General features: G+C 42.4%; 1 protein-coding gene across 3 annotated transcripts; it reads right to left on the reverse strand.

Moving 5' to 3' along the window:
* Positions 663-60,413, reverse strand: TTC8 (tetratricopeptide repeat domain 8). 3 transcript variants are annotated; one of them, XM_013967380.2, is made up of 14 exons: positions 60,272-60,413; positions 39,743-39,863; positions 38,373-38,436; positions 38,087-38,246; positions 37,779-37,868; positions 35,236-35,280; positions 29,348-29,433; positions 18,409-18,496; positions 15,509-15,619; positions 8,256-8,395; positions 6,791-6,965; positions 6,354-6,476; positions 3,499-3,582; positions 663-1,299 (listed from the first exon to the last, which is right to left on the reverse strand). In XM_013967380.2, the coding sequence occupies exons 1-14, from the start codon at positions 60,371-60,373 to the stop codon at positions 1,183-1,185; spliced, it is 1,506 nt and encodes a 501-aa protein (XP_013822834.2). In that variant the 5' UTR covers positions 60,374-60,413; the 3' UTR covers positions 663-1,182. The 3 variants fall into 3 exon arrangements, with proteins under 3 accessions (XP_013822834.2, XP_017909347.1, XP_013822836.2); XM_018053858.1 differs by lacking the exon at positions 60,272-60,413 and adding an exon at positions 49,670-49,696; XM_013967382.2 differs by lacking the exon at positions 3,499-3,582.

Consider the following 60,948-nt stretch of genomic DNA (forward strand, 5'->3'; position numbering starts at 1 on the left):
CTGGATCCAACCGGGGCTGGACCCCGGCAGGTGGCCTCTCATGGAGAACCAGGGGAGGTTCCAGCCTGAAGAGCAGGGTCAGGTGTGACGCGGGGCCTGGCCTCCTCCCCGCAGCGAGATTTATCGACACATTCTCTGAAGTTACTTCCAGCCTCTAACAATCTTATTCTCTGCATTCACACCTTTTGTGTTCCATCAGCTAAGCAGTACAATTTATATCAACGGAACAGAAACAAATACCCGTGAAACGGTTTTCACAAAGTTAAAACAATGGGAAGTACCATGGACAGATCCCAAAGCCCAAAGCAGGACCATAAGTGGCCCCGCCCCTTGAACGCACTTCCTTGTGAGAAGCCATCAATGAGCGGTTCAGGAAACACTGGAGAGCGAGACTTCCACTCACGGTACTGGATCCCCCCTAACCTTCTTGGGGCTGACCATGCGGGACTTGTGGCTTATGACTCCGCTCCTAATCCTGATATTCTTAGACGGACAACATGATATCCATAAATAGCTTCTTAGGAAAAAGCAAAATTGACAGTACATCATTTAAAATAAAATTAGGGTAATTACTTCATTTCTAAGACTTCATTTCTGGGCTTCTGGAAAACTTGTTTCATCTGAGATGACTGAAACAAAAACTCATGAAAAGCAACAGAGGATGGTGTTTTATACACATTTATTTAAAGCATAATATATAAGAAAATGTAGAATGTCTCACAAAGCATTTCATAAAAAACTGTTTGAAATACAACCTTTAATTTCTAAAGTCTGTACCAAGGGTAAGTATATAAGTTTTAGCCATAAAAGTGCAACTTTAAAGGCAGATTTCACACCTCTTAAACTACATGCTAGCTAACGGCCAACTAAAGGACATTAACAATGTGTATTTTTAAGAATTTGAAGAAATTCATGAAAATGTTTTGTAAACATTGTAAACAAATATCTATCATATACTGTGGGAGAGTTCATGATCTGCTTACAAGTGATTAAACCTTATCTTTTATGATATAATCTTATAAAGTTATTATTATACAGTTTTAAACATTCTGGTTTAAAATCCTGCTACACGTCACCTTCACTAATATCAAGCACAGCTTTGTATTACAAATATATATACAATACTAATTTTTCCCTAAATACATATATATATATATATGAATATATTTAACTGAGGAAAAATCAGAGCATAGCAAATTGCTGCTTTAACTGCTTAATTAAGTGTTGAGTGTCCACATGTTCTGGAAATGCTGCTTCAGACTTCTTAGCAGCAGCATAACTCCTCTGTAGATCTCCAATCTGTAAGGAACAGCAGACCAGAATAAGACCACAGAATGAGAACCAGAAAAAATAAGAAATGAATTTTTTAAAAAAACACATAGTATCTGCAAAACGTAAAAACCCAAGGCAAACTTCTTGACTATGTTACTTCAATATAAAAATTTTTTCACCTAGATTACAATTCAGTCTTGAAAAAGTATGAGCAAAATAACCATGTAAATAATTCCTGCTCCATTACAGTTGTCTAGCTATGAACTCATAAACCTGTTTTCTTTTCCTGTCACTGATAGTCTCATAAAAATAAATTGACGTCTGCATGCTAAAACAGCCAACTCAGTTCAGTCTGTAATTTACCACAGACAATGATACGTTTTGGTTAGGGTAATATCTCTTAAGACAGGAAACTTGAGTAAAAACTATTGTATTTAAGATATAACATGCTCTGGGAGCTTTTAAAAGGTTGCTAACAGTGATGTTGGGAAGCTATCCAGTTTTTAAAATTCATTAAGGGTATCTTTGATTTTCAATAAACTTTTTGTTACAATCCAGTCCCAAAGGAAAACACATACAGTATCTGAATCCATCTGAATGTACCCTGATTCATGTATACACTTCCAACAGGAGAGAGCTTTGCAGTGTGTGCACACACACACACAAATACAGACCATTCACTTCTGGTAGTTTTTCTGTAACACACATATGAACTGAAAACTTTTCTTTTTTAAATCATAGCATTTCTTTTTAACATAGTATTTTCTCTTATGGAAGTGTAGACTCTTGCTAACAGAAATATTCCATTTGCATTAAATATCATTAAAATTTAATAACACTCCTGAAAGAAAGTAATCAAGGCTTCTTTGTGGTTTAACTAACTGGCAGCAAGTGCATGCGTGCTTAGTTGCTCAGTTGTGTCTGAGTCTTTGCGACCCCATGGACTGTAACCCGCCAGGCTCCTCTGTCCATGGAATTTTCCAGGCAAGAATACTGGAGTGGGTAGCCACTCCCCCCTCCAGGGGATCTTCCTGACCCCAGGATCGAACCAGGGTCTCCTGCGCCACAGGCAGATTCTTTCCCGTCTGAGCCATCAGGGACGCCCAGTGGCAGCACAGCGCACTGGGAAATACGTGGGCGCTGGGTATGAATTCTGAATCTGCCACTGCCGTGGCGCTCCAGAGAAGTCTTCTAAGTTCCAAAGCCTTGGCTGCTGTTAGAATGCAAGCTGCACGAGGCAGAAGTTTCTGCCTGATTTATTCACTACTAACATCTTCTGTGCCTACAGCAGCGCTTGGTATGTAGCAGCTGTTCAAACAAGTTCAACAAGTGGAACATCAGTTGTATGAAAAAATGCACAGGGAAGGTAAGGGTTACCTACATTGCAGGGTTGTTGAGAGAATTAGAGGTGTGGAGAGTACCCAGAGCAGTGACTAGCACTTAACAAGTGCTCAAAAATGACAATTTATTAAAAAAGGCGTATTTTATTTTCAAAACACAAGAGAATGAATGAGCTCACATTCATGTTATGAAAAATGATTTTTATAACTTTCTGGGTCTATAAAGAAATAGTCTTTACATCAGCAAACATTTTTAGCCATTTCCTTATCCTCAAAACTCATCTTCCATGTTAAAGGAAGTCTTGCAAGTAAAAGTTATTAGATGACTTTTCTTTCTTCCTTCTTATTGTAAAAGGACACACAATTTCTTTTAGCTCTTAGATGTTAATTGACTCATAACACAGTATCAACAGTTGGTTCTTTCCTATATTGTTCATTGCTGAAACAGCTTTCACTAACATCCCTAATTTTATAGCATCATGCTAGACTTGGTGACTATATGATCTATAAATGATATACAGGATTTCCCTATTAAAAAAACACTAATTACTAAATCCTCCCCAAACCAGAAGTTAATGAGCAGTTTTTCAATGATTAAATGTCATCTTTTAAAACATAAAATAATTCTTCTGCAATCCATAATGGTATTAAGCTTAGCTAATATTCAGTGATAAATATACTTAAAGTGTATTAAACATTCCCTTAAAATGAAGACATATGTGTAAATAATCAAGTGTTTAAAAAACCATTTCTCTCATGAAGTTATGGTTAGAATGTCCTCATTTATCTGTACAATTTTTAAAACCAAGGAAGAAAACACACACACACACACACACACGAAGAAAACAAATAGGTCAGATGATAAATTGATAAAGAAAGAGAATACCTTATCAGAAATTGTTGCAAAATTAAAATGTGGCTCGTACATATGGGGTGCTAAAGATGATGCAGTTTGTAACAGTGCTTTTGCCTGTTTAGAAAAGGAAAAAAGAAGAGGCCAAAGGCATGTGAGCATATATTAGCACTATACTGGTGATACTTTTTTTTGGTAGAAGAATACTTTACCCAGGAAAGGACTTTAAAAAACATGATTCTGTAATAAACACGGATGAATTTCTATGAAATACAATTTACAGATATACAATTAACTACTTATATCTTGTCAAAATTATATTTAAAATAAAATGCTTCAAAATATGGAGAAAAGAACAGAATTGAAAAGTTATGTGAGAACCACTGTTCTTATAGTTTATATTTCAATATGATGCACAACTCAAACTATAGTCCTCTCAATGCTAAAAAAAACAAGTCTTATCAATCTAGTTTTTGTCGCTGTTGATTGATTTAGTGGGCTTCCAACTACCTTCTCTAAGGCAACAACCAAAGCCATCAAAAACCACTGCAAATTCAGATCACCACGTTCTGTGCTGGACAACAACAAGCAAGCACTTATTATACTGCTGACCTGAAAATGACAACTGAAGGCAACCGAAAATGACAAGCTTTCCGCTCGCTAAAGCACTCGAAAGACAAAACTCACATCATGTTTTGTCGCCTGCAGGCTCAAAGGATCACTCGCTGCAGAGGCCACGGAGTGACATGAGTAGCCTGTACACTCACTGTTAAGACCACAAACTCAGCACTCCTAAGCGGCTGAAACAGCCTTTCAACATGGAGCTCAGCTTCACCGTATGAACCCGAGGACAAATTCTTAAACCTTTTTTTTTAAAGGAAAATAACAGCTTATATGAGACGGTAGGTATTAATTTTGTGATTTGCTAGTTTTTCAATTGAAGCATGTGTGTGTTTGCTCAGTCGTGTCCGACTCTTCGCGACCCCACAGACCACAGCCTGCCAGGCTCCTCTGTCCATGGGATTTTCCAGGCAAGAATACTGGAGTGGGTTGCCATGTCCTTCTCCAGGGGAACTGAAGTATAATTTTTAATAATAGTGAGACCTTTCACCGAAACATTTCAAATCAACTGCATACTACAGAAACAACAATAAGTAGGAGGGAAAGAAAATCACCAACATGGAAACAGAGAAAATCATAAAAAGCGCCTGCTTCAAATGGATACAAAGTTCCACGACGGAACAAGTTCCCACTTCAGAGCAGTTAGCTTTTGTTTACAAAATACACAGCCACTTTACTCGCTTTGGGAAAATGTTGTGAGGCAAAGGCAGCATCCACTGAGGTCTCTTTGCTTATTTTCTCAGGTTTAGCAACACGCTTCGGAGGCCAGGCTGGAGGTTACCGTCCTGGCATGCTGCGCACAGGGTCTGTGACCTTGGTTAGTTACTTACCCTCCTCCTCTATTTCATCATCTCTAATACAGGGAATGGAACAGCTATTTATCTTGATTGTCATTAATATGGTATGAGTGTATTTAGCTTTTAAACTTCCCATTAGGTAAATGATAACAACAAATAGAATGTATTAAGCATCTATCATGTGACTTTACTATTCCAAGCAGTTTACGTGCACAAGCGGCTCACCTTCACAAAAACCCCTCCAGGTCAGCTGCTGTGATGACGATTTTATCATCCGCCCATTCTACCCACACTAAGCACCTCCCCAGTGTGGGGCAATGGTTCTGATGTTGAAAATGCAGCAGTTAGAAGACAGAGAAGGATGGTTCTGATGTTGAAAATGCAGCAGTTAGAAGACAGAGAAGGATGGTTCTGATGTTGAAAATGCAGCAGTTAGAAGACAGAGAAGGTCCCCGCTTTCATACAGCTAGCGTTCTGCATTCCACACACACAGACTGCAAAGGTCTGATAAAACACCAAGGACTGGGAAGGAGAAAACACCAGGAGACGATAGTGAGGGCTCCTTTAGACTGACGGTCAAGTGGGTCTTTCTGAAGAGGCGGTAATTAAGCAAAGACCCGAACGATAAAAAGAAAAGGGTCCCTGTCGGATCTGAAAGAAGTCTAGTCCGAAGGCCCCTCAGTAGGAACGGGCCCGCCCAGCAGCCAGCAGCTCACGCGTCTGACAACTGGGGAGAAGGACTGGTGGCAAAGCGTGGTCTGAGGGGGGCCCTGGAGGCCAGACAATGTGGGGCCCTGAAGGCTGAGGTTTGAAGTTCAAGCTGTTCACATATTCCGAGCTGCAGGGGGGAGCCTTTGGAGGATGCTAAGCAAAACAGTGATGAATAATCTTGTTTTAAAAACATACCCTAAGGCTGTCCTGAGGAAAATACATTACAGGGTGCACTTCCTTGCTGACGGAGTGGAAACAAAGACCACACCTGGGAGACTCTCGTGCTCATCCAGGCGGGAGACGACAGCGGCCTGGAGGAGGGGGCAGGGGGCCGAGAGTGGAGGATGTGTGCGTGGCATGGATGGGGTTCACTGGAGGCAGGGGGTGGCGGGGAAGGGGCAGCTGGAAAAGAGAAGTTTCTGGGGGGGTGGGAGTGGGTCCTAGGATGTGTAGGGGGTGGTCCTAGGATGCGGGCCTGAGCAGCAGGGTGGCGGCTGGCGGGCTGTGAACGGTGGAACGGTTCACGACCACAGGACAGACTGGGGAGGTGCAGTTTTGCCCTAATAAACTCGAGTGTTCTATTTTGGACATTGAAAGGTTAAGTGACTTGTCCAAGGTCACACTGCCAATACTGGGACTCAAACCCCGGGCAGTCAGACCCCAGAGCTCATTTTGAAACTGTCATGTGTGAAAACGGCTGCACGTGACCGCTGCTCTGGGAAGCAAGCAGGCTGTCCGCGGCCCGTGGGGCTGGCTGACCTGCTCCACGTGGCCCCTCCGCATCTCTAGCACGGCCAGGTTGTTGTAGGCCTCTGCGTGGTGGTTGTTGCTCACCAGAGCCAGCCGGAAGCACTGGTGGGCCAGGTTCGTGTCCCCTATTCCCTGTAAGAGAAGAGCACAAACTTGCACACACAAATCCGGCCACTTCCTCCCGCCCCTCTGACCTCCTCACCCCATACACATCTCTCCTGCCACCGCAGAGGAAACAACACATCCCGACACAGGAGTCGGCTGTGACTTGTACGTAAGGGGATTAACCTGGGGATGTAAAACGAGTTTGGATGACTCCCAGCAATCTCTATAAATTGGTACAAGGACTGTAACCAAACCTGGATTTCCAGTACGTGAAAATTTCTTCAAGACTAACATGTGCCTACCTTTTCTAGAACAGAAACTCTACCAGGGAAACAACGTACCACAGCGACGTGTCCCAAGTTGTACCAGACGTCAGCTACCTCTTCTTCATTTTCAGCCAGAGAAAGGGCACGTTCAAATGAGGTCAGAGTCATGTCGTACTGCTGGGCGAAGAAGCAACATAGCCCCAGGTTGTTGAAAAGCTGGCAGTTGTAAACACCCATCTGGAGGAGTCGCCTTTTTGAAAAGAACACACACACTCTGGTGTCAGATCAACTTTACAGATATTGACATATTTTTTACAAAGTTAGAAGTGAATTAATTTTATATGTTTTTAATACCCTCCAAAGAACAGAAAGTATTATAGTAAATGAAAAAGAGTTTAAAGCGAATTCAAAAGCATGCCTTTTGTAATGGTTCCAGTCATGAGAAATGTATCCAGAGGCAAAGTCAGAAATAACTTATCTAACTTTTTTTCCCCCCAAAAGCTTTGCTAGAGTATCAAAATAATAAATAAATAGTCACATAAAGTAAAACCCTTACACACTTTGGCCTCATGCAACTTTGGGGCTCGGAAGGGAAACTTCTGAGTCCTTCTAACCGAGTTTTGTTTAGCCTCCCGAGGTTTCAGCTAAGTTGGATTCTGGTTGTGCTGTGTGGTTCAGCTACATCCAGTGACCACCAGTGAGCTTCTACTCAGGGAGACAAGACTGTCGGGGGATCCCGATGTTCCCCATTTAGCTTTCACGCTGCAGCTCAACAACCCTATTTTGCCTCTATTCATCACTAATCCCGAAGGATGAGAGTTCAGACAAGCATATGAAAATCACCCCAGCTGCCCTGAGGACTTGCTCCAGGGGTAGGGGAGTAGAGACAGCTGTGTGAGCGCAGGCTGGCACTCACATTATTGCCTTTTGTGCTCCAACATGTACTTAGAATGAACTCTTATCAGCTGCCAGTTATCTCCCTGTTTATTACCCAAGGGCTAAAGAGGAAATCATAATTTAAAAATTAATCTCAGGAACCATCTATAGGATAAAATAAGTATGTGCTCAAAGAACCAGTGAAAATAACTTATTTAGATTTTGCAAACATATTTGTGGGATTCTGTTTTAAGGTCCTCCTCACAACTTTAGAGCCTGGGGTCCACTGCTCTTTACAAATGACATTCTCATTTTACCTTTAAGGTTTTGACACTATGTACAGTGGTATTAATGGAGGCCATGACGTGGAAGCTTCTAGTAACTGCTGTTATTGGTTGATGACAAAATGGCCGATTCACATACACCGACATGGCGTTAAAAGTAGGCATTTATCCAGGTGTGTTTCGGCAAGATGCTAACTACTTCTGCATTTCCAAATTATTTAGAAATAGCTTCAATAGTCATAAAACATCCGGGTGCTTGAAGTTTTGGTCTCATATAGACATGGCCCACACATTGTTTCCCTGCATCTTCGTTCCGTCCTTATCACTTTTTGCATCACTCTTTCACAGGAAAGCAGTTTTACAAATTGAACGTAGTGTACCTGTAGAACCGGAGAGCCACTTCCGGCTGATCAGAGTAGAAGTGATTGCTTCCGATGCACGCAATGGCTTCCACGTGAGTATTATCTTGTTTCAAGACCTCTTTGTAGTATTCAGTGGCTGATGAAATATTGTTCATCTCCTAGTCTCCATCAAGAGGGAAGAGCAATACTGTATTAATACTCAACAATAAATTGTTACGATGATGACTGGTTTACATTATTTTATTCAGTTCCGTATTTTTTTCCAATTCAGTATTTATTAACAGCCTACCACAGCCAGACTCTGTTCTAGGCCCTGGGGACACAATGTGAACAAAAAGATAAAATTACAGTCACCACCCCACCCTACCCCCCGATCTGTAGTTTCGCATTCATGAGTTCGGTGAGCCACAGATCAAAACTATTTAGAAAAAAAATTCCAGAAAGTTCCAAAAAGCAAAACTTGAATTTGATGCACTGGAAATTCTTTATATACCATTTACTGTGCATCTCCAGCTATTTACACAGCACTCGTATTGCATTCGGCACCACGCGCTGTCTAGAGGTGATCTAAAGCATACGCATGGGGACTTCCCGGGGGTCCAAGGGCTACGGGTCCTCCTTGCAATGCAGGGAGTGCAGGTTCAGTTCCCGGTTGGGGAACTAAGACCCCACAGCTGCGGAGCAACAATGCACACGTGCTGCAACGAGAGAGCCCACGCACCACAATGAAAGGTCCCACGTGAAGAAACTAACCCAACACAGACAGATAAAAATGTTTAAATAAGTGAAGTATACAGGTAGATGTGGGCAGGTTGTATGCAAATACTCTGCCGCCTTATATAAGGGACTAGAGCGCCACGGGATCACCAGGGAAGTCCCAGCAATGTGTTCTTTCAGTCTAAGAAATCATTACTCATCCAGCTCTATTTTGAAGTTATTAAACAATCCAATAATACAGTTGGTTTAATAGACAGTCTTTATCACATAAATTTTCATATATATGAATACACACAGATTCTATTTCTGTGCTTTCTTTAATCTATTCCAGCATTAGAACTATTTATAGTAGCTCAAGAATAAATTTTATGAATGTAGATTTAAAATAGTATATTCAAACATACAAATATCACTTCAACTATCATTTAAGTGATTATTACAGTAGTTATTAGTGGTTATTTTTTGAACTAATCCATTGAATATCTTCTGAGTTAAAGAACTGACTCATTTGAAAAGACCCTGATGCTGGGAAAGATTGAAGGTGGGAGGAGAAGGGGACAACAGAGGATGAGATGGTTGGATGGCATCACCGACTCGATGGACATGAGTTTGAGTAAACTCTGGGAGTTGGTGATGGACAGGGAGGCCTGGCATGCTGCAGTCCATGGGGTCGCAAAGAGTCAGACATGACTGAGCAACTGAACTGAACAGAATATCAACACTGAGTTTTATTTAAAACAAAACTGTAAATAACTTAGGGAAGTGAATTTTACTATGATTCTCAAATTCTGTTATATATCAGAATCACCTTGTGAGCTTGCTCAGCAGACAAAAGCCTGTATCCCACTTTCCAGGACATGTGAGTCAGGAGGAGGAAGATGGACCTCACTCTCAAACACTCCCAAAGTCATTTCTACACAAAGTAAAGTTCAAGGACCATGAGAACAACATTTCCTAGGGTAATTATTCAGTTTCAAATACCTTTTAACATTTGCAGCGTGCTGTGCTTAGCCACTCAGTTGTGTCCAACTCTTTGCAACTCCTTGTACTGTAACCCGCCAGGCTCCGCTGTCCATTGAATTCTCCAGGCAATAATACTGGAGTGGGTTGCCATGCCCTCCTCCAGGGGATCTTCCCAACCCAGGGATCAAACCCAGGTCTCCCGCAATGCAGGCGGATTCTTTACCATCTGAGCCACCAGGGAAGCAATACAGGCCTTTATTTGAACCTTTTACCGCAGAATAGTTCAAATAAAAGCCTGCCTTTCAAATGAATAAACAAAAGGCCCCAAGAAAAAGTAAAACCACAACCAAATAAATTTAGCAAGGATAACATTATTTAAAACAAGATTCTGTACAGAACAAGCAATAAATAACAGGCAGCAAAACATGTTCATTTAAAAGAAACAAGATCAAAATGAAAGTGATTTAAAAAAAAGAACATAAAGGAAAAGAATCCCTCCAGAGAAAAGTATGATATTCATACGAAAATCCCTAAAGGCAGATGCTGTGTAAGCTCCAAGGCTGAGAACCAAACTTTACTAATTAACCCTCAATCCACTGTCACATAAAGAGAAAAGGAACACAGTGGAAATCTTCATAAGGCAAACTTTGCCGTAAGTGAAATTAACCATGTAAATTCAAGGGGAACTGTTGCATCCGGCTGTTCCAAGTCTGTGCTCAGCCCTCGGACACCCGATTTGTACACGACGTTGTCCTCAAAACTAGGATGCTCTCTTTTCACTTCTTTCTTCGAGTAAAAATTCAGATTCTACTTTTTCTCACAAAGCCTTCCCCTGTCACCCTTACAAAAGAATGTGCTCCTCCAAGTCCTGGCCAGACCCAGAGCAGGGGAAGGAAGAAGGTAGCTGATTAAAGAATCTACTCCAGACCCGCTCCCTGTCCCAGCCATAGCAACAATCACTGTAATGGGAGCGTGGAAGGAATCCTTCCCACCAGTTCCTCATAACAGTAGCTCCCACCTGAGAAGGGCAAAAGGAAAAAAAGGCACAAACAATTCCAACCACATCAAGACAGTCACCACTATGAATTTCACAGCTTTCAAAATGGATTCTATTTTATTTCCTTCCTAAGCTTCTTGGTCAAAATTTTGTTCATGTTCAATTTAAGGTCATACAACTAAAGACAGAGAGATACTGATACCGCTTTTTTCAGTTCAGTTCAGTTCAGTCGCTCAGTCGTGTCCGACTCTGCGACCCCATGAATTGCAGCACGCCAGGCCTCCCTGTCCATCACCAACTCCCGGAGTTCATTCAAACTCACGTCCATCGAGTCAGTGATGCCATCCAGCCATCTCATCCTCGGTCGTCCCCTTCTCCTCCTGTCCCCAATCCCTCCCAGCATCAGTCTTTTCCAGTGAGTCAACTCTTCGCATGAGGTGGCCAGTGTACTGGAGTTTCAGCTTTAGCATCATTCCTTCCAAACAACACCCAGGACTGATCTCCTTCAGAATGGACTGGTTGGATCTCCTTGCAGTCCAAGGGACTCTCAAGAGTTTTCTCCAACACCACAGTTCAAAAGCATCAATTCTTCGGTGCTCAGCTTTCTTCACAGTCCAACTCTCACATCCATACATGACCACTGGAAAAACCAAAGCCTTGACTAGATGGACCTTTGTTGGCAAAGTAATGTCTCTGCTTTTGAGTATACTATCTAGGTTGGTCATAACTTTTCTTCCAAGGAGTAAGCGTCTTTTAATTTCATGGCTGCAGTCACCATCTGCAGTCATTTTGGAGCCAAAAAAATAAAGTCTGACACTGTTTCCATTGTTTCCCCATCTATTTCCCATGAAGTGATGGGACCGGATGCCATGATCTTCGTTTTCTGAATGTTGAACTTTAGGCCAACTGTTTCACTCTCCTCTTTCACTTTCATCAAGAGGCTTTTTAGTTCCTCTTCACTTTCTGCCCTAAGGGTGGTGTCATCTGCATATCTGAGGTGATTGATATTTCTCCCGGCAATCTTGATTCCAGCTTGTACTTCACCCAGCCCAGCGTTTCTCATGATGTACTCTCCACAGAAGTTAAATAAGCAGGGTGACAATATACAGCCTTGATGTACTCCTTGTCCTATTTGGAACCAGTCTGTTGTTCCATGTCCACTTCTAACTGTTGCTTCCTGACCTGCATACAGGTTTCTCAAGAGGCAGGTCAGGTGGTCTGGTATTCCCATCTCTCAGAATTTTCCACAGTTTCTTGTGATCCACACAGTCAAAGGCTCTGATAGTCAATAAAGCAGAAATAGATGTTTTTCTGGAACTCTCTTGCTTTTTCCATGATCCAGTGGATGTTGGCAATTTGATCTCTGGTTCCTCTGCCTTTTCTAAAACCAGCTTGAACATCTGGAAGTTCACGGTTCATGTGTTGCTGAAGCCTGGCCTGGAGAATTTTGAGTATTACTTTACTAGCATGTGAGATGAGTGCAATTGTGCGGTAGTTTGAGCATTCTTTGGCATTGCCTTTCTTTGGGACTGGAATGAAAACTGACCTTTTCCAGTCCTGTGGCCACTGCTGAGTTTTCCAAATTTGCTGGCATATTGAGTGCAGCACTTTCACAGCATCACCTTTCAGGATTTGAAATAGCTCAACTGGAATTCCATCACCTCCACTAGCTTTGTTCGTAGTGATGCTTTCCAAGGCCCACTTGACTTCACATTCCAGGATGTCTGGCTCTAGATGAGTGATCATAGCATCGTGATTATCTGGGTCATGAAGATCTTTTTTGTACAGTTCTTCTGTGTATTCTTGCCACCTCTTCTTAATATCTTCTGTTTCTGTTAGGTCCATACCATTTCTGTCCTTTATCGAGCCCATCTTTGCATGAAATGTTCCCTTGGTATCTCTCATTTTCTTGAAGAGATCTCTAGTCTTTCTCATTCTGTTGTTTTCCTCTATTTCTTTGCACTGATTGCTGAGGAAGGCTTTCTTATCTCTTCTTGCTATTCTTTGGAACTCTGCATTGCTTTTTTAGACAATGGTCAAAGGTTTCTATTTATATGCTTATCAAAATTACATTTCACAAGGTAAAGCTATTTCTGAACAATTTAAGGGTTGTTGTTTCCATATTACAAATAATACATGTTGATTACAGAAAATCTGGAAAATAAAAACCATTCACACACTACTACCCAGGTATGGCAACTATTAATACTTTCCATTCTTTTTCCTAACAAAATAATTTTAAAAGATCATACCCAGCATTTCAAGGAATTTAAAAGAGAACATAGATGCTTCTGTTCAACACTGTATTGGAAGCCCTAAACAGGACGGTTTTTTTAAGTAAAATAATTGAAATTAAGAGATAAAACAGTGTACATTCACAGATGATGATAGTTTTACTTAGAAAATCCAAGAGAATCTATGATTTTATTAAGAAGACTATTTAGCCAAGTTTTAGTATCAAATCAACATAAAGTAATACATTCCAACTCACCAGAAATGACCATAGGAAACACAAGAGAAAAAGAAAGCAGTTCATTCAGAATTTTACCTACAAATACATCTGTGCAGAAAGAAGCTAACATAGTCAGCCTGGGACTGCTACTCTTAGAAAGGCCTGTGAAAGGCTCGCCCTTGGTGAGTGACTCAGATCTCGGCTTGTGTGTCTGCGTGCGTGAGTGCAGAGTTGCTTCAGTCGTGTCTGACTCTTTGCAACCCTATGGACTACAGCCCAACAGGCACCTCAGTCCATGGGATCTTCCGGGCAAGAACACTAGACTGGGTCGTCATGCCCTCCTCCACGGGATCTTCCCAACCCAGGGATTGAACCTGCGTCTCTTACATCCCCTGCATTGGCACACGGATTCTTTACCGTTGGCGCCGCCTGGGAAGCCCAGCCAGTGCCCTACACTTACATGAAACTTCCCCCAAATGACAGCGTGGCTCACTACACCTGAACCGTACAAAGCGCAGCGCATGTGCTGTACGAACACCTGCTTCACTCCTTGGGGTCTGGGGTCCTGGTACGTGATAGGCAGGCGGTGCCTCCCTCTATGGCTGGCCCCCAGCAACAGACTGTTGTTGTTGTTCAGTTGCTAAGTCGTGTCTGACTCTCTGAGACCCCAGGAACTGCAGCCCACCAGGCTCCCCTGTTCTTCACTATCTCCCGGAGTTTGCTCAGACTCATGTCCGTTGAGGTGGTGATGGCATCCTACCTTCTCATCCCCTGTCATCCCTTTCTCCTCCTGCCCTCAATCTTTCCCAGCATCAGGGTCTTTTGCAATGAGTCGGGTCTTCGCATCAGGTGTAGCTTCAGTATCAGCCCTTCCAGTGAATATTCAGGACTGATTTCCTTTAGGATGGACTGGTTTGACCTCCTTGTGGTCCAAGGGACTCTCCAGTCTTCTGCAGCACCGCAGTTTGAAAGCATCAGTTCCTCAGCACTCAGCCTTCCTTTGTGATGGATGCCAGGTCTCTGATGAGCTCCCCTGGCAGACAGTGCTTCACACATGTGGCCACACCTTGCAGAAGAATCAGATGTGTCCTCTGTGACTCCACCAGGGGCCTGGGTGGGTGGCAGGGGGACTCTGGAAAGCCTGTGTCTGGTTTCCTCTGAACTTTCCACGTGCCTTTTCCCTTTACTGATTTTGCTACAAAAAACTGTGGCTATGAGTACAACTGTGTGCCGAGTCCTGAGACCTAAATCACTGAACCTCACAGTGGTTTTGGGGACTCTCAACAAAACATTCATGAAGATAATTACAAGATATTCATTGAAAGACAACAACAACAACAACAAAAAGACCTAAGTAAATGGAGAGTTATACCATGATCCCCAGTGGGAAGAAAAGCAGACCCTCCACCCCCATCATTCTGACATTCAATGCAATTCCAAAGCACATGCCGACAGGGCTTTTTTATATGGAAGGGCAAAGGGCCAAGAACAACCAACTGTGAAGAACAGGTGGTAGAATTTTCCCAACCTGATATCAACAATTATTATGGAGCTATCTTAATTAGGCAGCAGGGAGAACAACTCAATGGGGCTTTTGATGAAATTTGACAAAAATGGCTCTAAAATTTATTAGAATAAGCAAAAGTCCAAAATAGCCAAGACATTCCTAATGAAGATGAACAAAGCACCCTCCCAAAGAGTAAGCATAATAAAGCTACAGGAGTTGAGATGGTATAATATTGGTATAAGGATAGACAAGCAGACCAACAGAACAGAATGGAAAAGCCAAAACATATCTACCATACACACAGAGAAAAACCTGCTGCTTGACATGACAGACCTGAGAGAAGGGCCAGTTACCGTGCTGGGACAGCCAACCATGCCGAGGGAAGAACTGATTCAAATTCCTATCTCGTACCATTCACTATGGCCTTCTGTGTGTTTGAAATACTTCATCATAAAAACTGAAGTTTGTTTAATGTATACACTAAAATCTCTTCCTCTGTTGGTAAATCACTGGCCAACAATCTTAATTTTACAAACTGTTACATTTTATAAGACCCCAAGGGACTATGTATGAACTTACTTAAGTAGCATATAACCTCAATCTTATATCAACTTTTTGAAAGATAGGAACCTTACCTCATAGATCCTGGCAATTCCACAAAGTAGGGTTACCTCTCCTGGAAACTTGTCTAAGCCTTGTTTGAAAAGATTTAAAGCAGTCACGGGTTGATCCAATGAGATGTAAACCTAAAACCAGGATACACTTCAACAAAAGTACTGCTTCTTAAAATAACAGTATTCGTTATGACAAATTTAAAATTATTGCTTAGTAACAAATTATCTCCTAGATATTACAGTAAACATTTTTCAGAAATGTGTAGGATTAATTTCCAATAATGATGCTATAGCTTTATCTCCTCATGCTGTATGTGACACATTTATTCGTTTATTTCTTCAGCAAACACTTATTGTGGGCTTTCTACTGTCACACAGACTAGAGAGTAACCAGAAAAGGATGCTGACGTACGCCAAAAACTGTCACATGCTGTGAAACAATTATCCTCCAATTAAAATAAACTGATTTTTTAAAAAAGAGAGGATCAAGGGAAAATCTTTTTCTAGGATGGAACGGATAAAAGCGTGTCTCCAGGCGGGCACGAAGGACCAATTGTGAGGGTGCTTTTGAAGACGCTGGAGAAAGAGGGCGTGCCCCGTGGGAAAGCCTGAGAAGGAGCAGCTGGCGAAGCCTCTGGAGGGTGGGTGGGGAGAGGGACCCTGAGAAGTAGAAGGGAACACGTGTGTAGGGTAGAGGGTCGGGCAGTTGAGAGGGTTAGCACTCGACACTCCCATTTAACAGCTCCCACCACTTAATTAGCAATGAGAACATCCAGCGTGGATAAACCGTAACCTACTAGGGATTTCTAACAGGGGAACTGCAGCTCTATGTACAGAAACAAAAGATTAAGACATTTTTTTCCCTTCATGATCTTGGATCCTCCGTTTCTTTCTAAACATTTAGACTGTGCTTTGAAGAAGCCCAAATGGAGACACACACAACTGCCTGCAGTGTTTACTGATAAACAATGAGACTAGAGGAAAGGGTATGGATGAAAACTTTTCAATTTTTACCTTACATGCTTCTGAATTGCTTTTTAAAATATAATAATATAATTCCATATGTGAAGGAATATAAAATATTTAATAATTCTTAACAAGCTTAAATTATAAGAGATAATGTGGTTCCTAAAATCTGCTTGGTCTCTACTTAGCAGTAAATCCTTCACATATTAAAAAACAAGTAAACTGTAACCCTATAGTCACATAGGCAACAACAGAGTTAAGCAAATCAATTTATGAAAAAATAATCAAACCATGTATTTAACAATAGTTAAAATAAAAAGTACATTTTTAACCACATGGCAAGTAATCATCAATTAAGAAGATAATAGCCAAATACTGTAACCTGAATTATAACTTCAAGCTGTCAGAAAACTTTACTGTGATGTTTAGAAACCTTTTCAGAATTTAACATATAATGTATAAAGACACTCAGATATTAGAGTTTCAAACATTTTTTAAAAACTACTATAAACATACTAAGTTAGCAGAGTAAGTTTATATGGCAGAACTTCCATTTGATTCTGTTAGTATGTTAACATTAATACCGTATTTAGAAAGTAGCAGCACTTCCTTTGGAGAAGGCAATGGCATCCCACTCCAGTGCTCTTGCCTGGAAAATCCCATGGACCGAGGAGACTGGTGGGCTGCGGTCCATGGGGTCGCTAGGGGTCAGACACAACTGAGCGACTTTTTTACTTTCCACTTTCATGTATTGGAGAAGGAAATGGCAACCCACTCCAGTGTTCTTGCCTGGAGAATCCCGTGGACGGCGGAGCCTGGTGGGCTGCCGTCTACGGGCCTGCACAGAGTCGGACACGACTGAAGCGACTTAGCAGGAGCAGCAGCAGACGCACTTCCTTTTCTGTCTTATCTTTTCAACCTCCTTTACAACACTTTTTAAATTTAAGAAATTCTTAAAGATATATTAATACAAGATGATATCCTAACTACCACTTCATCAAATGCTTCTTTTAAAGTAGCCTTGGTGAGGGTAAAGAAGTCACTAATTTAACACTGGAAATTCCAGGTGGCCCTTCACTCTGTCGTGGCTGGGGGTGGCACTCAGGCGGCTCTAGAATCAGAAAGTCCTGGGCTGAATTGTTGTCATTCAGTCTCTGTCATGTCTGACTCTCTGTGACTCCATGGACTGTAGCCCGTCAGGCTCCCCTGTCCATGGGATTTTCCTGGCAAGAATACTGGAGTGGGTTGCCATTTCCTTCTCCAGGGGATCTTCCCGACTCAGGGACTGAACCCCCATCTCCTGAGTCTCTGGCAATGACAGGCGGACTCTTCACTGCTGAGCCACCGGGGAAGCCCCCGGGTCTGGATGCTGGCCCTTAACAGGCAAGTGAGGCTGAGAATCTGCTCTTATCCTCTTATGTCCCCTTTTCCTCAACAGCACAAAGGAAATGTTAAAATCCGCTTTGCGGTGTTGCTAAGAAAGTTTAATTAAATTACATGTGGAAAAGACTTGATAAAGTGCCTTACACTGAGTAGGTGCTCAATAAAGGGGAAATACGGTTTTTGTTACAATGGCAGAGCCCAAAAGTGAAGGACCTACATAAAAACAATCCTGTTCTCTACAGTCTGCTGACACGAGAAACAAATGTGTTATAGAAAAACACCTCTCTGGGGCTTGTGACCCCTGGGGACAGTAAGCCTGTAGCATGTTCTTCCGATCTAAGGCAATATTTCAAAGAGGCTGTCTTACTTTCCCTGGCAACCGATTTTTCCTGAGATGGTTATCCTCTGAATGTTCTCACCTTTTCCCTTACCATTAAAAAAAAAAAAGTTAAGTCCGAACACATTAACTTGCCAACTGTTCTTAAAGAAACTGGCAACTCTCCCCATGCACTGGTTGGAATTTAAACATTTATCCAGAGAAGACAAATTCCACTCAATCTAAGAATACTTACTTTTGCCAAGTAGAGAAATGTATCTACCATTTCCTGCTGCTTCAGGGCTGATTTAAACTGTTTCTCTGCTTCCCGATACAATCCTAACCTAAGAACAACCATTTTAAAAATTAGACATTCGATTTAAAACAAATACGACCAGCATTCATTCATACCCTGAGGATATGAATTAGAGACAAATTACATCTGTTAAGAGTAAGCATGTACCAAGAAGGCAATGTTATATGCACACATGCATATTTATACAGGTTAGGAAAAAGATGCCGGCATTCCCATATTCACTGTCTGAACACTTAAATGGGGTGTAGAGTCTGTCTGAAGCCTAATCACAGCAGGATGTCAGTGAGTCACCAACCAAATTGCTTGTGTCAGCTGACATGTCACATGACCTCAAGAAATGCTCAGAGCCTCCATTTTATTGGAAGAACTGAAGATGACATTTCTTTGAAAAACATCGTCTACTTAGAGATAAAAGCCTGTTTTTAAAAACTGAGGTACTGGGTTGGCCAAAAGATTCATTTGGGTTTTTTTTTTCCATTAAGATGGCTCTAGTAGTGCTTAATTGTCTTTAACTTCATTCAAAACAATTTCGTTAGCTTGTATTGTGACAGCTGTCATATCAGTGTGCATTTAAAAAAAAAAAAACATCAAAACTGGTGAATTTTTGTGTAGTCATTTTAACACTGAAGAAAGAAGGAAAAAAAAGCAACATTTTCAGAATACTATGCTTTATTATCTCAAGAAAGAGTTAAAAAAATGCAACTGAAATGCAAAAAAAAAATTAAGCAGCATATGGAGAAGGTACTGCGACTGATCAAATGAGTCAAAAGTGGTTTTTGAAGTTACGTGCTGGAGATTTCTCACTGGACTGTGCTCCACGGTCACACAGACCTGTTGAAGTTGACAGCGATCAAACTGAGACATCCATTGAGAACAATCTATGTTATACCATGCAGGAGATAGCCGGCATGCTCAAAATATCTAAACCAAGTGCTGATAATCATTTATACCAGTGTGGTATGCTAACCATTTTGATGTTTGGGTTCCACATAAGTTGAGCAGAAAAAAATCTTCTTGACTGGATTTCTGATGCGTTTCTCTACTTACACATAAGGGAAATGCTCCTTAAAACAAATTGTGGCAGGTGATGAAAAGTGGATACTGTACAATTGTGTGGAATGATAGAGATTGTGGGGCCAGTGAAATGTACCACCACCAACCACACCAAAGGCCGGTCTTCATCCACAGAAGCCGATGTTGTGGATATGCTGGGATATGCTGGGATTGGAAAGGAGTCCTCTATTATGAGCTGCTTCTGGAAAACCTAATGATTAATTCCAACAAGTACTGCTCCCAATTAGACCAGCTAAAAGCAGCACTCGACAAAAAGCGTCTGGAATTAGTCAACAGAAAACGCAGTCTTCCATCAGGATCATGCAAGACCACGTTTGATGACCAGGCAAAAATTGCTACAGTGTGGCTGAGTAGTTCTGATTTCTCTGCCATATTCATCAGACATTCCACCTTCAGATTCCCATTTATTTTGGTCTTTACAAAATTCTCTTAATGGAAAAAAATTTCAGTCCCCTGGGAGATTGTAACAGACATCTGAAATAGTTCTTTGCTCAAAAAAATAAAAAGTTTTGGGAAGATGGAATTATGCCTGAAAACTGGCAGAAGGTAGTGGAACAGAAATGGTGAATAAAGTTCTTGGTGAAAATGAAAAATGTCTTTTAATTTAAAAAACAGAAGGAACTTTTTGGCCAACTCAATATAATTGCCATATAACATTATATCAACTTCAGGCATGTAACATAATAATCTGGTATTTGTATATATTGCCAGATGATCACCACAGTAAGTCTAATTAACATCCATCCGTCACCATCCATCACCAAAGTTACAGAATTTTTTTCTTGTGATAAGAACCTTTAAGTCTTACATTGTTAGAAAATTTCACACACACAATACGGCATTATTAACCATGGCTGCCATGCTCTAGGTGACATCCCCACAGCTTATTTATTTTCTAACTGACATTTGAACCTTTTGACTCCCTCTCCCAATCTGCCCACCTCTAGTCTCAACCTCAGGCAACTACCAATCTGTTCTCTGTATCTATGAACTTTGTTAACTTTTTTTTTAGATTCCTCATATAAGGGAGATCATAGGATATTTGTCTTTCTCTATGAGACTTAGTTTACTTAGCATAATGCCCTCCAAGCCCATCCATGCCATCTCGAACAGCGAGATTTCACGGGCATTAGACTGTCTCCATATGTTGGCTATTAATGCTGCAGTGCACATGGTGATGAGGGTATCCTTTATTCAAGTCAGTGTTTTCATTTATTCAGACAGATATCCAGAACAAGGATTGCTGAAGCACATGGTACAGCAATTTTTAATTAACTTAAAACTAATTTTAAAATTTAATTAATTTAAAATTTTAATTTAAAGCACATTTTTAATGTTTTCAGGAACCTCCATACTGTTTTCCCTGTGGCTACACTAATTTACATTTTCATCAACAGTTCATGAGGGTTCTCTTTCCCTCACATCCTACCAACACTCGTGATTTCTAATCTTCTCAATAACAGTCAGAGGTAAGATGATAATCTCACTGTGGTTTTGACTTGCGTTTCCCTGAGGATTAGTGATGTTGGGCTTTTTCATGTTGGGCCTCTGTATGTCTTTTTTAGAAAAAAGTCTTTTCAGAGCCTCTGCTCATTTTGTTTTATTTTCTATTAAGTTTCATGAGTTCTTCATATATGTTTTAATCAGTTGCTCAGGCGTGTCTGACTCTTCGCGACCTCATGAATTGCAGCACACCAGGCCTCCCTGTCCATCACCAACTCCCGGAGTATACCCAAACTCATGTCCATCGTGTCAGTGATGCCATCCAGCTATCTCATCCTCTGTCGTCACCTTTTCCTCCTGCCCCCAATCCCTCCCAGCATCAGGGTCTTCTCCAGTGAGTTAACTCTTCCCATGAAGTAGCCAAAGTATTGGAGTTTCAGCTTCAACATCAGTCCTTCCAATGAACACCCAGGACTGATCTCCTTTAGAATGGACTGGTTGGATCTCCTTGCAGTCCAAGGGACTCTCAGGAGTCTTCTCCAACACCACAGTTCAAAAGCATCAATTCTTCGCCGCTCAGCTTTCTTCACAGTCCAATTCTCACATCCATACGTGACTACTAGAAAAACCATAGCCTTGACTAGATGGACCTTTGTTGACAAAGTAATGTCTCTGCATTTTAATACACTGTTTAGGTCTGTCATAACTTTCCTTCCAAGGAGTGAGCATCTTTTAATTTCATGGCTGCAGTCACCATCTGCAGTGACTCTGGAGCCCAAGAAAATAAAGTCTGACACTGCCTCCACTGTTTCCCCATCCATTTCCCATTAAGTGATGGGACCAGTTGCCATGATCTTCGTTTTCTGAATGTTGAGCTTTTAACCTGCCTCTTGAGAAATCTGTATGCAGGTCAGGAAGCAACAGTTAGAACTGGACATGGAACAACAGACTGGTTCCAAATAGGACAAGGAGTATGTCAAGGCTGCATATTGTCATCCTGCCTATTTAACTTCTATGCAGAGTACATCATGAGAAACGCTGGACTGGAAGAAACACAAGATGGAACCAAGATTGCCGGGAGAAATACCAATAACCTCAGATATACAGATGACACCACCCTTAGGGCAGAAAGTGAAGAGGAATTAAAAAGCCTCTTGATGAAAGTGAAAGAGGAGAGTGAAAAAGTTGGCTTAAAACACAACATTCAGAAAACGAAGATCATGGCATCTGGTCCCATCACTTCATGGGAAATAGATGGGGAAACAGTAGAAACAGTGTCAGGCTTTATTTTGGGGGGCTCCAAAATCACTGCAGATGGTGACTGCAGCCATGAAATTAAAAGATGCTTACTACTTAGAAGAAAAGTTATGACCAACCTAGATAGCATATTCAAAAGCAGAGACATTACTTTGCCGACTAAGGTCCATCTAGTCAAGGCTATGGTTTTCCCAGTGGTCATGTATGGATGTGAGAGTTGGACTGTGAAGAAGGCTGAGTGCCGAAGAATTGATGCTTTTGAACTGTGGTATTGGAAAAGACTCTTGAGAGTCCCTTGGACTGCAAGGAGATCCAACCAGTCCATTCTGAAGGAGATCAGCCCTGGGATTTCTTTGGAAGGAATGATGCTAAAGCTGAAGCTCCAGTACTTGGGCCACCTCATGCAAAGAGTTGACTCATTGGAAAAAACTGATGCTGGGAGGGATTGGGGGCAGGAGGAGAAGGGGACAACCGAGGATGAGATGGCTGGATGGCATCACGGACTTGATGGACGTGAGTCTGAGTGAACTCTGGGAGTAGGTGATGGACAGGGAGGCCTGGGGTGCTGCGATTCATGGGGTTGCAGAGTCGGACATGACTGAGCGACTGAACTGAAGTTTTACTTCCATCAAGAGGCTTTTTAGCTCCTCTTCACTTTCTCCCATAAGGGTGGTATCATCTGCATATCTGAGGTTATTGATATTTCTCCCGGCAATCTTGATTCCAGCTTGTGCTTCTTCCAGCCCAACGTTTCTCATGATGTACTCTACATAGAAGTTAAATAAGCAGGGTGACAATATACAGCCTTGACGTACTCCTTGTTCTATTTGGAACCAGTCTGCTATTCCATGTCCAGTTCTAACTGTTGCTTCCTGACCTGCATGCAGGTTTCTCAAGAGGCAGGTCAGGTGGTCTGGTATTCCCATCTCCTTCAGAATTTTCCACAGTTTATTGTGATCTACACAGTCAAAGGCTTTGGCATAGTCAATAAAGCAGATGTTTTTCTGGATTTCTCTTGATTTTTCTATGATCCAGTGGATGCTGGCAATTTGATCTCTGGTTCCTCTGCCTTTTCTAAATCCAGCTTGAACATCAGGAAGTTCATGGTTCACGTATTGCTGAAGCCTGGCTTGGAGAATTTTGAGCATCACTTTACTAGCGTGTGAGATGAGTGCAACTGTGCGGTAGTTTGAGCATTCTTTGGCATTGCCTTTCTTTGGGACTGGAATGAAAACTGACCTTTTCCAGTCCTGTGGCCACTGCTGAGTTTTCCAAATTTGCTGGCATATTGAGTGCAGCACTTTCACAGCATCATCTTCCAGGATTGGAAATAGCTCAACTGGAATTTCATCACCTCCAGTAGCTTTGTTCGTAGTGATGTTTTGGTCCCTATAGCTCTGTAATTTGGTTTGAAATCAGGGAATGTAATGCCTCCAGCTTTGTTTTTCTTTCTCAGGATTTTTTTGGTCTGTGGGGTCTGCTGTGGTTCCACACAAGTTTTAGAACTGCTTGCTCTACTTCTGTGAAAAATGCCACTGTAACTGTGATAGTGACTGCACTGAATCTGTAGATGCTTCAGGCACTAGGGGCATTTTAATAATAATAATTCTTCTAATCCAAGAATGTGAAATAGCTTTCAATTTACTTGTGCCTTCATCAGTTTCTTTCATTAATATCTTATAGTTTTTGGTGTACAGGTATTTTCATCTCTTTGGTTAAATTTATTCCTAGGTGTTTTATTTTTTTGATGAAATTGTAAATGGGCCTGTTTTCTTAACTTCTTTGTTATTAATGTAAGTGAAAGTGAAGTCGCTCAGTCGTGTCCGACTCTTTGTGACCCGTGGACTGCAGCCCACCAAGCTCCTCCATCCACGGGATTCTCCAGGCAAGAATACTGGAGTGGGTTGCCATTTCCTTCTCCAGGGGATCTTCTGAACCGAGGGATCGAACACAGGTCTCTCACATTGCAGGCAGATGCTTTAACCTGTGCACACCAGGGAAGCCGTTAAATACAAGAATAGTCTCTCAGAAAACCTCCTATAGAGACACAGAACTTCAGATCCAAGTACTAACATCAAAGATTTCAAGGGAGGAAAGGAAGCCAGGTTCAAAGAAGGGGGAGGAGGCGGGAGAGGGGGGTGAAAGGGGTGGCCTTAAAGATGTCTCTTGCCACCTACAGATACCCAGGCGTTATGAGACTTCTCCCTGGGCCTCCAAAGAAGGGAGGGCTGGAACTCGGCCCTACCAGAAATCAGACCAGACCATAACCAGAATTCGAGTTCTCTGCCAAGGGGAGGTGATCAGTCTCCAATCCTCAGCTCAGGCTGAGGGCCCTTAGACCAGATTCCTGCATCCAGGACCGGGGGACTAGAAAAACGGGGAATAGGAAAGGTTAAGGAGAGAGGTCAATAAAGTCTCTTGTTACTTACCGGTCGGGACACTCTGGCCAGTTGTCCGCGTCAGGAGAAGACCAGGGACAAAAGGGTCCCAGTTGCGGCTGCTGGGTCTGGTCCATTGGCAGGCAAGCTGGCCCCTGAGTACCCCGAGTGGTCAGGATGCCAGTCTCAGCGAAGAAGAGTCCCCGCCAGAGTCGCCATTTGTTGCAGGAAGGCGGACCCCTTCCAGAGCCCGAAACTGGGCTCTTGTCTAGCACTCAGAAATGAATTGTCTGAGGAGACACACGTGCTGACAAAGCAAGAGATTTTATTGGGAAAGGGCGCCCGGGTGGAGAGCAGCAGGGTAAGGAAACCCAGGAGAACTGCTCTCGTTATTAATGTATAGAAAGCAACAGATTTTGTATTCTGCAAGTTTACTGAATTCACTTACTATTTCCAACAGTTTTTTGGTGGAGTCTTTAGGATATTCTATATATAGCATCACATCCACTATAAACAGAAACAGTTTTACTTCTTTTCTGATGTGGATGCCTTTTATTTCTTCTTCTTGCCTAAATCCTCTGGCTAGGACTTCCAATAGTATGTTGAGTAAAAACGGAGCCACTGGGCATCCTTACCTTAGCCTTCACCTTACAGAGCAAAAGCTTTCAACACCAGAGAGTGTGACTTCAGCAGCAGGCTTGTCATTCATGGCCTTTACTGTGTGGAGGTACATTCCTTCTACACCCACTTTGTTAGGAGTTTTTATCATAAATGGATGCTGGACTTTGTCAAATGCTCTCTCTGCATCTATTGAGATAATCAGATGATTTTTATACTTCATTTTGTTAATGTGATATATTACACTGATTTGCATATACTGAACCATCCTTACATTCCTGGAATAAATCCCACTTACTCATAGTCATGATCCTTCTCATGTTCCTATTTCATTTATTTCTATTCTGATCTTTGTTATTTCCTTCCTTCCACTAACTTTGAGCTTTATCTGTTCTTCTTTTTCTAGTTACTTGAGGTGTGAAGCTAGGCTGCTTATTTGAGAATTTTCTTGTTTCTTGAACAGGCATTTATTGCTCAGAACTTCTCTCTTAGGGTGAGCTTTTGCTGCACTCCGTAAACTTTGATGTGTTCTAATTCCAGTTTTCACTTGTTTCAAGTTACCTGTTTTGACTCTGCATAAGCCCATTTTTAAACTCTAAACAATTTTAAGGTAAACAGTTAAGTGATATAGCTATACCATTTTATTATTCCACAACATTTTCTTTCCCCATTTTTGTATCTGATACTGATTGTCCTCGTCTATGAATCTGAGATTTGTTCCTTGCTTAAATACAACTGTCCTGATATCAACACCCACTTCTGCCCAGGGAACATTTTATTAACCATGAAATCAACTGCTAAAGCACACTTCAGCCTGTCCTTAATAGATCTGTGGGGCTTTCTCATAACTACTCATCCCAGACATGTGAGAGCTACTTAGGCACTTTATCATAATGCTTTTATTTATGAAATAAAGATAAAACAGTATACAATATAGTCCATTATGTTATTTTCATTTAAAGACTTGAAAGAATAGCTGTGTCCTTTGTTCCTAACATAAACCTCAAGCACTGGTATAACTATACCCAAAGAGATGCTGGACAATGTGGGACAAAGAAGTTAAAGTGACCCCACAATCTGGCCTAAAGTTAGCAGATGTGTGATGTGGTAGAACCCCCTACTGCTTCAAAAGCCCTGCACCTTTTACAAGGAATGTTCATAAAATGTTATCAGAGAACACTGAGGTTCTGAAAGAACAGCGTATTTATACAGAGTTTCAACTGAATATTTAAGTCTTAAACACACGGCTGAAGTTGAATCACTGAATTCCATGAACAATTATTTAGTTTGTATATTTTTAACTAATAAGTTGTCTCTTGCAAAAAATAATTTTATAGGGATTACAATAAAAAGATACATATAAAAAATATGAAAACAGAACTAGATTTTAGAAAAAAACAATGAAGAATAAAGAAATTAAAAAACCAACAAACAATCAGAGCTACTGAAGTACCTGGAAACCAAAGAAAGGAAAGAAGGATGAGTCATATGTGTTTTATTACTATACTGTTAAGAGACCATTTCCTCTGATCCTATCAAAAAGGAATCCGCCACATGGGTTCTTGTGCAAAGGAAATGGAATGGGCGCCATGTATAAAGAACGTCTAGGAATAATGAAAACATCAGTCAAATTCATAAACATAGGACAATATCAAAGAGTCAGAGTCCAGAGATAATCTCCACCAACTGCCAGGTTTTTTTCTCCAATTTAATTCAATAAACATTGTCAAGGACCAACTGCATGCGCATTTAATGATGTTAAGGAGTTGCAAAAATGAAGATAACAATCGTGTACTGAAGGCACCAATTAAGATTGAAACAAAACATATTTTAAAAGAGATCTAATTGTATTACAGCCAATGAGGGAAAAAAAGTACTTTGAGAGCACAAAGGAGGAACAAACTAAGTTCCCGCCACGAGGAGGGAACGGGCAGGATTTCGACAGTGAGGTGGGGTGGGGTGGGGTGAAGGGACATCTCTGACGGACGCAAACTATCGGCACAAGCACACAAGAAGGAAAGTCCCCAGCATGATAGGGGAATGCTGAGTCGTTAGGTTTCACCAAAAAGCAAAACACGAGACAGAATGGGAGAAGTGAGAAACGTGGGCAAAGCTATAGACTTGGACAGGCTCGCGGATGCCCCAGGTGAAACACAGCTTTAATTTTGGAGGCAATGGAGATCAGCCACAGAATATCTGCAGCAGTCACTCTGACAGCAGTGCTAGGAAGGACTGATCGGACAAGAAAACGGAGGCAGAAAACCTAGGTAAGAAACTAACACAGCGAGTCAAACAAATGACAGGAAAAGCCAGGAGCGGGGCACTGGAGCGGGGCACTGGAGCGGGCGTGGCTAGTAAGGGGGCAACTGCGAAAGCCACTGCACGGGAAGAGCCGGGAGCACTCCGCCGTCAGGAGCGGAGAGAGCGCCGGCGCCCCGGGTGCTCCCGCCGGCACCTTCCCTGGCTGTCGCCGAGAGGAAGGGGCTCTTCCTCTGGGCTCGCCCTGCGCCCTGCACGTGCTTCTATCAGGACGGGAACCACATTTGCAAATGATTCCTGTTCTCTCTCCCGTTCAGCTGTAAACCTTTAAAGGAGCTTCTCATTAAACATGGTACCGTGAGTGAATGAACAAACGAATGAAGGCTCCATACATAAAGATGAGAAGCAATCAAGGAAGCAGAGGAGAATGATAATTAACATAACAAAATACATTCATTTAAATACCATCTTACGTGAAGGAAAGAAGGAATCAAGTTATGCTTTTCTTTCGTTATTACAGATTTCTGAGAGTTTTGCTTAGAACCTCAAGATTCCAAGCTTGTCCTCAGAAATTATATTCATAAGAGCTTAATGTTATAATGATCCAGAACTACCTTTTAGCAGAAAATACTTCCTCAATCTAACAGTAGGAAAAAATACTTCAGAGTTCTATGTGAAATATCTAAGTGGAAAACAGTCTTAATTTCAACAGTAGAAAAATAAGCATCCTTTTAATTCTGTTTATATTTCCTTTTCCTCAGTGCTCAGTGACTAAAGTTAGTAACGACTGAATGATGTTCACAGTCACTGGTCTACCTTGTTTCTGAATAATAAAATACATTTATCTTTATAAAATATAACTATTCATTTGTCTGTATTTTTCAAATGCTCCAAGTGCATTTCAGTGTTAAGCAATCATTTCAGAGCCTGCTTACCAGCTGTTGTATAATGTACATAATACTGATTATAACTTTTTTGATCTCTCAACTGGCTTAAAAATGTGGTTAAAGGTTAAGTGAACTAGTGTAAGAATGTCAGATCCTAGGGAAACACTATGAGATTGCGCAGACGGTAAAGGAACTGGCATCAGAAAGCTGAGCTCCAGGTCTAGTTCTGCCGCTCACAGGCTACATGGAGTTGGGAAGGTCACTCTGTCCTTCTGAGGCTCACGTTTTCTCATCTGGACAAAGGGCTACTAATAGCAACTACCTCCAAAATGCCGTAAGATTTAACTGAGATAAGGTGATGTATGGACCAGTTCTCTCTTGACTGTAAAGCACTTTACAGATGTGAGGCCGAAGAAGAAATAAAGACGTGAGTTAAGAGGAGCAGAGAACCAGGTCGATCCTAATCCCAGGTCTGTTACTAACTGGTTCCTGATACAAATCAGTTTCTCTGGCCTCGGCTTCTTCACCTGAAAAGGGTGTGATGGTCTCAAAGCTTCCCCTTCCCAGATCTAAAATTTCACTATTCTAACGGTGTCTTAGTGCCTTCACATATGTGTGTAGCCAGTCACTCAGTCATGTCCAACTCTCTGTGGCCCCATGGACTGTAGCCCTCCAGGCTTCTCAGTCTATGGAATTTTCCAGGCAAGAGTACTGGAATGAGTTGCCATTTCCTACTCCAGGGGATCCTCCCAGCCCAGGGGTCGGACACGTGTCTCCTGAGTCTTCTGCACTGACAGGTGGATTCTTTACCACTCACGGGAGCCATCACGTGACTGCTGAGCAAATGCTCTCTCAAGTAAGCCAGCAACACCTTGCTCACTTCTTCATGAGGACAAGTTACTGGATTTGAGGCCCTGAAATATGTTGCCGTTTCTCAGCCTTTGAAAAGAATCTGAATTTTACCTGTAGTAACATTTTCCAATCTGCACTTTCCACCACCAGTCCTTGTACTGAGAATGTTCCGTGGAAAGGGCAGCCAAATCCAAAGCCTTTGAAAAACAATTCATTTTCAATTAGGATTTCCTCTTCTGACAATAAGCAGAAACAATAAATAATGAAATAAACCATATAATTAGCATCGATCAAAACATGCATTAGAAATCAGACAGAAACTCGAGTTGCTCATGTCTCCAGATGGCCCCACCAATTTTCCCTAAATAATCAGTTCCAGACCAGAGGGCTGACAGCAGATGAGAAGGAAACACTGATCAAAGGGAAGCAGATGTACAGTCTATCTGAATACAGCTTTAATATACAAAGTACAAAACTGGTATTAAAAAATTGTAAGTGTTTACCCCACCAAAATGCTTCCAAACTTAGTGGCAGTCAAGCCTTTACTGTGTAAAGTAGGCCCAAGTGCAGGCCCCACTTTAAAGACAGAGGTCGAGAAACAGGGAAAGATCAAGTATGGAGATAGAAAAAGGTTTAAAAACAGGGTCATGAAGAAGAGCTGGATTGGTGACTACCATCTTTCAACAACCATTGTCCCATTATTCTTATATCACCTTACGTTCCAGGAATCCTAAAGGTCAGGCTTTGCCTGCGATGGACTGAGAAAGAGCTAACTGCTTCCGTATTTTATGTGTGCTTACCCCTTTCTCTCTAACGTCTGCTAGTTTGTCCCTTCTAGTGATTATTCAAGATCAGACAAAAATTCCTAATTAAGAATTAGGATTCTATACCCAAAAAGCAGAAACCATTTGTACAGAGAGGAAGCAAATCAATCTTTATACAAATGTATAGTTCATAGGAATCTGAAGCTCATGTAAAGATTTGGTTATTAGTTTTAAAAGAATTCTGATTTTTTATAATAATTTTTTAAAATTATTAGTTTTAAAATAATTCTGATTTTTTACTATCCTTTCTATTAAGATTGAAAACCTTTTATTCTTTAGTCAGTGTTAACATCATCACAATATTCAATAGCTCAGTTACAGTAACTTATATTTTCGGTTCTATAATCTCAGAAGGGAAATCAAAGTCCCTCAGTCATATCCGACTCTTTGTGACCCCATGGACTGTAGCCCGCCAGGCTCCTCTGTCCATGGAATTCTCCAGGCCAGAATACTGGAATGTAGCTGTTCCCTTCTCCAGGGGGTCTTCCCAACCCAGGGATCGAACCCAGGTTTCCCGCATTGCAGGCAGATTCTTTACCATCTGAGCCACCAGGGACGCCCATAATCTCAGAATGTATCCCATATTATTGTTCATTTCTTCATATTAACTCTTATCTGAAATGAACGCCAAAAGAGTTCCTTGAAGCTCCTGCTGCAAAATTAATAACTTTCCTTGTGTTCCCCATCTTCCCTCACTCCAGGGGAGACTTCTAAATATGCAAACTATTTATAAAGGAATGGTGTCACATGCTGAGGTTCTAATGGACTTGAAAAATCAACATTTCTACTTGAAAGCTATGGAAATTAAAAAGAATCCAGAGATAAAAGTGGAAGTGAAAAATGAGGGGAAAAAAGGCATCATTTCAATTATCATTATCTCTAGAAATACCAGAAAACCGTATTTCAATCAGCTCAGTTCAGGAGTACATTGTAAATATCTGAATCATATTCCTTTTAACTTAATCTTTTAGACCTGTTAAAACAAACAGATCAGATTCACTTTCAGACTTAATATAACATTCTATTTTTCATAAAAATATGTCATTCTGAATTTTTTTATATATTCTAATTTTCCAAGATTAGATTTAGTGCTGACTACAGGCTGTTGATTTTGCTTTCAGATATGGTTCCCATATAGGACTCACATGCCCACATATTTGTCTAAGCCAATCAAGGAAATTAATATGAATTACAGATATAGAATAAAAATGGCAAAAATTACATGTTAATGATCGCTCTTCATTTGATGACTGAGGCTGCACTAGACAAAACCACCATTATGATTTCAAATGGACCCTGCATCCCCTGAGAACAGGTGCTGACTTCTTACATATCTTTGCTGTTCTCGAAGGGTGCCATGCTGTTGAGACCTTCAAGAATTAATTTCATTCTTTACTTCTGATTTATGCTGAAAATAGCTTAGGAATCAAACAAAACTGTCATCGTAATAAGATGCACAATTAAAAGCTACCAACATTTTTAAATTTTAAAGAGGTGACACAAGAGCTGTATTTCCTTAAAGTCTTTGCCAGCTTTTTAAAATAAATGACTAGATACTTATATTTTAGGATCTTTGAATAAACTAATCAATCTAATATCTAGCTTTTAATAAAGACCTACAAGGTTATAAATAAGTTTATAAAAGTCCCTATGAACAGGGAGCCTTGGCAGATCCAGACAGCAAAACACCTGTGAATACGTCCAACTCGGTGTCCCAGAGACTCTGCTAAGTAACAGTTGGAAACAGCGCCCTCAACGACCAAAGTTTAAACAAACAGTCTTTCATTCACTATTGTGGGAGCTGTGACAACGTCAGCACGATGAAATTAAACAGCTTATGGAAATAAAGATCCCAGAATCACCAATCCACATGCCACTTCAGTTCTGTCAATATTACCAACATTGCACCAAAAAGGGAGAGAAAGGGAGAGACTTATTAAGAACCCAAAAGCAGAAATATATTTTTCCATAAAACAAATTGTTTTTTTCAATGTAGCTCCTTTTCTCACTATTATGTAAATGCCAAGATGTAGAGCCTCTTCAAGATGAAACTATTAATAAGGATATCATCATCATGACCCATAACCAGCGTATGATCTATCAGTTTTCTGAACCCATCGCCTACAACTTCCCCCCTCTCAGACTTCACTCCAGCCACAATGGCCTCCTCAACGTTCCTTAAATGATCCAAGAATGCTGATACCCAGGGCCTCTGCAGTCAGTCTTTCTGACTTAACGTGCTCTTCTTCCACCGAACCATCTGGTTTGTCTTCCTTCCTTCAGGCCTCTGTTTAAATGTCTTTTCGAAGTGAACTTTATCAACCGCCTTCTAAGTGAAAGTGAAGTCACTCAGCTGTGTCCGACTCTGTGACCCCATGAACTGTAGCGCAGCAGGCTCCTCCATCCATGGGATTTTCCAGGCAATAATACTGGAGTGGGTTGCCATTTCCTTCTCTAGGAGGGTCTTCCCAACCCAGAGATCGAACCTGGGTCTCCCACATTGCAGGCAGATGCTTTACCCTCTGAGCCACCAGGGAAGCAGCCGCCTTCTACCTCATCTAAAATAATATCATCCTCCATGTCATTATCTATTCCCTTCCCTGGTTTCCCTGCTGTATTTTTATACTATTTATCCCATGACATTTTATATATTTTTTTAAATTTGCTAACTGTCTCCATTCCTTGCCCAACCAGAACGTAATTTCCGAAAGAGCAGAGATTCTGCTTCACCCTGTAGTCTCAGGGCCTGGAACAGTGCCTGGCACACTGTGGTAGCTCAGAATGTGTAGGAAGAAAGAATAAACATCTCTGCAATCAATCAATCAATCTTCAACAAGTCAAGAAATCTATGATCTAGTAATTACAAACATTTACTCATTTATAAAAGGGGATGGTATTTGAATGTTTCTTTTTAATGACAATATAACTAAGTGATTTCATATATCACCTTATAATGCTCTGACCAGCTTTATATTAAGTGAAAATGACATGTACTGTACTTACTTTTATTTACAGCAACGTGAAGGCAATGGCAACCCACTCCAGTACTCTTGCCTGGCAAATCCCATGGACAGAGGAGCCTGGTAGGCTGCTGTCCATGGGGTCGCTAGGAATCAGATACGACTAAGCGACTTCACTTTCACTTTTTCACTCTCATGCATTGGAGAAGGAAATGGCAACCCACTCCAGTGCTCTTTCCTGGAGAATCACAGGGACAGGGGAGCCTGGTGGGCTGTCTATGGGGTCACACAGAGTCGGACATGACTGAAACGACTTAGCAGCAGCAGCAGCAGCCTGGTTTCTCAGTCATTCCAGCCTTAGTTTCTCTTTCCTCTATGTGACCACATCCACCATCACTTCCTTACAGATAACCACCATACTCGGTATATCCGGCCCGGGCTCTGCATTTTAGGGGAACAGCTTCTGATACATGCAGTGGCATCTCCACTTGGATCGGCTTTCACAGTTTCAAACTGAAAACGCCTTCCAGTGGGTTATGCAGCTTCTTTACAGTCTAACCTCCTTCCCTAACAATCCTTCCAGTGGGTTATTCGGCTTCTTTACAGTCTAACCTCCCTCCCTAACAATCCTTCCAGTGGGTTATTCGGCTTCTTTACAGTCTAACCTCCTTCCCTAACAATCCTTCCAGTGGGTTATTCGGCTTCTTTACAGTCTAACCTCCTTCCCTAACAATCCTTCCAGTGGGTTATTCGGCTTCTTTACAGTCTAACCTCCTTCCCTAACAATCCTTCCAGTGGGTTATTCGGCTTCTTTACAGTCTAACCTCCTTCCCTAACAATCCTTCCAGTGGGTTATGCAGCTTCTTTACAGTCTAACCTCCTTCCCTAACAATCCTTCCAGTGGGTTATTCGGCTTCTTTACAGTCTAACCTCCTTCCCTAACAATCCTTCCAGTGGGTTATTCGGCTTCTTTACAGTCTAACCTCCTTCCCTAACAATCCCATGTCTGTTAGTAAGACAGTCGCTCTTACAGCACCTTCAAGAGGCAGGTCTGACCTGGCTCTCTCCTTTGTCTGCCACACCAAATCCAGTATCACATTCTGTCACTTCTTTCTGACAATGCCTCAAAATGCTCCCACTGTTTAGGATATGGCTTATTTATTTCTCATTCCATATCCTCTTCATGTTTTTACCCTTCTTTTACATTTTCTCCCTCCCTTTCCAAAAAAATTCTTACTGGATTTTTACTAATATCATCCCCTGATTTTTCCCCTTGATACCTGGTAATAATATCACAACCTGGCAGTTACCTTTCTCTAACTGTTTCATTGTGTCAATTTTATTTCCTCAGCTAGATTACACGGCTTACAGAGGCAGAAAATAAATGTATTTTTATATGGCATAATGGTTGACACATAGAAAACACAACTGAGAAAAATGCTTTTGTCTCCCTGCATACTTAATACATTGGGATAAAGCTTTTCCTGTGAATAAAAGAATGACAGAAAATACTATCACCAGACACTGTAGAATCAACTACATTTGATCTGACAAAATCTGTGAAGTTACTACTCGCTTGCATACTAGCATGTAAAAATTACCACAAATGGAGAAGTCATATGCACGTAACCTTAAAATTCTCTGTTAAAAGGCTACCAAGATGATCGATTATTGATTACTGTTGAATTTGGGTGATGACTGATGCAGGCTCATTATACTCTCATTATACATTCTATCTGCAAGTTTGAAATTTTCTATCACAAAATGTTGAAGGGGAGAGATGGGAACTTTACCCCAAAAAAAAACAGAAATACTGCATTAATAAGCAGATTCTTTACCACTAGGCCACCAGGGAAGTCCAATACAGGTGTCAGTAAACTTATAATCACTATACAAACCAAAGAAGAAAATGGATCCACCATGCTATTAGCATAAAAAATAAACTTTAACGAAAACATATTATGCAGCGTTCTCAGTCACCCATACCTTGCCCTTTAATGGAGATCGATTACTCCACGGATCAGGCACAAGTCTTTCTACTTCTATAGTTATACAAACTTTCCTACTGAAACAAACAGTGGATTTGAAAGTATGAGTAATTCTCCAATGTTTAATAATTCCAGCTGTTTATAAGGTAATAAACAGGACATTTCCAAATCGAAATCCCCCAAATCAGAAAAATTACATTAAAAAATAGCGCAAATTCAAAACTTACAGTCTTAACATCATTTTCATGATGAAAGATATACTCAAACAGAGCCTGTGAAGCAAAAATACAAAAAATACATTACATTTTATTTTAACGAAGGTGCTCTACTGTTACAGCAAAACCCAAAGGCTATTTTGACAGCAGCTGGATTGAACCAAAATAACGAAGTCCTCTAAAGTGCCTGGAATTTATCAGTAAAGGGTATATCCATACATTTGTTACAATCACTCATTTTAAAACAAGGCTACTTATAACTGATGCCTGTTTTTAAAAATATGAACTGCAAAGTTCAAGAATACGAACTGGAAAGCTCAATGGTTTTTTTTTTTTTTCATATTACACATGCTATTTTATCAGAAAGAAACAAATGAAAAGACCAACCTTAGGACTGCCATAAAATTGCATGTATTATACAGTGATTATGATATTAATAATGACACCTCAGACATGGGAAAATCTGAAAGCTCTTTCTGAAACAAAGTAGAGTTTGACTGCAAAGTAAGATGTTTTTCCTAATATGCAGATGTCTACGTGCAGCAAGGCTGAGAACCATTATTCTAATACTGCCCCCAACTCATCTGGATAAATGAGCATCTACCAGACTGCCTCTTGGTGGTACTACATTTATCCATAAACACCATTATTTTACACTTGCAAAGTGTACACTTCTACCCCTGGAAGGTATCAAGGTTATTAACAGAGATCACTTGGAAGCAACCAAAAAAAGAATAAATCAATCAAGATAAAGCCCTCTTTTTAAAAAAATCTATTCCTAATTCTCCATTTGTTCAGTTTTTTTTTTTAAAAGTTATGAGTACAGCTCATGTCCTGAGAAGTTAAGTCGAGGCAAGTTGGAGACCAAAGACAGAGAAACTTGGCATTATTTCCACAGCACATTAAATAAGTGCAAAATCTAGTTCAGTTTGAAAAACATAAACCAGGTCTGTCCTGGAAGCATCCTAATTTAATTGAGGGAAATGCCTCCATTGATTACAATCCCTCGTTAGAGAACAGCAATGGTATCAAGTAGCCAATGAGCCACCTCTGATAAATGGCCTGAAAGGATAAGCAATCAGACATTCCTCATAAAGGTAAAAGAAACAAGCAAAACTTTATGACTCTGCTAAATCAAGCTGGCTAGGCCACTATCAAATAAGGAACGAAGGAAAACATCATCAGCATTGTCACCGTCTGATTTCCTGTTTACCAGCTAGCATTCCTTTTTCTGACTTAAGTTTCAAGTCTGTATGACTAGAGTTCTTTTTCACCTTCCCTAGAATGTTTGTGTGCCAAAGTCGCTCAGTCGTGTCCAACTCTTTGCGACCCCATGGACTATTCAGTCTATGGAATTCTCCAGGGCAAGAACACTGGAGTGGGTAGCCTTTCCCTTCTCCAGGGGATCTTCCCAACCCAGGGATCGAACTCAGGTCTCCCGCGTTGCAGGCGGATTCTTTACCAGCTGAGCCACAAGGAAAGTCCCTAGAATGTTTAACATTTAAATGTTAAACACCAGTAGAAGTGATAATAGGAACGAGCTCAGCACTCATGCACAGAATTCATGGAATTACAGCTAAAAACCTGAGCTAGGCTTCTATCAGTTTCTGGAAGCTAACTGCTCCTGGCTCTGAATTATTCTAGGCTCACCTTCAAATTCTTTCCTACTGGAAAGGTCAGGAACATCCTTCTTTCTTTTCCTCCCCCTCCCTCTTCTCTCTCTCTTTCTATCACTCTTTCTCTTTAATTTAGAAAAGAATTTAATAGTTAGTTGGCTTGCCATTGTCTGGCTTAAGTAATCTTTATTGAGATGCTGGATTAATTACTAATTAGAAAGAGAACATTTTTCTATCTTCTTTTTGACAGTTCTAAAATCCTACGAGGATAGAAAAATATTTTTCTGAGAGTAGTCCAAGCTAAAAAAGAAAAATACACACACGTACAGATGACACCCTAAACGTCATTTCCCAAAGATGGTGCTGTGTATCTGCTTCCTTTGTTATGAGCTGCTATTCTTTATTAAGAGAAAACGAACTTCCTATTATGATAGTATATATGCTTTATTTCTGACTGACTTTCCTTAATACTAAAAGAAAGTTTAGATATTAGAGTAATTAAACATTTCCATTTCAATCAAGTCAAAGTCTTTTTTTCTTCACAAATTTTTATCCATTTCCTGCAATGCTATTGTGATAAGTCCCCCATAGCTCAGTTGGTAAAGAATCCACCTGCAATGCAGGAGACCCTGGTTCGATTCCTGGGCCAGGAAGATCCGCTGGAGAAGGGATAGGCTATACCCACTCCGGTATTCTTGGGGTGTCCTTGTGGCTCAACTGATAAAGAATCCACCTGCAATGCAGGAGACCTGGGTTCAGTCTCTGGGTTAGGAAGATCCCTCGGAGAAGGGAAAGGTTACCCACTCCAGTATTCTGGCCTGGAAAATTACGGACTGTATACTCCATGGGGTTGCCAAGAGTCAGACAGGACTGACCGAAGTGAATTTCACTTTCACTTTGAACATCACTTCATAACATAAAATAACTTTAAGTACATACCTTTGCCAATTTAGGTTTCTGGGCATATTTTGCTAAATTCAGTCTAGATAAATTTATAAAAGGTCCATCAGGACTTGTAAGCATGGAGGCCTGTGGGGAGAAACGACAGAACAAGAAAAACTGAAACTTTCTCCTGAAACAAGAATTTAATTTAATGTGCATAAAATCATAAAGCCCACACAGGTAAAAAAGAATCACCTTCAAAAATCCTCCATATAATTCCCTACTATAAAAAGAGTGGGAAATGATATAACATTACATGAATTACTTTGGTCATCCCAGGCTACGGTGCAGCTGCCGGAACTTACCGTTCCCAGCCTGACAAATCTCCCGGACGAGCTGGAGATGGGGCGGGCGGTGTAGGCGGTCCTCGGCGTTCTGATGGCCTGCTCCATAGTGCCTGGCCTTCCGCTTTGCGTGTTGGGCCTCAGGAAGCCCGTAATGGGTCTTCCAGCTTGAGTGACTGGCCTGCGAAGATTGTAAACCGTTAGTGTCCGACAAAGATCAAGAAAGGAAGGCTCTCATACAGTCTGGTCGGTATTTAGCAGCGGCGGTGGAGGGGGTGGGGAATGAAACAGGAGTGTACTAACATACCTGACAGCCGGGCTGGGCCCTCCTGTCTGATTAGTCCCAGGGAGTTTCAGAGATGTTCCAGGGCCTAGGAGATCAGATGGCAAGTTCAATTCATATATTATTTATTAATCTGTAAAAACTGTCCGCTAAGGCAATTTTCACAAGTGTGCTGGCCTGATGAAAAAGACCTTAATAACAAGAACTGAACCTAGTAAAATGTGTTTGATTAATGTTTATTGAGTACCTAAGTTACTTTTGTTATCACATTTAATCTTCACACTAATTCTGTACGGTAGATAATACTAACCCATTTAGCAAAGGCTTAGAGACTTAGGTAAACAGGTCAACCTGTTAGCAGAGCCAACATTCACACTCAAGACAAGACAGGCTCCAAAGCTCTGACGCATCAAAATCAGAGTTCTATACTCCCAGGTGGCGCTCGTGGTAAAGATCCCGCCTGCCAAAGAAGGTAAGCCGTAACAGACCCAGCTTCAATCCCTGGGTTGGGAAGATCCCCCGGAGAAGGAAATAGCAACCTACTCCAATATTCTTGCCTGGAGAAGCCCATGGACAGAGAAGCCTAGTGGGCTGAAGTCCCCAGGGCCGCATGGAGCCGGACACGACTGAAGCGACTCAGCAGCAGCATACTCATAGTTTATTTTCCATACAAACTTCTTCTCCCAGGAAAAGATCATTTACCCCCAATAACTAGAATTTAGATATTTTAACTCCAAAAGACCAAATGATAGGGGAAAAAAAGACACTTTAAAACAGCTATTACCTTCCAAACATGCATAAATGACCACTGTCACAACTAAGAAGTTACCAGCAAGACCACCACATGTCATGGTGATCACCCAATGCCATTCGCAGCGGCACACCTGCAGGCTTGGACTAGGCCACTGTGACAGTCGTGATGGGCGTCCTCTGCCAAGCCACTCACTCACTCCACCACCTCACATCATGCATCACAGCAAAGCATCTTCAGCTACTACAAGCAAGTGATGCTTTCAAATGGTCAACTTTTAAAAGTCCTCTTAGAACACTTCTGTTGTTCGGATGCTTTTCTGTGTTTACAGACTCTTGGATAAACCATCTTTCGTTATATTAGATCAGACTGAATGCATTTTTATAAAACATGTTTAAGATGTATAATTTCTATTGAAAAATAGTTATACATCAATCTCATACTTTGAGATAATATAATTGAATTGTGCTTTTGTACTATTTAGGCAGAATAGAGGCCATTTACTTGAGGTAGTATTTTTTCATATATACATGTTTCATGTATATAATGTCCTATTTTTATTACCCCCCAAAAAAAGTATATAGAGAGCATTTTCCGCCTCCTAATGGCATTTCATTTACTTGGCTGGAAAATCAACACTTACGGGGAACCTGAGCGATCGCATTCTCATCCAGCGTCATTTCCGCGATTCCTTCCTGATCAACGTCAATTTCATCCACGTGCACCATTTCGGTCAGTGCTCGCGCCTTCAAAATCCAGGCTGCCTAATAAGCGCGGATAAGACAAAGCATATCAACTCGCGCTGGAAGGAGTGCAAAGCCTGAAAAGCTAACCATCCTTTATCATTATCTAATTTTTATCAAGCATATTTACCACACAGTGCATAATACTGATTTAAAGGGCTATGTCTAGAAACTAATACAAGAAGACAGAGTCATTATTAACCAAGAAACAACCTATATGTATCAACCACCTAGGACACAACAGTGTGGCGACTGCCTAGCGCTCTTCTAACACGCCTTTTTGTAAGTGAAAGAAGAGCTTTATACAAAGTTTTACTAGAATAGTACCTTGAGAACAAATGAATAAAGCTACAACCACAGTGTTCAGTCTTCCTCCTCCAGAGCCAGGTCCTTCACGAAAACTTTCCTGATGGTTGAACTCTAAACCTACGTCCCTCTTACCTTTCTCATAAAGCAGTCTCTTTATACTTATATTATTATGTATGTACCATATTTGACAAACACTGTAATTCCCTGGGCATCTGTTTGCCCTCCCTTCCCCCAGAACACAAGCTTTTTCACCTTGTTCACTTTGAATTTTCCATAACACCTATGGTTTTTGTACACAGTAGCTGTTTCAAAACTGTTGACTTGAAGTAAGATCAATTTTTGCCACTTTTTAGTAACTAATCAACACAATCTCAGTTGCTTTGTGATCTAGTCAGTAGAAACCCTGCTAGAGAGTGGAAGAAAAAGAAAATGGAAAAGATAATTAAGGAGTCTAGAAAATATCTTACCAGCTTTGCTTTACCTTGAGAAATTAGATGTAAAGCTGTGCACAACTGAATACCTTATTAAACATTTAAAACGGCTTGAACAGAAAAGTTTATCTTTCTGCCTCAATAGAAAAGTGAAAGTTGCTCAGTCGTGTCCGACTCTTTGGTACCCCCATGGACTGTAGCCCACCAGGCTCCTCTGTCCATGGGATTCTCCAGGCAAGAACACTCGAGTGGGTTGCCATGCCCTCTTCCAGGGGATCTTCCTGACCCAGGGATCAAACCCAGGTCTCCTGCATTGCGAGCAGATTCTTTCCCGTCTGAGCCACCAGGATAAGCCCAAACATTTATTAAACATTTAAAACTGCTTCAACAGAAAAGTTTGCCTTTCTGCTCCAATAGAAGCAGAGAGCAGTAAAGCTTGGTGCCTGTGGGGAGAAGGGCACCCTTGAAGCAGCAGTACAGGACCGACTCTCAAGTGGAGAGAAAAAATTTTTTAAAGAAAAAAAAAGTAAATAAAGTGGAGAGGAGGTAGCAGCAAGGAGAGAGGTGAGTCCTCATTGCCCCAGGAACCGGGCTGCGAAGCATGCAGCAGGCGGACAAAGGGACAGAGAGAGGCACAGACAGAGGCAATAAGACGTCCAAGGGCTTATCAGGGTCTCGAGGTGAGCTCAGTCACCAGCCTGTACTGATGGAGGACCTCATCACATAGCACTGCGCTATAGGTTCTGAGAAGGAATCACAAGCACATTAAAACATGGATCCTAATTTCCTTGAATGGATCACCTACTGGATTAAACGACAGGGCCAAAGAGCGTGTGACACATGATGAATGTCCAACATGGAGAACAGTTTTACAAGAATTAGAAAGCAGAGCTCCTCTTGTGGGCTCAAGTAACTAGAATGTCTTTTTTTTTTTATTATTTTTAAAGAATAAAAGAAAGTCCTCAGGCTTTCCTTTTAAAGGAAACAAAGAAGGCTGATTTCACAACATATTTAGGCTCCTCGAGGGAAATTACATTTGACTAGATTGTGGGATGTGGGGCTTGTACTTTTCTGGCTGAGGTTTACTGGATTCTTATCAGATAACTTAAAATAAAATATTTCAAATGTTATGTGTAAATTCAGCACAATTGAATGGGCAGAACATGGGTCCAAAGAACTGATTTGTTAGAAATTCTAAGTCAGTTTCAGTTGGAGCTGCATCTAACTGAGAGAGCCACCAAAGGGTAGAAACCTGAGATTTTCACTCACAAAAAAAGATGAGGAAAATTGCCAGATCTATACAGCTGTCCGCAGGGGTCACAGAAGTTGTCAATGGCTTGGACTTACAGTTTAACTTTGAGGATAAAAGTAAGTAATCCTGATTTATCTTTAAGTCCTCACAGTTTATGCTGCCCTGCAAGTATCAAAAGGCTTTTTTTTTTTTTTCACTTTATTTTACTTTACAATACTGTATTGGTTTTGCCATACATTGACATGAATCCACCACGGGTGTACATGAGTTCCCAAACATGAACCCCCCCTCCCACCTCCCACCTCATATCATCTCTCTGGATCATCCCCGTGTACCAGCCCCAAGCATCCTGTATCCTGCATTGAACGTAGACTGGCACTTCGTTTCTTACATGATAGTATACGTGTTTCAATGCCATTCTCCCACATCATCCCACCCTCTCCCTCTCCCTCTGAGTCCAAAAGTCTGCTCTACACATCTGTGTCTCTTTTGCTGCCTAGAATACAGGGTCATCATTACTGTCTTCCTAAATTCCATATATATGTGTTAGTATACTGTATTGGTGTTTTTCTTTCTGGCTTACTTCACTCTGTATAATCGGCTCCAGTTTCATCCATCTCATTAGAATTGATTCAAATGTATTCTTTTTAATGGCTGAGTAATACTCCATTGTGTATATGTACCACAGCTCTCTTATCCATTCATCTGCTGATGGACATCTAGGTTGTCTCCATGTCCTGGCTATTATAAACAGTGCTGCGATGAACATTGGGGTACATGTGTCTCCTTCAAGTCTGATTTCCTCAGTGTGTATGCCCAGCAGTGGGACTGCTGGGTCATAAGGCAGTTCTATTTGCAATTTTTTAAGGAATCTCCACACTGTTCTCCATAGTGGCTGTACTAGTTTGCATTCCCACCAACAGTGTTAAGAGGATTCCCTTTTCTCCACACCCTCTCCAGCATTTATTGCTTGCAGACTTTTGGATCGCAGCCATTCTGACTGGTGTGAAGTGGTACCTCATTGTGGTCTTGATTTGCATTTCTCTAATAATGAGTGATGTTGAGCATCTTTGAAGGCTTTTTTTCAAAAAGGTATTCTTTGCTCCGCACCCTCTGGTGGACGGGAAGGACTGTGGCACTTTTTGTTCACATAGCAAGACACGGACCTCACTGGTTCCTTCTCACATTCCCAGGGGGCACACACTGTACCCCAGGTCCTGAGAACAGAGCTGGGTAAGCCACAGCCCAAGTTCTAGCTTCTAAGAATTTCAGTGTTACAGTTCAGTTCAGGTCAGTCACTCAGTCATGTCTGACTCTTTGCGACCCCATGAATCACAGCATGCCAGGCCTCCCTGTCCATCACCAACTCCCAGAGTTTACCCAAACTGATGTCCATCGAGTCGATCATGCCATCCAGCCATCTCATCCTCTGTTGTCCCCGTCTCCTCCTGCCCCCAATCCCTCCCAGCATCAAGGTCTTTTCCAATGAGTCAACTCTTCACATGAGGTGGCCAAAGTATTGGAGTTTCAGCTTCATCATCAGTCCTTCCAATGAACACCCAGGGTTGATCTCCTTGCAGTTCAAGGGACTCTCAAAAGTCTTCTCCAACACCACAGTTCAAAAGCATCAATTCTTCTGTGCTCAGCTTTTTTTATAGTCCAACTCTCACATCCATACATGACCACTGGAAAAACCATAGCCTTGACTAGATGGACCTTTGTTGGCAAAGTAATATGCTATCTTGTTATAGCTGCAAAGTAATATGCTGCTTTTTAATATGCTATCTAGGTTGTGCCAGGAGTCAGTGTGAGGAATCCCACCCGTGACAAGGTCATGCAGCAGAGATCTGATGGGCAAGGTCGAGTCAGATCTCAGGTTTTCCCCCTGGTATTTCCTGAGCATGTACCCCCCAAAATAAGAATATGCCTGCCTTATTGTATTGTGCTTCTCCACTCTCCTGACACACTCTGGAAAAAGTCATCTCAAGGCTTTGGTCTTCCGCATTTGAAAGGGTGTTTCAATCTGAAAACCCCTCTGATGGCTTTTTAGCCTGCCTGAAGGGCTCGTATAGCTGCGCATGTGATTGTTGAGGCCTCCCAACCGCGGGAGGCACAGGAAGCTTAAAACATCCTAGGAATGTAGGGGCTTCCGAGGAGTCAAAATCATTAGAATAGGACTGATTAAAGGTTTCATTTGTTGAGCCAATACTTGCTGCCAAATTTTCATATCTTTTATTTGTAGAGATAGTTGGTATATAGAAAAACAGGTAGTAGACCTGGTATTAGCAACATTAGATCTTTGAGTTAAGTACTTTCTTTGTTATAACCCACTGCACCTTTGTTCTACAGGAATGTAACTTTATTTAGTACTTTGAGGGTGATGCAGAGTAAAGGAAAAACTCTTCTAGGGAAAAGGAGTTTTCTGGTTGATAGACAATTATCCAGGAAGAGAGCCATAAAAATGTTAACAGGCCTCTTGGCCAGAAGATAATGTAAACCACCTGAGACCTTTTGTATACGGGAGGGTATGCAAAAAGAAAGCCTTGTTTGTCTCAGTGAGGGTCAGGACTGCTGCCCCTACATAACTCTGCATATTCGATTATTTCTTTATGTACAACTTGGGGTATATACGCTGGTTTTGAAAAATAGTTTTTGGAGTCTTGCTCCGATGCTGGGCTTCCCCATGTCATTCCTTTCTCCCTTTTTCGGCTGAATTCCCATCTGGGGCGCGGAGGCTCACCGTGTCTACTTACTTGTCCGTAAGAGAGCGAGCCCAAGGCGGGGCACTCTCTGATATTCAAACGGGCGCCAGCGGCCTAACGTAGATGGTGCAGGTTCCTTGTCTGGAACTTCATTGGCTTTCCACGTAAACCACGTTACTCAGCCTCTTTTCTCCACTTAACGTTCCTACTACACTATTTCTTCCTAAGCGAATCTTATATCTCTAAATACATAAGTTTTCCCCACCTATCCGTCTCCCCTTCGAATCACCCTGGATCCACTGGGGGTGGACCCCGGCAAGGTTGGTCATAACTTTTCTTCCAAGGAGTAAGCATCTTTTAATTTCATGGCTGCAGTCACCATCTGCAGTGACTCTGGAGCCCAAAACAATAAAGTCTGACACTATTTCCACTGTTTCCCCATCTATTTGCCATGAAGTGATGGGACCAGATGCCATGATCTTCGTTTTCTGAATGTTGAGCTTTAAGCCAACATTTTCACTCTCGTCTTTCACTTTCATCAAGAGGCTTTTTAGTTCCTCTTCACTTTCTGCCATAAGGGTGGTGTCATCTGCATATCTGAGGATATTGATATCAGTGTTACAGGGAGGGTGTAAAAACAAAAATCTGGAACATAGCAGAGAAAGGCATCCAAATGCCTTGCCAGTTCCGTTCAGTCACATCGGACTCTTTGCGACCCCATGAATTGCTCCACCAGGCTTCCCTGCCCATCACCAACTCCCGGAGTTCATTCAAACTCATGTCCATTGAGTCAGTGATGCCATCCAACCATCTCATCCTCTGTTGTCACCCTCTCCTCCTGCCTTCAGTCTTTCCCAGCATCAGGGTCTTTTCCAATGAGTTCATTCTTCACATCAGGTAGCCAAAATATTGGAGCTTCAGCTTCAACATCAGTCCTTCCAATGAACACCCAGGCTTGATTTCGTTTAGGATGGACTGGTTGGATCTCATTGCAGTCCAAGGGATTCTCAAGAGTCTTCTGCAATACCACAGTTCAAAAGCATCAATTCTTTTGACGTTCAGCTTTCTTTATATATAGTCCAACTCTCACATCCATACATGACCACTGGAAAAACCACAGCATTGACTAGACGAGCCTTTGCTAGCAAAGCAACATCTCTGCTTTTTAACATGCTGTCTAGGTTGGTCATAACTCCTATTCCAAGGAGCAAGCGTCTTTTAATGTCATGGCTGCAGTCACCATCTGAAGTGATTCTGGAGCCCCCAAAACGAAGTCTGCCACTGTTTCCCCATCTATTTGCCATGAAGTGATGGGACCGGATGCCTTGGGGTGGAGGGAAAGGTGAAGAGTTCAGCACCCAGGCGAAGACAGGAGAGCGAGTGCCAGGTGATATGAGGAGGAGGAGGAAGCCCCACTTTGGAGTTAATCTGGAGAAACTAAAGGGCGGGGCTCGGCTGAGGAGAAGCTGCTTGGGAAGAAGCTGGAGGGAGGGAAGGCAAAGGGAAGTCGCTCAGTCGTGTCCGACTCTTCGCGACCCCATGGACTGCAGCCTACCAGGCTCCTCTGTCCATGGGATTTTCCAGGCAAGAGTGCTGGAGTGGGCTGCCATCACCTTCTCTGGAGGGAGAGTCAGGGGCAAACGCGGGACCCTGTCTGCCCCGGAGAGGGGTGTGGACTTCCCCCCTGAGGAGGAGGAGCTAGTCGTTTCAGGAGAACAGGGAGTCCCCTACGTACGAACGAGTTTAGTCCCAAGAGCACAGAGGTCCGGTTTGTTCCTACGTCCAACAAAGTCAGCCTAGGTACCCAGCTAACATAACCGGCTATAGAATACTGTGCTGTTATGTAGCTTTATGATGCTTTTCACACAAATAACACGTAAAAAAACAAACACAAAACAGCTTTCATCTTACAGTACAGGACCTTGGAAAGGACGGTAGTACAGCAGCCGGCACTCAGCGGCCGGCATCGAGTAAACAGGCAAGCGGGGTTACCGCCGGCGGAGAGAGACGAGGGGGAGAGGACGGAGCTGAAGGCCCGTCAGGGCGGAAGCCACGGCAGAGCAGCCTCGCTCACGCAGCGTCGCTCACGCTCACGCAGCGTCACCTCACGCAGCGTCACTCACGCTCACGCAGCGTCACTCACGCTCACGCAGCGTCACTCACGCTCACGCGACCGAACACATGAGTCCGGTGGCATGTCTGCAGGTTCACAACCCAAAGGCTCGTGTGTAGGGGACTTACATGATTTGGAACCCTAGTTAAATTAACTTTCTAAAAGTCAAGCTTTTATTAGTATAGTTATCATTTAGACAGCTGGATATAAATTAATTATCAATGCACATGTTTTGTAAAACCATTTTCATACCCATCCTGTCAGCTCAGAGTCCAATCCATCAGGCTTCTTGACTTCCATCCTCCTACTAAACTTTCAAATACTAAGGAAGGGCAGCTATTTCTATATCAGGATAGGAAAGTAAATCCACTATTCCCTCCCTCACCAAATGAATATATGCTTCAGAAGCCAAAAAGGAAGATTTATTTTTTAAAATTCCATAAGAATTCATTTTTTCAAAAAAGTAAATAGATTTATATTTGTTTCAATTTCTAAAATCTCACTAAGTAGAAATAATCATGTGAATTCTTGATATTTAAATATCTGCAATAAAATCCTACACAATTATTTAATTTTAAATTTTATCAGTATTTGAGAATATAATAGTCCTAACTTTATTTCTCTCCTGACAAAAATGCCCTTGAAAAAAATATATATCACTGCTTGATTAAACATCAGATTGTATTCAAGGAACTGCTCTGGGCAAAAGGAACAATTCTTGGAATTTTAATGAAAGCATCTTATTTTGGAGGAAAGCCTCGTTACAACCCTAAATTCCTCTGCCTGTTTAAATTTTTAAGTTCAAAACTAATTAGTGAAAGAAAATGCATAACAAAGCAAATTGGTAATCCTACACTGCCACTAGAATCTAAATAAAATTGCAAATTGTTTGTATCAGATACACTTGTTAATAAATGACAGGGTCGTGTGGTTTATGCAAAGAATTTTGAATACTGATGATAAATTGGAAGTACTGTGAAATTGATAAAATATAGATGCTTAAGAGTTTTTTCATAGAAAAACAGAGACTCTCCTTGATAAATGAGTAATTATCACATCAATTATTTCCTTTTTTATCTGTGAAACATAATCCCAACTCATTCACGTACTGAGTTAGTCTATAGGACATTACTCTAGAGGCAAATATCTGCCTGCTAACATTAGGAAAATATTGACTGACTTGTACTACCTTCTGGGAGGTTAACCCAATTTTAGTGATAAAAATAGACAAATGGAAAGGGTAAAACTCTACTGACTGAGTAAAGCATATTTAAATTGCTCTGTTCCTCTTCATACAGAACGAAAAGCCATGTGAGGCCTAAGGCTGGTGACAAACAATTCTCCCAAGTTATTCTTAGAAAAAGGGGGCTTCCCTGGTGGCTCAGATAGTAAAGCGTCTGCCTGCAATGCCGGAGACCCAGGTTCGATTCCTGGGTCGGGAAGATCCCCTGGAGAAGGAAATGACAATCCACTCCAGCACTCTTGCCTGGAAAATCCCATGGATGGAGGAGCCTGATAGGCTATAGTCCATGGGGTCGCAAAGAGTCGGACACGACTGAGCGACTTCACTTTCACTTTCAGTTCTTAGAATAAAGCCACCAAAAGAATGGTCTGTCTAACCTCACTTAGACATCACGAGAATCAGTCACAATTGACACTCTGCCTACTCCATGAGAATGAAAATTCAGGCACAAAATGTTGAGTTGTTATTGTAAAGCCTCATTTACTTTGAAGTGGTTAATACCTGACAGAGCGCAAAGGCACAAAGTCTGAATAGTGAGCTCAAAAGAATCCAGTCAGCCCTGCTCCCTTCTGATTCTTTTAGATCACAGTCCAATTAAGTCAATAGGAACAGGACAGGACATACCAAATGCAGGTCCTTCACGAAGTCCTTGTGCTGGCTTTGAAACTTTCAAAGTCCATGTAAAGTTTTAAAACCAGACCAACAATGCAAATGGTTGATGTTTTAATTTAATCTTAATCAAAATCTTGCAAAATTACTGAAAACAAAAGGCACGTTACTTACTCTGCTTATCACACTTTAGGTCCTTCTTATGACTTGTACATATAGTATGCAAAAAAAATAGTTTTGCACATCTATCAATACAGAAACTATAATGAATATTCTAATGACGAATGTCATCCTTTTAAAGAAGAGAGTACACATTTTAACCTGTTTACCATCTTTGATACCACACAGGCCTCCTTCAGAGTATTTTGTATACCACTTTCTTCTATAAAGGTCTGATGACTACACATTTGAACCCCATGAGATTCAAACTGTTTATTTACCTAGAAGACAAGAGTTTTCTCTGGCTTGGCAGGGCAAACACCTGGAAATATTTAAGTTCTCTGATTTACAGCTCTCTCATCCCCTCTCCTTATTCCCACTTACTAGAAACCCTTAGGCTAAAAACTTCACTGGCCAGGAGCCCCCCCGCCCCCCGACCCAGACTTCCTCTTCCTTGGTTCCCTTCCGACCCACCCACCATCTCACCCAGTCGGCAGCTCTTTCTGGCTGCCTCTCCCCTTCTAACAAAGCTGATTCGGGAGATGTGGCTGGCTGGCCAAGTCTTCCTTTCCTCCTCAGGGTGGCAGGCACCTCTCTCTAAAGACAAGATCTTTCCAAGCAGAGTCAGCCTCCTCCTTCCTCAGGACCGACAATCCCATCCATCACAGTCTTTCCACACGCTCCTGGCTCTGCGGATGTTCTGACTCCCTTTCTAAGCCCCTGGCTCCCCTTGCCCCCTCTTTTGTATCTCATCCTCTGGGTCAGTATTGGTTATTTCTATTTAAGCTCCAAGTCTTCACGAGTAGAGTGCCCTAGTTTTACACCTATAGACACAAAAGTATTGGAAATATAATAGTTTATATTTATGTACAAAGGTACAGAATGCCTGGTAGATTTAGCTATTTATAACAGCACAGTAGATAGGCAGCAAACTCACTAATCTATAGCAACTACTAAGTAATAGTAATTAAACTATTCTCTAAACTAAAGATTGCAGCTAAACCTTTACCTGAGACATTGGCAATGCAGGATCTGGTTCCTGGAAAGCATTAAGAAGGTAGTAAACATCTTTAGGATAATACAGTTTCTAAAATAAAAAGTCTTAATGATTAACCGAGTATTTGTAGGTAGACTAAAAATCATTCAATAAAAACCCAAACATTAACTCTAATCCTTCCCCAAAAGTGCACTCAAGACTTCTGTATGACTAATATCCAGGGAAGAGTGCTAAATTTTCTATTATCAGAAAATTCTAATTACTCTAACCTCACTTAGAGCACAGAGAAGAAATCTATGTATTTATGAAACTGCAGCATGTCAGGAATTAAAAATAATTTTACAACTATACCAAGGAAATTTTTTTTTATATTCAAAAATAAGTTGGTGGTGGTTAAAACATTCAGACTTTAATCACTTGGGGAGGAGGAAAATCCACATACTATAAACCCTTCTGCTCTGCATAAACATAATGGGATTAGTGGCTGAAGATAAAAAATTAATTCTGACTGTAATGTCCTCTGAGAAATGTTTGTAAATAGACTATGTAATATATATCGGTGCTAGGTGCTGATAAACTCGGGTTTTTTCCTATCCCAAATTAAATGGAAGTCCACTGGTTTAAAAAAAAACAAACAGATTCATAACAAATTTATTTATAAAAGATCTACATGAACATGTTTATAGTCAGCAACCTCTGAACACTCAATCTGCAGCATGTTTTACTAGGAAAGTTACTAAGAAACAGAAAAAGGGAAGAAAGGGGAAAAAAAAAGATCCTTGCTTTCTACAGTTCTAAAATCCAACAAGAATACCCTAAAATATTTAAGAATATGTGTGGAAGCAATATGTAAACCATCTGGTCACCGGGCAAGGATAAGCAATTTCTTTAGCATGACACGCCATAGCAGCATGAAAGGAAAACGACAGACTAGGCCAGAAAGGGAGAGTCCAGCGAGGCCCTGGTGGTTCAGATGCTAAAGAATCTCCCTGCGACGCAGGAGACCTGGGTGCGATCCTCGGGTCAGGAAGATCCCCTGGAGAAGGAAATGACAACCCACTCCAGTATTCTTGCCTGGAGAATTCCAGCGACACAGGAGCCTGGTGGGCTACAGCCCATGGGGTCGCAGAGTCCGGCACGACTGAGCGACTAACACTGGCAATTAGCTGAACCAAACACAAAACGGCAACTTATAAGACACAGCAACTGCAGTTTTTCAGCGCCAGAGCCTGTCACACTGTTTCATACTCCAACACTGTGGACACCTGATGCGAAGAACTGACTCCCTGGAACAGACCCTGATGCTGGGGAAGACTGAAGCCAGGAGGAGAAGGGGACGACAGAGGAGATGGTTGGATGGCATCACCGACTCGATGGACGTGAGTTTGAGCAGACACCGGGAGACAGTGAAGGACAGGGAAGCCTGGCGTGGTCGCAAAGAGTCGGACACGACTGAGCAACTCGACTGAATGCCAGTGTGCGTAAGAAAGAGCTGGAAAAAGAACAGATCTCCGAGATCTCACAGTCCATATTTAGAGAAAGATACCAATACAGGCAGTGAGATGACAGAAGAAATAACCCCTCTGTTCTTCCTTTTATTTATTGGTGTACATGTCTAAATGACCCATTATCTCATTTGAGTCCCACAACAACCATCTCAGGGAGGCGGGTAAGTGTTATTATCCATTTTACAGATAAGGAAACAAATTCAGAGATGTCATGTAATTTGCTAAAGGTCTCACAAAGAAGCCAGAGCTCATTCTTGCCAGTCCACCTTGGAGATAAAAAATGAGCTGGATATAACAAGGCAGGATTGAAAGATACAGTGAAGGAGAAGTACAAGATAAGTTCCGTATAGAAAGGGGTAAAAACGTTCACTAGAGGTGATTGCAGACAACGTCTGACAAGGAAAAGAAAAGTTAGAGGAAAAAGGGCCACAGAGAGGAAATAGATGCGGGATGCCTGCTATTCGGTCACGGGCACGAAGATTCCTCCAGCGGCCCAAACTGGCACCAGCAGCCCAGCCTGTGCCCTCTGCTCACTGATGAAGGCCTCCACGGTCTCTATGTCTCTGGGGATCACAAGGACGATTTCCTATGCGAGTAAAGGACACTGGGGAAATGACGCGCAAGGAGAAGAAAACCAGAGGCTGGAAAGGCAGGCGCGGAGCTGATCCAGGAGGTGTGGCTGAAGATGGAGACGAGGCTGAACCACAAGGGAGGCAGAGAGAACATTAATTCCACCACATTCTCCTGGCTGCCCTGGACAGGCACTGAAAACCTTCTATGGGGGAAGGCACATAATTAAATAGATTACAGTACAATGTGGTAAATGCTATACTCAAGCCTGAACCAATTATCGATGCCTTAGAGGGATGAGAGAAAAGCACAACGAGAGAGACAAGGAGATCAGAGGAGAGAGAGATGATTCTGGAAGTTCGCTGAGCGCCAATATTCTATGAACTATCTTCATCATTTTATCACCATTTCACAGAACACTTTCCGCATAGATGTTTTCCAGATTACCAACAATCCTTTAAGAAAAATACAAACGGCAGAATCCTGCCTGCAAATATTTCTAGCTGCTGCTGCTGCTGCTAAGTCGCTTCAGTCGTGTCTGATTCTGTGTGACCCCATAGACGGCAGCCCACCAGGCTCCTCCATCCCTAGGATTCTCCAGGCAAGAAACTGGAGTGGGCTGCCATTTCCTTCTCCAATGCGTGCATGCATGCTAAGTCGCTTCAGTTGCATCCGACTCTGTGCGACCCCATGGACAGCAGCCCACCAGGCTCCTCTGTGCATAGAAGTCTCTAGGCAAGAATACTGGAGTGGGTTGCCATCTCCTTCTCCCTGTCTCTAGCTATATAGACAAAAAGAGCTCACTTACACGTGTTGATGAACTTAGCCCACACAACAGTCCTCTGAGACAGGCATATTTACATAGCCATTTGATGGATGAGGAAACTCAGAGATCAAAGTGTACAGGGAATATTTGAGCCTAGACACTCTCAGTCAAGAGCATGCACTTAGCTTTGTATTGAGATCTTAGCAAGGCTGGAAGGCAGACTGCTGTAGGGAGTGGAAGACCAAGGCTGGTCTGCAGACCCATAAGGAATGGCAGGACAACACAGGGAAAGAGTCAGGATATTTTAATCTAGAGATAGGGCAAAACTCTTTTTAAATCACTGAGACCTTGACCTTTGGGTCTCTGTCAATTATAGTTTTATGATTTAAATTAACCCACACACATGAGGAACCACAAGTTAGGTTCACTTGGTCTAGCGGATTATTCCCAGGGGCGTCAGCACAGATGAGCAGAAAGCAGCAGCGTCAGCATCAGAAGACCTGGGCTTGACCCCCAGGGGGCCACTCAGCTGCAGGACCTTGAACAAGTCAGGTTTCCATGACCCCGTCCCCCTCTCAACTCAAGAGCCCTAGTGCCTACTTTACAGGAGAGCTTTAAAAATAAAACCCGGCACCTTAAAGACCATTTCATAGTTTTCAGAGTTCTTTTACATATACTGTCTTAGTTTATGAGGTATAAGGTGGTAGCACTTTCAACAAGTATCAACCACACAGAATTTCCTTATAAAAACATGTACCTAATGAGCAGGAACACACCCAGCTCTCTATTACTTCCTTCTTCAGAACTCAGAACTGACTCCCAATTTATGGCGCATCAAATCAAAACTTCCCTTTGAATCTCCTTCGAAGTGAGTGAGTAAGAAGACAGAGAATAGCGGGCCACTGCCTAGAACCAGCACAAACTGATGAGCATAAACCCCAGTTCACAGCAGCAGGCTTCCTTCCTCCCGAGGGAACAGCTTTCCCTAAGTTGTTGCTATTACTTTAGGGAATTAAAATCTCCAGCTAGTTCTGAATGTGACTTCCTAATTGCCATCAATACTTACTCTGGCTAAAGAGTCTAACCAGCTCTGCTCATAAACCACGGGGTCATCATTCAGAATTTAGCAATAACAGGAAGGGAAAGAATGTGAGAGAGAAATCAACGGATTTCCGAAGGTTTAGTGAGATTTAGTGACCAGGGAGCCAAGTGGGAATGTAATCTGTAAAATTCAGCAAAGTGAATCGCTCTGCAGTGTCTCGAATCAAAAGACTGTCTGGCTGTAAGTCTCCATGGCCCCAGTGAGGAAATAAATTAGGTAATCACACAGAAAGATGTTTATTTGGCTTGCAGCACCAGATCCTTGTCTCAAACAACTACTAACATACACCTCACTGGGGACCCCTGCTTCCCTACCGTTCACCTAAGCCAGCGGCTTTCGGCCTTTTCTCCACACTCAGACTATTTACAGTCATAACTCTCCACTGCAACATCTCTCGTTATAAAGCAGAGATTGGTGGTGGGGAAGGAAAATGTGAACTACCCCCATTCTGAATCACAGCTCACCCTCCCACTCCCAGAGCCACTGATTTTAGTACTTTAAAAATTTATTGGAAATCTACCCCATTAAGAAAAGTATATTATCTTTAAAAAACACACACTACCTGAAAACCCTGTATGTTTCATGAACTGCTGAATTATACTGGAGCTAAAATCGGGGCTGCTTTTTTTCAAAGCCGTGAATCTGACATATGGAACAACACAAAGAACAGTAATCAGATTAAGCAACTAATCGGGATGACCGACATGAGCTGTGAATGCAAGCACTCCCTCTAGGTCGTATTGCTGCACAGAAGGCCATTTTGCATTTCTCTTTTTTATATCTTACAACTTTTAACCACTTTCCCAGTTACGATTTAGGAAAAACTCTGAAAAGAGACAACACTTCTCTATGAACTGATTGTTCTTACTGTGTTTTGTCAAATGGGAAAACTCTGATGAATTCATCGGGTGTCCTTTACTCTTAACTGGTCAGCACCTTAGTCCTTTATGCTCACGGACCCTATCCTCTGTCCCTTACCACTCTGCATCTGGAAAAGCAGTTCAGAATCCATCTTTTTCAGGAGCCCTTCCGCACTGCCAAACATCACGTTATCATCTTCAACCTACCCGTCAGGCCTTCTGTACCCCAATACAAACGTTTTACTCTAAGGAAACGAGCTAGTCCATAGCCAACCAGGACACATGGAAGAGAAAGGAAATGAAACTATTTCTCCTGAGTGCTGAATGGATTCATTTTTTGCTCTTGCTTTTTTTTTTCCCCCTCCCAGAACAAAAATAGCTTTTGTTTTTTATGTTAATTTTCACTTTTTAGCTTTGCTTATTTTTCTCCCAGATGAGGAAAACCTCTCTAAACTCTCCAGCCAACCTGACTACTCTGACATTGGCAAGAATCAAACTAAAATTCACACATCCTAGTAGAAAGTATGTGTGCGTGCTCAGCCGCTCAGTCGTGTCCAACTTGTTGTGACCCCGTGAATTGTAGCCCACCAGGCTCCTCTGTCCATGGGATTTCCCAGGCAGGAACACTGGAGTGGGTTGCCATTTCCTCCTCCAGGGGATCTTCCTGAACCAGGGATCGAACCCAGGTCCCCTGCATTGGCAGGTGGAATCTTTATCACTGAGTACATGGAAAGCCGTAATAAAAAGTACAAAGTATTCATTATTTTTGATATGACACCAAAACGTTATCTCTTAAAAAGGAGAACTAAATGTAGAAGTAGTCTGAGAGGTGGGCTTCATTTCCCAAGGTTAACAATGTACCACGACTGAAATGTTATCTTCATGAAGCTCCCTGGACCAGCTTATGAAAAGATTAACCAAGAGCAATTCAGTTTAGAGAGGTTTTCCTCATCTGGGAGAAAAATAAGCAAAGCTAAAAAGTGAAAATTAACATAAAAAACAAAAGCTATTTTTGTTCTGGGAGGGGAAAAAAAAAGCAAGAGCAAAAATGAATCCATTCAGCACTCAGGAGAAATAGTTTCATTTCTTTTCTCTTCCATGTGTCCAGGCACTCAGAGTCACTCGTTTGTAGTGAAATCAGCTGGGTGGCATAGAAACGGTACTTCAAGGAGCTGCAGGGGAAAAATAGTCTAAAATACAGACGCCTCAAAAAACAACCAAACAAAGCCCATGAGGCTAAAGAGACATGTGAAGATAAACCAGCTAACTGCGGACTGAGGACCATCTGCTTCTGCTCTGATCACGTATTTCTGTTAGCTCTTCATTGACTGCCAGTCTCTGAACTTCCTCCAGAGGAACAACAACTGGTGAGAAATACCAGTGATGATAATTACGACCGGAAATACTCTCCTGGAAGGATCCAGGAAGAAACTGCTCAACCGGTTTTTTTAAAAAAAATTCAAACTTGAAACAAGAAATGAAGTAAGAATGCCCCATAATGCAATCACACTTATTTGAAAAGGTAAATCCATTTAAAGAAACTACGGTGGGGCTTCCCTGGTGGTCTGGTGGCTAAGGCTCCAAGCTCCCGATGTAGGGGGCCTGGGTTCGATCCCTGGTCGGGAAACTAGATCCCATGTGCCACAGCTGAGACTCGGTGCAGCCAAATAATTAAAGTAGTAAAAATAAGTATAAAGGAAAAAAAAAAAATAAAAAGAACCTATGGTGCTGAGAATTAAGATAGGGGCAGGGAGCAGCAGAGGCCATCAGGCAACTAGGGTGATCTTGGTAAACAGAGTGGAAGCTGGCACACTAAATAACACCCTCCCAATGCACCTGTGAATGTGACTGCTGCACTCATTCAGCAAATATTAATAAGTAATGAGGGCACCCGTGTGCCAGATGCCTTGCCATCCCACACAGACCTGCCATCCTGGACTTACATGCTAAGAGGAAAAAAGAATTTGGGGGCTTTTAATCATAGGAAAACCTCCTTAAGCTTCCTAAAGCTCTTCATTAATTCCATCAGCACTTGAACATAAATATTGAAATTCTTTTTAATTAAGAAAAAAAAGCACGACTTCTTTAAGCGTGGGGAAAATCATACTGGAAAATGTTTCCAAAACAAAGTAACATTTGGATACAACACGCACAAATCGGTGCTAAGGAAAGCGCACAGAGACAGCACAGCACTGAAAGGCCGGCTCAAGGATAACCAGCAGCAGTGAGCCGTGCCAGCTCTACAGAGGCCCAAGCCGGGCATCCGAGGGCCAGGTTGGTCAGGTAGCATCATCTTCAAACTTCTGTTCCCGGCAAAGAGCTGCTCACCGTTCTGACAACATAAATAAAGAAATAAACCACCTCGGCCTAACAAAAGGATTCGAGAGGAAAAGCATGTCCTCAGTCTCTTCTAAATCTGGTACTGATTCTCCCAGGCCACCTCTGACACTCACAGCAGCGGAACATATCAACCCCTGCTCATAACAAAAAACCAGGAGCAAAGAATCACATTTTAAAAAACATTTCTAGGATATTAAAATTATGTATCACCAAGCTTTCTCGGTGGCTCAGGTGGTAAACAATCTGCCAGCAATGGCAGGAGACCTGGGTTCGACCCCTGGGTCGGGAAGATCCCCTGAAGGAGGGTATGGCAACCCACACCAGTGTTCTTGCCTGGGAAATTCCATGGGCAGAGGAGACTGGTGGGCTACAGTCCATGGGTCCCAAAGAGTCGGACACAACTGAGCGACTAACACTTCCACTCACATCACATTTTGAAGCATTATCTCAAATCTACAACAAATAGGACAGTGGCAAGAAGCGACAAGAAGTAACAAGACCTTCTGCCGTAACGACGTAGACCACGTCAGACGGTTAACCGGCGGCACCAGCGGTATTGCCCAGTATGAGGTTGTGTCTGCTGTTCTTCGTCGCCATTATCAAAATTAGAACCACTAAACATTCCTGGTAACGAGTCTTAATTTTCCAAGAGGGCCAGCAAAGCCTAAAGGGACCCACATAAGAGACCAAGTGAAGAGATTCCAGTTATTACTGGTTTAGCTCTCAATTCAGGAGATTTTAAATGAAGTTCTTAACTTCTTCATCCTGTTCTCCCTAGGTACGAGGAAAGGAGTCACGGTCTCCTCTACAGCTGGGTCTTCACCAATAACAACGCCAAGATTTTGCCTATGCATTCCCAAAGCGACAACAACTCCCCGGGAAAAATTTGTACCTCAACCCCAAACAAGAAACCAGGCGGCAAATAAGTTTTAGAATGCTGCCTTAATCAAAATTAGGCAGGTTACCTTCCTTCCGGACTTCTCAGAGCCTTTAACCCAAGTACACAGGTGTGTCGAGTTCCTTACCGTTTAGCCGAAATCTTGAAAAAGGAACAGTAGATGAGAAAATGTACTAGGAAAAGTCTGGAGACATAGATTTTTGGAAAATGAGGCTCCATAAGTGCCAAAGAAGCTGCATCGTATAGACAAAGGGAACAGGCTTACCGGCTCTGTAACCTCAGACAATTGTTTCACCTTGAGCTTCACTGGGCTCAACCTGCAAAATGGTGCAAATAGCGCCAACTTCCTAAACTAGCTGAGGATTAAATGAGATAACAGAAAACCCTCCGAATCAAGCCTGACAGAGGCTCAATGGATACTCAATAAATGTTAGCGATTTGTTACCTACTTTGCAAGGCTATTCTCAGCAAAGAAACACACATAATTTTTAGAATTTATCCCTGGCAAGTAGTAAGCACTCTATAAAAGGTCACTCAACACTAAAGACCTAAGCACAGTGCCCAGCACAAACGAAGCCTGAATTGCAATACTGAATGTCACTGTGACTATGCCATTAAGACGACAGACACAGAAAGCAAACTATGGTTACCAAAGGGGAAAGTGGGCTGGGAGTTGGATAAGTTAGGATTTAGGCAGTAACATATACCCACTGCTATATATGAATAACCAACAAAGACCTTCTATATAGCACAGGAAACTATATTCAATATCTTATAACAACTTATATAATAGGAAAGAAGCTGAAAAAAATATGTATATGAATATATATATGAATCACTTCACTCTAACACCTGAAAACTAACACAAAAATGGTTTTTATAAAGATTACAATGTCTTAACTATTAATAGAAAACACTGCTGCTTTGCCTATAACACATTTCCCAATGTGACATCTCTCTAGGGTGATCTGACCCTCACCCACAGCCACAAAAGGAATCGGTGGTCAATTAAGTTTCATAACTATTGTATTCATCAAAATCAGGCAAAGTTAAGTTCCTTTTTGCAGAAATTCTCAGAGCCTTTAGTATGAATCTCTAAGTAGGGAATATACGTTTCCCAAATGCATTAATGAGGAAATTTTCTTCCTCCAGGGACTGTTGTTCTGCAGAATGGAAACTACCCTGACTCAACGGAAAAACAATGTCTGGTACATCACTGGTGTGTAACAAACTCTGGTTGTACAAACTGTAAAGGGGTCCATATTTTGTCATGGTTCTCAAACAAACCTGAGGGTGCAATCCTTTTTTTTTTAGCAGTATTTCTGGGACGACTGTGCTAAGAAACACACTTGGAAAAATGCTTGCCTGTGGAAATAAGAGTCTTATTAACCAATAGGAACTAACCCAAACAGAACCTAGTTTAGCATCCCCACTAAGGAAGATTGTTCTAAGGGAGATGTGCTGTCTATCTGAAGGCCCAACTATTCTCCCTGACAGGCTCTCCACTATCCACTTGCTAGGAGCTAAGGCAGAGCGGAGCAACAATTGTCACACCTCCGTGAATGTAACTCTTATCAATTTTCCCTTTTTCTGTAACATCCCCAAGCCAACACCACTAGAGGAAAAGCTGGGGAACTGGAGCTCCATACATACATTTTGCATTTGCTAGAGGCACTTTTCTCCTTTTTTGGCCTCCTCCAGAACTACCTGCCCCCCGCAGCGGTGCCCCGCTCACAAGCGGCATATAACCGTTTTCACTCACTTATTTAACACTGTACTTTATTTAAGAGTAAACTACAATCAATGCCATCATTTCCTTCTTTCAGGGGGATTATTTTTCTCACCCCACCCTCCTAATAACAAATGTATCTTTTCCCTTCCTAGGTTCTCATTCCCCTAACTTGAATTGTTTGCCTCAAGCTGCACTCAAGGCCCAGAATCCAAAGCTCCCCACTTTTGGACAACCATCTTAAGAGGAACTGGAAGGATTATACGTTTGATCCAAAAGAAAAAAGGCAGCTATTTCATTGGGGGGGGGGGGGGGCGGGGAGTTACAGACTTTTAAGTTTATACATAACTGTTTTGGAAATTAAGAGGTAACAGGCAGCGAGCTTAAAAGCCCACCTCTACGCAAGAATATACGCATCACCGACTCGATGGACCTGAGTGTGAGTAAACTCCAGGAGTTGGTGATGGACAAGGGAGGCCTGACGTGCTGCAGTCCATGGGGTCGCAAAGAGTCGGACACGACTGAGCGACTGGACTGAACTGATACTCAAGAATGCAGGACCTAACAGAGTTCATCATCTTTTCAGCGACATCTGAGGGTGGTCTCCTAGCTGCTGTCTTTCAGCATCTTTCAGCAGCTGAAGTTAGCGGAGGGCGCGGTCGCCGCAGTCAGGACCCAGAGGCCGCGGTCCCGGAGGATCTGGGCTCCACGCGTCCGTGCTGACCACAGGGTCACCCTCGCCCTGCGTCCTCCTCCCTGCTGCCCCCTCCCGGTGGGGACCCGGGGAGCCCCCGGAGCCCTCTTGCCAAGACCCGCAGTCCCGGCGGGGTCCGGCCGGTACCTGGTCACAAGGGGACTTCTCCAGCATCTGCGTGCACAGATCGGCGCAGAGCTGGAACCTCCTGCGCCTGAAGTAGCTCCAGGCCAGGAGGAGCGGCTCCATGTCCAAGCCCGGCGCGCCCGCGGGCGGGGGCGCGGGACCGGGGCCGGGGCCAGGGGCCAGGGCGGGTGCGGGGCGCGGGCCGGGCGGGCGGGGGGTGCTGGGGGCCGGTGCGGGGCGGGCCAGCGAGCGCAGAGCTCGGGCTGGCGGGAGGCGCTGGGGGCGCCGGGACCGGAGCGGCCGTGAGGGGCGCGGGGGGCTCGGGCCGGCCGGGGCGGGCGGGGGGCGCGGGCGGTGGCGTCCGGTCCCGCCCAGCAACGCTCGGCGGCGGGGGCCTGGCCCGAGAGGCGCCCCGCCTCGCGCCCAAGGACTGGGACAGGGAAACGCGCCGCGGGCGGAGCTCGGCTCTGGGGCTCGCCAAGCCTTGGCTCCAGAAACTGTGCACCTTTGAAAAGGCGACCTACTTCGTTAGTTTCGAGGTCGGTACCGCACCCAAGCGGGCAGGCACTGACTGAGACACCTCTACTGGGGTCCTCCGCCCGCCCCGAGGACCCCCGGTTGCGTAGCAACCGAACGCGCGTCCTCCGCCAGTGCCAGAAAAGTCCCGGGAGCTGGTCTTCCAGCAGTAGCCACTGCTC

Source organism: Capra hircus, chromosome 10 (genome assembly GCF_001704415.2).
Source record: "Capra hircus breed San Clemente chromosome 10, ASM170441v1, whole genome shotgun sequence".
In the NCBI taxonomy this organism is placed as follows: Eukaryota; Metazoa; Chordata; class Mammalia; order Artiodactyla; family Bovidae; genus Capra; species Capra hircus.

Coding starts and splice junctions, on each gene's coding strand:
- TTC8 (XM_013967380.2), bottom strand. CDS start 60,373: ATGGAGCCGCTCCTCCTGGCCTGGAGCTACTTCAGGCGCAGGAGGTTC. Junction 38,247..38,372: donor GGGCCCAGCCCGGCTGTCAG/GTATGTTAGTAC, acceptor CAATCTTCGCAG/GCCAGTCACTCAAGCTGGAA. Junction 29,434..35,235: donor ATGAAAATGATGTTAAGACT/GTAAGTTTTGAA, acceptor TGTTTTTCAAAG/GCTTTGGATTTGGCTGCCCT.